Below are 71,571 nucleotides of genomic sequence, written 5' to 3'. Positions count from 1 at the left end.
CTACCACCTTTCTTTCGGGGCCTAGTGGAAAAAACACGGGCCTGGGAAAGTAGAGGACATGGGTTCTAATCCCAGCTCCACCACTCTCTGTTGTGTGACCTTGGACAAGTCCTTCGTTTCTCTGGGCCTCACTTCTCTCATCTGCAGCATGGGGGTTCATTCATTCAGTCGTATTTCCTGAGCTCTTACTTCGTGCTGTACTAAGCATTTGGAAAGTATAATTCAGCAGTAATTCAATACCTAGTCTCATAATTCTCATAATAACTCAATACCTATTCTCCCTCCTGCTTCAACTGTGAGCCCTATACGGGGCCTGATTATTTCATACCTACCCCACTGTTTAGTACAGTGTTTGGCACATAGTATGTGCTTAATAAATATCATTATTACTATTATTCACCATTTGACAAATGGCACTATGACCTTGGATCCCATTGGAAATGGTGTTTTCCCAAGCAGTAAAAATAGTCTCAGCAGAGAAGCCCAGAGTTGCAGTGGGAGTCAGAACACCTGGACTCCAATGCCACCTCTGCTGCTGGCATTGGATAAGCCACTTGACCACTCTGGGCCTCAGTCCCTGTTAATATGTTTTGTTTTGTTCTCTGTCTCCCCCTTCTAGACTGTGAGCCCACTGTTGGGTAGGGACTGTCTCTATATGTTGCTAACTTGTACTTCCCAAGCGCTTAGTACAGTGCTCTGCACACAGTAAGCGCTCAATAAATACGATTGAATGGATTTCTAGAATACGGCTAGGCTACCTGCTCTCCCTCCCGCTTAGATTGTGAGCCCCAGGGGGACAAAGACTGTGTCTGATCATCTCATATTTACCTCAGCGCTCAGTACATAGTAAGCCACATCCTACCGATCCGGGGAGAGAGAAGAGAGCCTCCTTCCATCTCCTCTTCCCCGCCTGTCTGCTCCACCTTGTAGCCTCACCAGAGGGCCAGGCCCCCGCCAGCAATAAAATTCCCCAATTCCACAGCTCCACTTTTTCTCCAGTCACCAGGATCGGAGCGTAAGCAGCCCAAAACTGTTCGTATCAGTACAGTGCTCTGCTCACAGTTAGCACTCAATAAATAATATTGAATAAATAATTGAATGAATGAACTAGTAGCCCTGGGGAGGGGATTGGCTTGGGTCTGCGGGCAGGTTCTGGGGGTGAAGTCAGCGACACGGATAAATAGAAAAGCAGCGAAGAGAAGCAGTGTGGCCCAGTGGAAAGAGCCCGGGCTTTGGAGTCAGAGGTCATGAGTTCAAACCCCAGCTCCGCCAGTTGTCAGCTGTGTGACTTTGGGCAAATCACTTAACTTCTCTGTGCCTCAGTTACCTCATTTGGAAAATGGGGATGAAGACTGTGAGCCCCCCGTGGGACAACCTGATCACCTTGTAACCTCCCCAGCGCTTAGAAATAGTGCTTTACACGTAGTAAGCACTTAATAAATACCATCATTATTATTAGTAGTATTATTAAAAGCAGCATGGCCTAGCGGAGAGAGCTCAGACCAGGGAGACAGAGGAACTGGGTTCGAATCCCAGATCCTCCTGTTGATAACAACTGTGGTATTTGTTAAACACTTAGTATGCGCCAGGCACTGTACTAAGCTCTGAGGTGGATACAAGCAAATTGGGCTGGGCACAGTCCCTGAGCCACATAGGGCTCATAGTCTCAATCCCCATTTTAAAGACAAGATAACTGAGGCAAAGAGAAGTGAAGTGATTTGCCCCCGGGGTCACACAGCAGTCACGTGGCTGAGTCAGGATTAGAACACGGCCCTTTCTGACTCCTGGGCCCGTAGGCTACCCATTAGGCCCCACTGCTCCTCGTGGTTGAATCCTGGACATTGTTAATTGTCTTCCAGTAGGAAAGCTGGGCTACCCGCACTAAATTACGGATCATCATCCCGACTGTGGGGTGTCCTATTCGTCTTCTTGCTTTCCTCAATCTCCAAACCGTCAACTGCCACAGTTAGCATCATTTGGCTTATCACTTCGCATTCCAGTGGATCAATCAATCGATCGTATTTATTGAGCACTTACTGTGTGCAGAGCACTGTATTAAGCACTTGGGAAGTACAAGTTGGCAACATATAGAGACAGTCCCTACCCAACAGTGGGCTCACAATCTAGAAGGGATCAGTGCTTTTCTTCAGGCTGACCTCTCCTCCAAGTGAATTTCAGCATGGCCTAGCAGCAAGAGCCCGGGTTTGGGAGTCAGAGGTCGTGGGTTCTAATCCCGGCTCTGCCTCTTACCTGCTGTGTGAACTTAGGTGAGTCACTTAACTTCTCTATGCCTCAGTTACCTCATCTGTAAAATAAGGATTGAGACTGTGAGCCCCACGTGGGACAGCTGATTACCTTGTATTTACCCCAGTGTTTAGAAGAGTGCTTGGCACATAGCAAGCACTTAGCAAATACCATAATTACTATTATTCACCTCCTCCAGGAGGCCTTCCCAGACTGAGTCCCTTCCTTCCTCTCCCCCTCCTCCCCCCTCTATCCCCCCGCCTTACCTCCTTCCCCTCCCCACAGCACCTGTATAGATGTATATATGTTTGTATGTATTTATTACTCTGTTTATTTATTTTATTTGTACATATTTATTCTATTTATTCTATTTTGTTAATATGTTTTGTTTTGTTCTCTGTCTCCCCCTTCTAGACTGTGAGCCCACTATTAGGTAGGGACCGTCTCTATATGTTGCCAACTTGGACTTCCCAAGTGCTTAGTACAGTGCTCTGCACACAGTAAGTGCTCAATAAATACGATTGAATGAATGAATGAATGAATTATTATGAATCCAAGTGCTTAGTACAGTGCTCAGCATACAATAAGTGTTTAATAAATAATAATCATAATAATAATAGTATTTGTTAAGCGCTTACTATGTGCAAAGCACTGTTCTAAGCGCTGGGGGATACAAGGAAATCAGGTTGTCCCATGTGGGGCTCACACTCTTAATCCCCATTTTACAGATGAGGTAACCGAGGCACAGAGAAGTGAAGTGACTTGCCCAAAGTCACACAGCTGACAATTAGCAGAGCCTGGATTTGAACCCATGACCTCTGACTCCAAAGCCCGGGCTCTTTCCACTGAGCCACGCTGCAATAAATGCCACTGTTGATGATAATCCTTCCCCCTGTATTTACATTTGGACTCCCTTGCGGTTTTATGGCCTACAGGAAAGCTCTCCTGGGAAACTATTTTTTTCTCTCATTCATTCAATCGTATTTATTGAGCGCTTACTGTGTGCAGAGCACTGTACTAAGCTCTCCTTAATCAATCAATCAATCAATTTAATTTATTGAGCACTTACCATGCACAGAGCACTGTGCTACGCACCTGAGTACAATATAACAGAATTGGCAGACGTGTTCCCTGCCCACAGTGAGCTAGGGGAGATTTGTGGGCAGGGAACGAGTCTACCATCTGTGTTCTGTTGTACTTTCCCAAGTGCTTAGTACAGTGCTCTGTATGGAGTAAGCACTCAATAAATGCCACCGATTGACGGATTATTTGCTTTTCTGTGAGACAGTGGATGTTAACCTAATTTGCCTCCACCCCTTCCCATCGGAGGTTTAGTATCCAACTCCTTCCAGCATGGCGTAGATCACGGACCTGGGAATCAAGGGTCCTAATCCCATCTCCGCTGCTCGTCTGCTGTGCGACCTAGGGCAAGTCACTTCACTTCTCTGTAAAAGGGGGATTGAGTCTGTGAGCCCCACGTAGGATGAGGGACCGTGCCCAACCCGATTTGCTTGTATCCGTCCAGCACTCGGTACAGTGTCGGGCACACAGTAAGCCCTTAACACATACCGGAATTATTATTACGAAAGAAGGGGAAGAAAAGTCAACCTATGAAATTTTCTTGACCTTCGGACCACCGGGATTTCTTCACGTTCTTCCTTATTGCTTATCCCATGCTATCCCCTATTGCTCCACTCCCGTGCTGAGAGCAGGCATCTGCAAGCTGGCTCCAGTGGAAAACACCATCAAGCTCTGCCATTAAACAAGCCCTATAATTGGAAACCAGGTTCCCTAAATGAAGTGAAAAATGGAATGTTCCCCTCTGTTTGTTCTCTGGATGCTAAACTCTTGTTCCATGACCCAGAGGGGCTGCGACCTCTGGTTTCCAAGAAGCCTTAATAAGGTAATGTTTAGAAGGTTACTATCTTTACAACTCTTGTCTTATTACGACTCTGTGAGAAAAGCATTCGGGACAAACCGTAAGTCCGAGGAGATTGTTTTTTACTACTCCCCTCAGATGGTGCGGAATGACACTCTTTGCCGCCCGTCCGGTTTCAGCGTCCCCACTCCGTTTGACCTCCTTTTCCCATTGGACCTACGGCCCATTGCCAAGCTGACCTTGGTCCTAAAGGACCGGATGGATTTCCTGGGTCCTTCCCGGGACAGCTGAGCAGGGAAGCTGGACTGACCTGACTTGGAGGGCAGTAGCTGAGTTTCCAAAGTTTTGAGGGAATTTTTTTTAAAGGTATGTGCTAAACGCTGACTATGTGTGGAGCACTGTTCTAAACACTGGGGTAGATATGGGAAAAGTAGAGGGGAAACAGTGATGTCAAGTGGGTAGCGCACAGACCTGGGCGTAAGAAGGATCTGGATTCTAATTCCAGCTCTGCCACTTGTCTGCTGTGTGACCCTAGGCAAGTCACTTAACTTTTCTGTGCCTCTGTTTCCTCCCCTGTAAAATGGAATTTCAATCCCTATTTTCCCTCCTAGTTAGACTGTGAGCCCCATGTGGGCCAGGAACTGTGTCTGAGCTGATTTAATTGTATCTACCCCAGCGCTTAATAATAATAATGATGATGATGACAGAATTTGTTAAGCGCCTACTATGTGCCAGGCACTGTACTAAGTGCTAGGGTGGATCCAAGCAATTCGGGTTGGACACAGTCCCTGTCCCACCTGGGGCTCACAGACACAATCCCCATTTTACAGAGGAAGTAACGGAGGCACAGAGAAGTGAAGTGACTTGCCCAAGTTCACACAGAAATCAAGCGGAGGAGCTGGGATTAGAAGCCATGACCTTCTGATTCCCAGGCTCGTGCTCCATCCAATTCTAAGTGCTCTTCTCAGCACTTCATTCATTCATTCAATCGTATTTATTGAGCGCTTACTGTGTGCAGGGCACTGTACTGAGTGCTTGGGAAGTACAATTTGGCAACAGGTAGAGACAATCCCTACCTAACAATGGGCTCACAGTCTTAGCACAGGGTTCTGCACATAATAATAATAATAATGGCATTTCTTAAGCTCTTACTATGTGCAAAGCACTGTTCTAAGCGCCAGGGAGGTTACAAGGTGATCAGGTTGTCCCACAGGGGCTCACAGTTTTTAATCCCCCTTTTTCAGATGAGGTAACTGAGGCACAGAGAAGTTAAGTGACTTGCCCAAAGTCACCCAGCTGACAGTTGGCGGAGCCGGTATTTGAACCCATGACCTCAGACTCCAAAGCCCGGGCTCTTTCCACTGAGCTACGCTGCTCCTCCATGTGTTTGAGACGTGGGGGGATTAACTGGGTGCCTTCTTGGTGTCAGGTACCGGGGAGAAAGAAGCCCAAGCCTTGTGATCGGAAGGCTCCCGGCCCCCATCCTGACATGCTCCCCACCCTCCGTCCCCCACCAGAAAGCTCCCTCAGAGGCAGACCACCACCCACCTCACCTGACCCCTGACCTAACCACTGTTGTCTTCCAGGAAAAGTCTGCACAGGAGGTCGAGGGTAGGGGTTGGGAAGGAGTGTCCTGGATTCTGGGTGAGCTCAGAGAGCTCTAGAAGACCTTAAGCCCACTTCCATCCGCTCGGGAAGAGCAGAGTTCACAACAAAGTGCTGGGGAAAAGTGTCAGGCTCAGTGCAGAGACCGAAAAACCTTTGGGCAGGGGCCGAGGGCAAGCCAGACCGTAGAGGAGCCACCCAAACCTGCTGCCTTTATTTTTCCCCGTTCTCCTCCTTCCCATCATCATCATCAATCGTATTTATTGAGCGTTTACTGTGTGCAGAGCACTGTACTAAGCGCTTGGGAAGTACAAATTGGCAACATATAGAGACAGTCCCTACCCAACGGTGGGCTCACAGTCAAAAAGGGGGAGACAGAGAACAAAACCAAAGATACTAACAAAATAAAATAAATAGAATAGATATGTACAAGTAAAATAAATAAATAAATAAATAGAGTAATAAATACGTACAAACATATATACATATATACAGGTGCTGTGGGGAAGGGAAGGAGGTAAGATGGGGGGCATGGAGAGGGGGCCGAGGGGGAGAGGAAGGAAGGGGCTCAGTCTGGGAAGGCCTCCTGGAGGAGGTGAGCTCTCAGCAGGGCCTTGAAGGGAGGAAGAGACCCATGATCATTTTTAGACCAAATTGAACAGGGGGGATGGATGCTGGCTGGCCCCACTGAGTGAGCGTGGGCTTCAGAGAGCAGGCCAGGCCCTCGAGGCAGAAGCGATGTGGCCTAGTGGATTGGAGAAGCAGTGTGGCTCAGTGGAGAGTTTTGACATATACCAAAGTCAAAACTCTCCTGTGCTGGGCAGCAGCGGCATAGGAGACAGTTGAAGGCGGAGACTCAAGTTTACTGCATGGAAGGAGGCAGTGGTAAACCACTTCCAGATTTTTACTAAGAAAGCTGTTTGGATAAACTACCGGAACAACTGCAGATTGGAAGTGGGGCGTTCTGGGAGAGACGTGTCCACGGTGTCCCTAAGGGTCGGAGACGACGAGGCAGCTTAGAACAAGACAGTGGGATTTGCTATATCCTTACTACGTGCCATGGCACTGTCCTTAGAGTTGGGGTAGATAGAAGCTAATCAGGTTGGACACAGTCCGTGTCCCACTTGGGCTCACAGTCTGAATCCCCATTTTATGGATGAGGTAACCGAGGTACAGGAAAATTAAGTGACTTGTTCAAGGTCACACAGCAGACAAGTAGCAGAGCCAGATTTAGAACCTAGGTCCTTACGACTCCTAGGCTCATGCTCTATTCATTAATTAATGATGGCATTTGTTTCACACTTACTATGTGCAAAGCACTGTTCTAAGCGCTGGGGAGGTTACAAGGCTCCTTTCACTGAGCCACGCTGCTTCATCACCCTCCCACTGCATGATGACCCCGACTAGGCCAAGGTTAGGAGTGGGCATGCCGGCTTCAGACCCCTGCACCAATGTCAGGGTCTCGGCCAGCCGATGTTAGGGCCTGACCTTCCTCCCCCTCTCATATCCCCTCCCGCCCCCCGAACGGCCCCACCCCAGCTTAGGAAACGAACTGGAATCTTAATTTAGAAAGGCATATAACGGGAGTCGGGGAGGAGGGGAAGGGGCAGCAGCTCAGTGGGGCCAGAGGGCCTGGATGTGGGCAGCGCCCACCGGGCTAACAGGCAAGGGCAGGCCGATTGCAGGAATTGTCTCTGGAGCCGGGTTGGATCCGTCTGGGTCCCGTGAACCACTGTCTCCATTTGGATCGCCTCAGTCCCAAGACCCCTCAATTGCTACTCCTTTAGTCTCAGCGGAAGCTCCCGTCTATGAGCCCGTTGTTGGGTAGGGACCGTCTCTATATGTTGACGACTTGTACTTCGCAAGCGCTTAATACAGTGCTCTGCACACAGTAAGCGCTCAATACATACAATGGAATGAATGAATAAATGAATGAATGTCTGGCTCTTCCTCTATCCCCTCCTTCCTCCCTAAACACCCTCAACCCTGCCTTCCTCTCTCGTCCTCCCGCCCTTCCTCCCTCACTCCCTCCCTCTCCCTATCTGATAACAATAACAATAATAATAATGGCATTTGTTAAGTGCTTACTATGTGCGAAGCACTATTCTAAGTGCTGGGGCTGGGGGGGGGGGCGGGGGGATACAAGGTGATCAGGTTGTCCCACATAGGGCTCACAGTCTTAATCCCCATTTTACAGATGAGGCAACTGAAACCCAGAGAAGTTGTGACTTAATAATAATGCTGGTATTTGTTAAGCGCTTACTATGTGCGAAGCACTGTTCTAAGTGCTGGGGGGGATACAAGGTGATCAGGTTGTCCCACGTGGGGTCACAGTCTTAATCCCCATTTTACAGATGAGGTAACTGAGGCCCAGAGAAGTTGTGACAATAATAATGATGGTATTTGTTAAGCGCTTACTATGTGTGAAGCACTGTTCTAAGTGCTGGGGGGGATACAAGGTGATCAGATTGTCCCATGTGGGGCTCACAGTTTTAATCCCCATTTTACAGATGAGGTAACTGAGGCCCAGAGAAGTGAAGTGACTTGCCCACAGTCACACAGCTGACAAGTGGTGGAGTCGGGATTAGAACCCATGACCTCTGGCTCCTAAACCCGGGCTCTTTCCACTAAGCCACGTTGATTCTCTAAGTCAAGTCTGTTAAGCCAAGTCTCCCTCCCCTCCCTTTTTTTAATGGTGTTTATCAAGCGCTTATTTTGTGCACCACACTAGGAGCTGGCGGAGATGCAAGCTAATCAGGTTGGACACAGTCCTTGTCCCACATGGGGCTTGCAGTCTTAATCTCCAATTTCCAGATGAGGTAACTGAGGCACAGAGAAGGTAAGTGGCAGAGCAGGGATTAGAACCCAGGTCCTCCGATTCCCAGGCCCGGGTTCTTTCCACTCGGCCATGTGGCACGTGCGCTCTCTCTCTCTCTCCATGTCCATCTCTGTCTCTGTTTCTATCTCTCTCCTTTCATCTCTCCCCTTCTTCCTCTCTCCCTCTCCCTCTTTCTCTCTCTCCCACCCTCTCCCCCAGCCCCAGCCCCCCAACACACTCCATGTTCCTGCTTTTCTCCCTTTTTCCCGATATTATTGGGAAAATAATATCCCGATATTATATCCCAATCTCCCTTATTGAGGAAGGAGGACAGGAAGATAGATACCACGGGCACCACCTGTTCCTACCCAGAGCCATTCTGGGCGGGAAGGAGGGGTGAACTAGGGTGGGTGCTCTGCTGAGGGCAGGGAGTACACAGATGTTGCCCCGGGGGCAGAGATGGGAGTGGGGTTGGCGAGGCCAAAAGGATTAATTAATTAATTAATGTTAGTATTTGTTAAGCACTTACATGTGCCAAACACTGTTCTAAACACTGGAGGGGGGTACAAGGTGATCAGGTTGTCCCACGTAGGGCTCACAGTCTTAATCTTGGCCCTTAATCTTAGTCTTGGCCCTGCTGAGAGCTCACCTCCTCCAGGAGGCCTTCCCAGACTGAGCCCCTTCCTTCCTCTCCCCCTCGTCCCCCTCTCCATCCCCCCATCTTACCTCCTTCCCTTCCCCACAGCACCTGTATATATGTATATATGTTTGTACATATTTATTACTCTATTTATTTGACGTGTACATATCTATTATATTTATTTTATTTTGTTAGTATGTTTGGTTTTGTTCTCTGTCTCCCCCTTTTAGACTGTGAGCCCACTGTTGGCTAGGGACTGTCTCTATATGTTGCCAACTTGTACTTCCCAAGCGCTTAGTACAGTGCTCTGCACACAGTAAGCACTCAATAAATACGATTGATTGATTGATTAATCCTCATTTTACAGCTGAAGTAACTGAGGCTCAGAGAAGCTAAGTGATTTGCCCAAGGTCACCCACCTGACAAGTGTGGAAAGAGCCCGGGCGTGGGAGCCAGAGGTCATGGGTTCTAATCCCGGCTCTGCCACGTGTCAGCTGGGTGACTTTGGGCAAGTCACTTCACTTCTCTGGGCCTCGGTTACCTCATCTGTAAAATGGGGTTTAAGACTGTGAGCCCCCGTGGGACAACCTGATCACCTTGTAACCTCCCCAGCGCTCAGAACAGTGCTTTGCACCTATTAAGCGCTTAACAAATGCCATTATTATTATTATTATTATTGTTAAGTGGCGGAGCCGGGATTAGAACCCATTACCTCTGAGTCCCCAGCCTCTTTCCTCTTTCCACTGAGCCACTAGCTTCCTCTATCAAGGCCCCGGGGCCCTCCGGAGTCAAACCCTGGCCTTGCCCGGAGCCCTAGGTGACCGGTCCAACTAGGACAGGCCGAGGCATCATGGTCAGTCCCCAGGCCGTGCCTCTGCCACCGCTTGGCCTCCCGACCGAGGTGGTGACAGCAGCAGCCACGGCTGCAGGCCGGAGCCCGCCGGAGGTTCGGGAAGCTTGGACGCATCCGAAAGCTTCCGACCCTTCCCCGCCCTGGCAGCTCTGCCTCAAGTCCTGGCACGTTGGGGGGGGACTGTGAGCGGGAGCTGGAAGAACAAGAGGAAGCAAAGGGAAGGAAGGGCTTCCGATCCTCCCTTCCCTTTTGGCTCTCTTGTGGCCCCACTGGCCCTCCACATAGCCGCCCTCTCCTCCCTCTCTCTGCACCCAATCAATCAATCAATCGATCATATTTATTGAGTGCTTACTGTGTGCAGAGCACTGTATTAAGTGCTTGGGAAGTACAAGTTGGCAACATATAGAGACAGTCCCTACCCAACAGTGGGCTCACAGTCTAAAAGGGGGAGACAGAGAACAAAACCAAACATACTAATAAAATAAAATAAATAGAATAGATATGTACAAGTAAAATAAATAGAGTAATAAATATGTACAAACATATATACAGGTGCTGTGGGGAAGGCAAGGAGGCAAGATGGGGGGGATGGAGAGGGGGACGAGGGGGAGTCGAAGGAAGGGGCTCAGTCTGGGAAGGCCTCCTGGAGGAGGTGAGCTCTCAGTAGGGTCTTGAAGGGAGGAAGAGAGCTAGCTTGGTGGATGTGCGGAGGGAGGGCATTCCAGGCCCGGGGGATGTTGTGGGCCGGGGGTCGATGGTGGGACAGGCGAGAACGAGGCACCGTGAGGAGATTAGCGGCAGAGGAGCGGAGGGTGCGGGGTGAGCTGGAGAAGGAGAGAAGGGAGGTGAGGTAGGAGGGGGCAAGGTGATGGACAGCCTTATAGCCGAGGGTGAGGAGTTTCTGCACCCAGGGAGCAGGGAAGCTGCATGGCCTAGGGGAAAGAGTCCGGACATTGGCAGTCAGGTTCAAATCCTGGCTCTTGTCTTCTGGGTGAACTTGGACGAGTCACCTCATTTTTCCGGGGCCCCATTTCTTCACCTGTAAAACGGGGATTCGATACTTCGATTGTGAGTCGCATTTGGGATAGGGACTGTGTCCGATCAGATTATTCATTCATTCATTCAATCGTATTTATTGAGCGCTTACTGTATGCAGAGCACTGTACTAAGCGCTTGGGAAGTACAAGTTGGCAACATATAGAGATGATCAACCAATCAATCAATCATATTTATTGAGCGCTTACTGTGTGCAGAGCACTGTACTAAGCGCTTGGGAAGTACAAGTTGGCAACATATAGAGGCGGTCCCTACCCAACAGTGGGCTCACAGTCTAGAAGGGGGAGACAGAAAACAAAACAAAACGTGGACAGGTGTCAAGTCATCAGAATAAATAGAAATAAAACTAGATGCACATCATTAAGAAAATAAATAGAATAGTAAATACGTACAAGTAAAATAAGTAAAGTAATAAATCTGTACAAACACACATACGGGTGCTGTGGGGAGGGGAAGGAGGTAGGGCCAGGGGGATGGGGAGGTAGAGAGATTATCTTTCATCTACGGCAGTGCTCAACACATAGTAGGTGCTTAACAAATTCCATTATTATTATTATCATTATTATTATTATTATTATTATTATTATTATTATTATTATGCCTCGAGGCCCTGTAACTCCAAGGCCTAGACAATGCTGGCTGAGTCTCTGGGGTTGGTTGGGTTGGAGAAAAGCTGTCTGGGACCCCTCCAAGAGCTCGGCCCCTGCAGGAGCCCAGGAGAGAGCCAGACCGATCCGGAGAGATCCCAGACCCAAGGGTTCCCCAGAGGCTGGTCAGCCTTGGGCATCATTCACTCATTCAATCGTATTTATTGAGCACTTACTGTGTGCAGAGCACTGTACTAAGCGCTTAGCACTGTACTAGGGCATCAGGCTACTGCTGGCAGTCATGGCGACCCTCTGGCCCTGCCCAGCCCAACAGTTACCCAAGTACCTGGAGACTCCCAACTGACCCCATCTCCGGGGTGCGGGGAGTGAGAGAAAGTGGGAATAATCTCCCCGCTGTCCCTGGAGGAGCACCACGGTCTCTCCCAGTGCTTAGAACAGTGCTTTGCATATATTAAGCGCTTAACAAATACCATAATTATTATTATTATAACTTGAACCTGAGCGGCTCAGACAAAATCGAGCTGGATGATCGGTCGGCTACATTCGGCGCTGGATCCGTTCCGCCGGGGAGCCGTGGCGCCGTGGAGTCGGGGAACAACTCCGGCCAGACTCCAGCCAAAGTCCCCAAACCCTTCCGATTTCGTCGAGCTGCTTGGGTTCAAGTTAAGACCCGGCTGGCCTGGGAGGGAAGTAGGGGCATTGCTCCCGTTGACCCTTTCCTCTTGACCCCAGTAGCCACCAGCTGGGGCTGAACTGAGGCCCTCCCCAATGTGCCCCCAGTCACCTCCGAGAGTGACTCAAATACAGCAGCAACCTCCAATGGAGGGGTAGGCCGGCCCCATTATCGCAGCCTCCCTCTTGGCCTAGCTTCCACTCTCTTCTCCCTCTTCCTCCTCCTCCCTCCATCCCATGCTTCCTGCCAGAGGAGCAACCCAAGGGAAACACTTCCCCAGGCCCAAAGGATGCACCCCTGCCCTGTAAATGTCACTCTTTCTCTCACCCTCCACCAGCGTTCCCAGGATCTGAGTAGGAGCGTGACAGTTGCGGGGCAGAGGAGGATGGGGTGGACTGGCGGGGAGGGTGACGGAAGAGCAGGGGTCTGGCAGGAGAGATGTCCCAGGCGGTCCTGAGGAAACGGCAGCTGCGATCGCCACATCACTCTTTTTACCGTGTGGGAGGGGCGGTGGGCCCTGGCTGGATCTCAGAAAATAGCAACGGACAGAAACCAAGCGAAAAAGAGATGACGGCTTTGGGGGAGAAAGCCGGGAGTCTGGAATACGTAATGCCGGATGTGGGGTAAACATCCCCGTCGGGCCGGGGGGAGCCCGGCGCCGAGGGCCTGCCTCGTGAACACGCTGTTTACTCCCTCTGCCGCGGTGTCTCCCGCCACCCATCTCCCCGGGGTTGTTTATCCCAGTCGTGATGTGTGAGGAGAGGGATTCGGGGGGCAGGAGGCCGGGTGGGGGGAAAAGGACGCCATCGACCCAAATCGCAGGCTGAGCCCGAGCCCGGGAGCGGGGGGAGTCTCTCTCATCTGGACTGTTGCCAGCTGGACTGGACTGTTGTTATGTTGCCAGCTTGTACTTCCCAAGCGCTTAGTACAGTGCTCTGCACACAGTAAGCGCTCAATAAATACGACTGATTGATTGATTGATTGATTGATTGACTGTCAGGTCGAGGTTCAGGGCCGCTCTGGACTTCCTTTAGGCCTTGGATCTTGGGGCAGTTTTGGCCCCCTGGGACTCCACACCCGTGCTCCAGGTGTGTTTTAGGCCCACTGGCTAGGCAGGAACGGCACAGACGTTCATTCATTCACTCATTCGTTCGTATTTATTGAGCACTTACTATGTGCAGGACACTGTACTAAGCGCTTGGGAAAATACGCTACAACAATAAACAGTCACATTACCTGCATGGAGTCAGAGGCCATGCGTTCAAATCCCGGCTCCGCCAACTGTCAGCTGTGTGACTTTGGGCAAGTCACTTAACTTCTCTGGGCCTCAGTTGCCTCATCTGTAAAATGGGGATTAAAACTGTGAGCCCCCCGTGGGACAACCTGATCACCTTGTAGCCTCCCCAGCGCTTAGAACAGTGCTTCGCACATAGTAGCGCTTAACAAAATGCCATCATTATTATTATTATTATTACCTGCCCACAACGAGCTTACAGTCTAGAGGTGGGGAGACAGATATCAATACAAATAAATAAAATTACGGTTATGTACATAAGTGCCATGGACTTGCGGGGTCAGGGAAAGAGCTAAGGGAGCAAGTTAGGGTGATGCAGAAGGGAGTAGGAGATGAAGAAAAGTGGGGCTTAGAGAAGCAGCGTGGCTCAGTGGAAAGAGCCTGGGCTTTGGAGTCAGAGATCATGAGTTCAAATCCCAGCTCCGCCACTTGTCAGCTGTGTGACTTGGGGCAAGTCACTTCACTTCTCTGGGCCTCAGTGACCTCATCCGGAAAATGGGGATTAAGACTGTGAGCCTCCCTTGGGACAACCTGATCACCTTGTAACCTCCCCAGTGCTTAGAACAGTGCTTTGCATGTAGTAAGCGCTTAATAAATGCTATCATTATTATTATTATTCTTAGTCTGGGAAGGCCTCTTGGAGGAGAAGTGCTTTCAAGAAGGCTTTGAAGCGGGGGGTGAGTAATTATCTGACGGATTTGAGGAGGGAGGGCGTTCCAAGCCAGAGGCAGGACGTGGGCTAGGCGAGGAGACAAGTGAGACTGAGGCACAGTGGATTGGGTCCTGAGACCTTCTCTGCGGCCCCTCACTCTAAGCGATGGGCATGTGGAAATTCCCCTGCCTGCCCTCCCAAGGAGTCAGCAGCCTGGTCCTCAGGCCAATCCAGAATTGCCCCCAAACCACAGCCCCCACCATGCTACCCTATTACAGTTTCCCCCCACCTCTTTACCAACTCCTCTCTTCCTCGAGCTGAGTGCTCTGCTTGTGCCCGGCCTTCGAGATCCCGAGAGCCTGGGCATCGGGCCCAGGGAGGGAGCTGAGCATCAACTCTGCTGCCAGTGGGCCTCTGGGCCTGGTCCCTCCACTTCCCAGGCTCGGGGATGACCTGATCACCAGGGTGGGAGGGAGGAGGGCGTCCCACCAAGGGGACAGGGAGGGACCGAGGATCTGAAGCTGTGAGTGCAGAGAGGACGCTCCCACGCTCCAGAGCACAACCCCCCAACACCAAAGATTTCAGAAAGTGCCCCTCCAGCCAAGCTCCAGAGAATGGCCTCTCTGGCTTCAGAGAGAGCCCCCTCCCTGGACTCCAATCAATCAACCAATCAATCATATTTATTGAGCACTTACTGTGTGCAGAGCCCTGTACTAAGCTCTTGGGAAGTACAAGCTGGCAACATAACTCCAGAGAGCAATCTCCCCAGATTCCAGAGAGCAGCCCCCCAGGACCCCAGAGAGCAGTTAAGTTCTCTGAAGAGTAAATCAAGCTGCGAAATCTGAGCTGCCACCATAAATTGATTCTGCCATTTTGGACATGCGCAGCACATATTACAAGCAGAAGAGATACGGCATAGTTAGCAGCGAATCAAGAAAAAGGGATAATCCACATGAGAAGTGTGGTTTCGTGGATAGAGCACAGGCTTGGGAGGCAGGAAATTTGGGTTCGAACCCCAGCTCTGCCGCTTGTGTGCTGTTGACTTTGGGCAAGTTACTTAACTTGCCCCCTTATTTAACTTGTCCCCTTCTAGACTTGTGAGCCCGCTGTTGGGTAGGGACCGTCTCTATGTGTTGCCAACTTGTACTTCCCAAGCGCTGAATGCAGTGCTCTGCACACAGTAAGCGCTCAATAAATATGACTGAATGAATGAATGAGTGAATCTCCCCATTCATTCATTCCATCGTATTTATTGAGCGCTTACTGTGTGCAGAGCACTGTAGTAAGCTATTCATTCATTCAATCATATTTATTGAGCGCTTACTGTGTGCAGAGCACTGTACTAAGCTATTCATTCATTCAATCGTATTTATTGAGCGCTTACTGTGTGCAGAGCACTTTACTAAGAGCTTGGGAAGTACAAGTCGGAGAAGCCCCCCACCCAAGACTCCAGAGAGTATCCCCCAGGCTTCAGAGGGCAGTCCCCGGTGCTCCAGAAAGGGCAGCCTCCCAGGCTCCAGAGAGCGGCACCCCTCACCCCCCGGACTCCAGAAAGCAGCTCCCACCCCCTCTCCCAGACTGTAGACAGCAGCCTCCCAGGCTCCAGGGAGCAACCCCCCTCTGAAGCGGTTGGGCCAAGCTTCCAAGCTCTATCTTACTCCCCGCGACGTCAGCGGCAGCAGAGCCGGCGCTCAGGATTCTGCCCTTTTGGAGAACCAAGAGTTCACGGGCTTGTTCATTCCCACCAAAAGATGTTCTTTTCCAGGGAGCTTAAAATAGCTGCCCTTGGCGGGGGCTGTGAGCATGAGGCTCTGAGGCTGACTTTGTGCAAATATGGACTTAAGCACGACGGTCCCAGTGCCCGGCGGCCCGGGGAAGCGAGGCCCCCCCGGGAAAGAGAACGGGAGCGGGGGAGCTCCCTGCTTGCCTGGCAACCCCTTCCCGGGGCCGGGCTTGCGGGCGCCCAGTTGGGGTTCGGAGGTCACCAGGAGGGAGCCGGACTCTGGTGGGTCCCAGTTGGAGGGAGCTCAGGAGGAGCGGTAAAGTTGGACGGAGAGATCAAAGCCATTGGCCTTGTGCTGTGTGTTCTGCACACCGTAAGTGCTCAATAAATACGATTGATTGATTGATTGATTGGCCTCTCCTGCCCCTTCAACGGAGAGAGGCTGATGGCCTCTGGGTTGGCAGCCTGGTTCTGGGGGTGGGCGGGGAGCAGCGTCAGAAGGCCCACGGATGGGGCACCAAGACTTACCTCAACTCCAGGCCTCCCCACCTCTGTGTCCTCGTGCTGCTTAGAGAAGCGGCGTGGCTCAGTGGAATATGCATCACTGAGGCCCAGAGAAGTGAAGTGACTTGCCCGAGGTCACACAGCAGACAAGTGGCAGAGCTGGGTTTAGAACCAGGTCCTTCCGTCTCCCAGGCCTGTGATCTACCCATTAGACTACACTTCTCCCAAGCACTTAGTCCAGTGCTCTGCACACAGTAAGCGCTCAATAAATACGATTGAATGAATGCTCCACCATTCTTTGTGGTGGAGCAAAAGGAGGCGACCCCCTGGGTGCTGCCTCATTCCCCTCTCCCGTCCTAGCCCACCCGGAGCTGACAGTGGCCCCTGAACTCACCCACGGCATTGAGGAGAAGCTGACCCGCCTTTCCTGTCCTTATGGTTCCGCGCTGCAGAGGAGACCTGTTTCTTCTTCACCAAAAAAGATCAAAACCGGGGAGCTGCTGATTCCCAGCACAGAATTCCCGCTGGTTTCCCTCGCATGGAAACAACGTTTCCACGCACCGATCCAAGCCAGGCCCTGCCACGGCCAAGCCGTCTCCAGCCCCTGTGAGACACAGCTGACCCCCATGGGTTCCGGGCTTGGACGCTCTCTGAGAGTCAGTCAGTCAGTACAAATGCTTAGTACAGTGCTCTGCACACAGTAAGTGCTCAATAAATACGATTGATTGATTGAATTGTTTGTATCAAGCGCTGCCCGTGTGCAGAACCCTGTACTAAGCACTTGGAAGACTACAAGTGGTCCTTTCATTCGATCATATTTATTTACAATATAACAATATAACAGACACATTCCCCGCCCACAGGGAGCTTACAGTCTAGACTGTGAGCCCACTGTTGGGTAGGGACTGTCTCTGTTGCCAACTTGTACTTCCCAAGCGCTTAGTACAGTGCTCTGCACACAGTAAGCGCTCGATAAATGCAATTGATTGATTCCCAAGTGCTTAGTACAGTGCTCTGCACACAGTAAGCGCTCAATAAATATGATTGAATGAATGGAGGGGGAGACAGACATTAAGATAAATAAATAAAATAACAGTTATGTACATAAGTGTACATAAATGTACGTATGCACATTAAGAGGCAGCATGGCTCAGTGGAAAGAGCCCGGGCTTGGGAGTCAGAGGATCTGGGTTCTAATCCCAGCTCTGCCATGTCTGCTGTGTGACCTTGGGCAAGTCACTTCACTTCTCTGTGCCTCAGTTACCTCACCTGTAAAATGGGGATTAAAACTGTGAGCCCCCCGTGGGACAACCTGATCACCTTGTATTCCCCCAGTGCTTAGAACACTGCTCTGCACATAGTAAGCGCCTAACAAATACTATTATTATTATTATTATTATCATTATTATTATTATTATTATTAGTCCACTGGGTCTCTCCTCCGGGGAAGCCCACGTGTGACACTAAAGCACCATCTTAGATTAGTGAGTTTAGGCTAGGATGGATCTTCTGAAAGGTCAAGGAGGGTGGAGAGTCTCGGGGAGAAGCGAGGGAATGGGCAGAATATGGTGGCATAGGGAAATTCCCCTTTGGGCCACTGGACTACAGGGGACCTGCTACTTCAAAGTGGATTTCTGCAGGGGAAGGGACCTCTTAGCCTGCCTCTCCCCGGCCACTCTCAGTCTTTGCTTCTACGTATCTTTAAATTCTATACTATAAATTACTTATTTAGTCATATTAATCTCTCTCTCCCCCTCTAATCATTCATTCATTCATTTGTCTTTATGGAGCACTGTACTAAGCTCTTGGGAGAGTGCAATATAACAATAAACAGACACGTTCCCTGACTACAACGAGCTAGACGATAAGCTCCTTATGAACAGGGAATGTGTCTGTTAATTCTGTTGTATTGTACTCTCCCAAGCGCTTAGCATAGCCTAGTGGATAGGGCACGGGCCTGGGCAGCAGAAGGTCAAGGGTTCTAATCCCGGCTCTGCCCCTTGTCTACTCTGTGACCGTGAGCAAGTCACTTCACTTCTCTGGGCCTCAATTCCCTCATCTGTAAAATGGGGATTAATTCTGTGAGCCCCACGTTGGACAGGGACAGTACCCAACACAATTATCTTGTATTCATTCATTCAGTATCATTCATTATCATTCATATCATTCATTCATATTTACTGAGTGCTTACTGTGTGCAGGGCAATCAATCAATCAATCATATTTATTGAGTGCTTACTGTGTGCAGAGCACTGTACTAAGTGCTTAGAAAGTACAATTTGGTAACAGATAAGACAATCCCTAAACAACAATGGGCACACAGTCTAGAAGGGGGAGACAGACAACAAAACAAAACAAGTAGACAGGCATCAATTGTATCTACCCCAGTGCTTAAAACAGTGCCTGGCACATAGTAAGTGCTTAACAAATACCATTATTATTATTACAGTGCCCTGCAGGTAGTAAGTGCTCAATAAAAATGATTGATTGATTTGTTGATTTGCTAGCCTTCCCCACAGAAGTTCCTCCAGTCAAGGCTTTGCCCCAAGGCCAACGCGGTCCTCCTCTTGAGGATGAGGCAGCGTGGCTCAGAGGAAAGGGCACGGGCTTTGGAGCCAGAGGTCATGGGTTCAAATCCCGGCTCCACCAACTGTCAGCTTTGTGAGTTTGGGCAAGTCACTTAAATTCTCTGTGCCTCAGTTACCTCATCTGGAAAATGGGGATTAAAACTGTGAAGTCCCCGTGGGACAACCTGATCACCTTGTTACCTCCACAGTGATTTATTTTTTTCTTCTAGACTGTGAGCCCACTGTTGGGTAGGGACCATCTCTATATGTTGCCAACTTGGACTTCCCAAGCGCTTAGTCCAGTGCTCTGCACACAGTAAGCGCTCAATAAATACAATTGAATGAATGAGGCCTTTTTGTACCTCAGCCAGTACACGATTCGTGACCCCTCTGAAGCTGGGGGTCTTTGGGAGTCCTGGGCTGTGCTGGTGGTGGGCACAGATGTCCTAGAACACTGGAAAAACAGCAAAAGTCAGGAAGGATTATGAGAATTGGCCAAAAGGGGCCAAGAGTCTGGAGGGGAGGAGGGAGGTGTCACTGGGACCTGTCCGGAAATTCTCCTCACACTTTGTCATATCCCTCTGCCCACCCTCCACCTCGGGTCAGCTCCGTCCCACTCCCCAACTGCCCGGGAACAAAATAATAATAATAATAATGGTATTTGTTAAGCACTTACTATGTGCAAAGCACTGTTCTAAGCACTGGGGGAGGTTACAAGGTGATCAGGTTGTCCCACGGGGGGCTCACAGTCTTAATCCCCATTTTACAGATGAGGGAACTCAGGCACAGAGAAGTGAAGTGACTTGCCCAAAGTCACACAGCAAGAGTCTCTCTAGAAAGGGGACTTTTTCTAGTCCACCAAGGGGCCAAGAGGGTGGATTCATTCATTCATTCCTTCCTCCAATCGTATTTATTGAGCACTTACTGTGTGCAGAGCACTGTACTAAGCGCTTGGGAAGTCCAAGTTGGCAACATATAGAGACGGTCCCTACCCAACAGTGGGCTCACAGTCTAGAAGGGGGAGACAGCTGGATCAATCAATCAATCGTATTTATCGAGCGCTTACTGTGTGCAGAGCACTGTACTAAGCGCTTGGGAAGCACAAGTTGGCAACATATAGAGACGGTCCCTACCCAACAGTGGGCTCACAGTCTAGAAGGGGGAGACAGGTGGATCAATCAATCAATCAATCGTATTTATCGAGCGCTTACTGTGTGCAGAGCACTGTACTAAGCGCTTGGGAAGCACAAGTTGGCAACATATAGAGACGGTCCCTACCCAACAGTGGGCTCACAGTCTAGTTCAGTATCATTCATTGCTCCTGCATCGCCACGGTCAAGGAAGTCCCTACAGAGACCCCCGTCAGCCGAAGCCAGAGGGTGACTGCTACCGGCCTCGGATCCCACAGGCCTCCTGGTCACGAGAGGATCCGCGTGGGGCCCCAGGGAAATGAGAGTAGCGAAGTCCGGGGATCCTGTGGGAATGAGAAGATCCTGCCTCCAGAGTCCCCCACCATTTCCGCTCCTGATTTTAAGCCCAAAGTGGAAGAGGCGTGAAATGGAGGCCATCTAAGGCCCACCAGTTGCAGGCATGAGAGGGAGGGGACATTTGGCTTTAAGGCAGCACCATCTCGTGGCCAAACATTGGCAAGGGGACTCTCCTTCTGGTGGTCACCACTCAGGTCGGCGGCTACAAGGATCAAGTTTGTTCAATCAATCAATCAATCATCATCATCAATCGTATTTATTGAGCGCTTACTGTGTGCAGAGCACTGTACTAAGCACTTGGGAAGTACAAATTGGCAACATATAGAGACAGTCCCTACCCAACAGTGGGCTCACAGTCTAAAAGGGGGAGACAGAGAACAAAACCAAACATACTAACAAAATAGAATAAATAGAATAGATATGGACAAGTAAAATAAATAGAGTAATAAATACGTACAAACATATATACATGTATACAGGTGCTGTGGGGAAGGGAAGGAGGTAAGATGGGGGGGATGGAGAGGGGGACGAGGGGGAGAGGAAGGAAGGGGCTCAGTGTGGGAAGGCCTGCTGGAGGAGGTGAGCTCTCAGTAGGGGCTTGAAGGGAGGAAGGGAGCTAGCTTGGCGGATGGGCAGAGGGAGGCCATTCCAGGCCCGGGGGATGACGTGGGCCGGGGGTCGATGGCGGGACAGGCGAGAACAAGGTACGGTGAGGAGATTAGCGGCGGAGGAGCGGAGGGTGCGGGCTGGGCTGGAGAAGGAGAGAAGGGAGGTGAGGTAGGAGGGGGCGAGGGGATGGACAGCCTTGAAGCCCAGTGTGAGGAGTTTCTGCCTGATGCGCAGATTGATTGGTAGCCACTGGAGATTTCTGAGGAGGGGAGTGATATGCCCAGAGCGTTTCTGGACAAAGACAATCGGGGCAGCAGCATGAAGTATGGATTGAAGTGGGGAGAGACATGAGGATGGGAGATCAGAGAGAAGGCTGATGCAGTAGTCCAGACGGGATAGGATGAGAGCTTGAACGAGAAGGGTAGCCGTGTGGATGGAGAGGAAAGGGCGGATCTTGGCAATGTTGCGGAGCTGAGACCGGCAGGTTTTGGTAATCGTATTTATTAGCGCCTGCTGCGTACAGAGTACTGTACTAAGCACTCGGGAGAGTGCAATATAAAAGAGTTGGCAGACACATTCCCTGTCCACAAAGACCTTACAGTCTAGAGGGGGAGATGGGCATTATGGCTCAGTGGAAAGAGCCCGGGCTTTGGAGTCAGAGGTCATGGGTTCAAATCCCGGCTCCGCCACTTGTCAGCTGGGTGACTTTGGGCAAAGTCACTTCACTTCTCTGGGCCTCTTTTCCCTCATCTGGAAAATGGGGATGAAGACTGTGAGCCCCCCATGGGACAACCTGATCACCTTGTATCTCCCCAGTGCTTAGAACAGTGCTTTGCACATAGTAAGCGCTTAACAAATACCGTCATTATTATTATTATTATTAATGTAAATAAAGAAATTACAGATACATACATAAGTGATGTGGGGCTGAGGGAGGGTGAGCCCACTGTTGGGTAGGGACTGTCCCTATATGTTGCCAACTTGTACTTCCCAAGTGCTTAGTACAGTGCTCTGCACACAGTAAGCGCTCAATAAATATGATTGATTGATAATAATAATAATAATAATAATGGCATTTGTTAAGCGCTTACTATGTGCCAAGCACTGTTCTAAGTGCTGGACCACTGTTCTAAGCGCTAAGTGCAAGGATGGTGCAGAAGGGAGTGGGAGAAGAGGAAATGAGGGTGTCTTGGAGGAGATGTGTTTTTAATAAGGATAATTATTAAATCATCGTTTAAGTCAACAATTATTAATCTACAGTGCCCCAAATGGAAGTCCAAACACTAACAATGTCCATTTCTGAAGGACTGCATTAGGGCTTGGTTGTGGTTTTGGGCCTATAGGTAAAGTTAGGGTTTGGATTAAGGTGAGGATTTGTTCAGGATTGGGCTCTAGCCTCACACGGTTGGTTTGGTCATCACTGACACTTCAATTTAACGGGCAATGAGTGGATGTGCCCAGGGTTTGATGACAGTTGACAGAGGGTCAGTGATTGGAAAAATGTGTGCCACTGAGCCTTGCTCATCCATCAATCAGTGGGATTTATTGAGTGCTTCTTGAGTGTGCAAAGCGCTGTACTAAGCACTTTGGAGAGTAATAACAATGATGATAATAATAATAATGGTGGAATTTGTTAAGCTCACTGTGGGCAGGGAATGTGTCTGGTTATTGTTGTATTGTACTCTCCCAAGAGCTTAGTATAGTGTTCTGCACACAGTAAGTGCTCAGTAAATATGATTGAATGAATGAATGTTGAGCACTTACTATGTGCCAAGCACTATACTAAGCACTGGAGTAGATACAAGATAATCAAGTCCCACATGGGGCTCACAGTCTAGGTAGGAGGAAGAACAGGTATTAAATCCCCATTTTGCAGATGACGAAATGGAGGCACAGAGAGGTTCATTGACTTACCCAAGGTCACATGGCAGGTATATAATAGAGCCAGGATGAGAACCCTGGGCTCTTTCCAACTAGCTCCGCTTCTCAATGAATTTATATCATAATGGACATACTCCCCCAAATTATCCAGAATATAGTAGAATCTTGAATCAGAGAGCTGGAAGAATCCTTTATATGATAAGGTCCTCAAGGGTAGAGACTGTGTCTTTTAGAAAGAGCACGAGCCTTGAAGTCAGAAGAGCTGGGTTCTAACCCCAGTTCGGCCACTTGCTTCCTGTGTGACCCTGGGCAAGCCATTTAACTTCTCTGTGCCTCAGTTTCCTCCTCTATATAATGGGGATTCAAAACCTGTTCTCCCTCCTACTCAGACTGTGAGCCCCATGAGGGACAGAGACTGAATCCACTTGAGCATCTTGAAGTAACCACTTAACAAATACCACGTGTATTTTATTTATAATAATAATAATGTTGGCATTTATTAAGCACTTCCTATGTGCATAGACTGTTCTAAGTGCTGGGAAAGTTACAAGGTGATCAGGTTGTCCCACGGGGGGCTCACAGTCTTAATCCCCATTTTACAGATGAGGGAACTGAGGCACAGAGAAGTTAAGTGAATTGCCCAAAGTCACACAGCTGACAAGTGGCAGAGCCGGGATTTGAACCCTTGACCTCTGACTCCAAAGCCCGGGCTCTTTCCACTGAGCCACGCTGCTTCTCTATTTCTACTGTTCCGCAGTGCTTAGTACAGTGCTCTGCACAAAGTAGCCACTTCATGCATGCCTGATGATGATAATGATGATGATGATGAGGACTATGATGATGGACTTTGAGAGATCAGAGGCTACTTGCCGACTGGCCTCTGTCGCAAGAGGTTTGGAAAGGGCATTTTTACTGGGAATAATAATCATGTTATATGTTAAGCGCTTACTACATGCCAAGCACTGTTCTAAGCACTGGGGTAGATACACGGTAATCAGGTCGCCCCCTCTGGGGCTCACTTTTAATCCCCATTTTACAGATGAGGTAACTGAGGCACAGAGAAGTTAAGTGCCTTGCCCAAGGTCACACAGCAGACAGGTGGCAGAGCCAGGATTGGAACCCACATCCTCTGACTCCCAAGCCCATGCCCTTTCCACTAAGCCACACTGCTTTCCAATAGCAATCATGGTATCTGTTAAGCGCTTACTATGTGACAGGCACTGTACTATACGCTGAGCTGGATACATGCAAATTGGATTGGACACCGTCCCTGTCCCAGTGGGGGGAGGGCTCACAGTCTCCATCCCCATTTTACAGATGAGGTAACTGAGGCCCAGAGAAGTGAAACGACTTGCCCAAGGTCACTCAGCAGACTAGTGGCAGAGCCGGGATTAGAACCCATGACCTTCTGATTCCCAGGCCCGTGCTCTATCCACTAGGTCATGTTGCTTCCCAAGAAGTACATTCCTGTTTTGGGCATGTATGGATTATACTGTTTCTCTTACCTGTAATTTTCCTCTTTCCTCCCCCTCCCCATCCCCGCCGCCTTACCTCCTTCCCCTCCCCACAGCACATATACATATGTATATATATTTGTATGTATTTATTACTCTATTTATTTTATTTGTACATATTTGTTCTATTTATTTTATTTTGTTAATATGTTTTGTTATGTTCTCTGTCTCCCCCTTCTAGACTGTGAGCCCACTGTTGGTTAGGGACCGTCTCTATATGTTGCCAACTTGTACTTCCCAAGCGCTTAGTACAGTGCTCTGCACACAGTAAGCGCTCAATAAATACGATTGAATGAATGAATGAATGAATGCATTTATTTTAATGTCTCCCTCCCACCTAGACTGGAAATTCCTCGTTTAATAATAATAATGATGACATTTATTAAGCGCTTACTATGTGCAAAGCACTGTTGTAAGCACTGGGGAGGTTACAAGGTAATCAGGTTGTCCCATGTGGGGCTCACAGTCTTAATCCCCATTTTACAGATAAGGTAACTGAGGCACAGAGAAGTTAAGTGACTTGCCCAAAGTCACACAGCTGACAATTGGTGGAGCCGGGATTTGACCCCATGACCTCTGACTCCAAAGCCCATGCTCTTGTCCACTGAGCCACACTGCTTCTCGCCACACTGCTTCTCGTGGGCAGGGAACATGTTTCTACCAACTCTGTTATACTGCTGTACTTTAAGGCAATGCTCGCTTAGTGTACTAAGCCCAAGCACTTAGCACAGTGCTCTGCACACAGTAAGCGCTCAATAAATACGATTGAATTGAATGAATGGATCCAGGATAATGGTGAAACCAACAGGAGCTCTGAGCATGGGATGAGTTAGAATTAGGCTTTCCTCTGCACCGTCCCCTGCTAGTGAGAGCCATCAGCATTATATTTCTGTTCCCCGGGGAACCAGAGGAATGGAGGTGAAGTTGACTCTGGATTGCTACTATCAATCAATTAATCAATCAAACAAGCACTTACTGTGTGCAGAGTAATGTCCTGAGCACTTGGGAGAGGTGGCAGAGATGTAGCCTGCCCACAACGAGCTCACAATCCAGAGACGGAGACATAAATATAAATGAATACATGATGGAGATGTGCATAAGTACCGCGGGACTGAGGGAGAAGTGAATAAAAAGTGAAAATCCAAATGTAAGTGCGAGGGTCACCACCCCGTGACCACATTCTCTCCCAGGCCCGCTGCCGCCTGAGCAGAAGCCAGGGTGTGTGACCTTGGGTAAGTCACTTAACTTCTCTGTGCTTCATTTATCTCATCTGAAAAATGAGGATTAAGATCATGAGCCCCGTGGCCTGTGTCCAACCTGATTATCTTGTCCCTACCCCAGTGTTTAGTACAGTGCCTGGCACACAGTAAGCGCTTAACAAATATCATTTTTAAAAAGCAAATAGAATGGACGGCTATACGTACACTTTGTTGCTTTAATGTCTGTCTTCCCTGCTAGATGGTAAGCTCCTTGAGGACAGGGCTCACGTTTCAGCGCTTAGAACAGTGCTTTGCACATAGTAAGCACTTAACAAATGTCATTATTATTATTATTACTAGGTGCGGAGAGTCCAATTCAACAGAGTTGACAGACATGTTCACTGCTCATACAGAATTTACAGTCAGTCAGTTGATAGTATTTATTGAACGCTTACTATGCGCAGAGCACTGTCCTAAGTCCTTGGGCGAGTACAATATAACAATAAACAGACACATTCCCTGCCCACAGTGAGCTTACAGTCTAGAAAGGGAGACAGACATTAATATAAATAAATAGATGAAAGATATGTACAAAAGGGAAGCCGCGTGGCTTAGTGGAAAGAGCCCAGGCTTGGGAGTCAGAGGTCATGGGTTCAAATCCCTGCTCCGCCACTTGTCATCTGTGTGACTTTGGGCAAGTCTGGGCCTCAATTCCCTCATCTGTAAAATGAGGATGAAGACTGTGAGCCCCCCGTGGAACAACCTGATTACCTTGTGACCTCCCCAGTGCTTAGAACAGTGCTTTGCACATAGTAAGCGCTTAATAAATACCATTATTATTGTTATTATTATAAAGGGAGCAAGTCAGGGCGCTGCAGAAGGGAGTGGGAGAAGAGGAGAGAAGACCTCTTGGAGGAGATGTGCCTTCAGTAAGGCTTTGAACTGTGGGCAGAGTAATTGTCTGTCAGATTTGAGGAGGGAGGGCATTCCAGGCGAGAGGCAGGACATGGGCAAGGAGTGGGCGGCAAGATGACGAGATGGAGGTCCAGTGAGTAGGTTGGCAATAGAGGAGGTAAGGTGTGGGCTGGTGGGATGGGGATGTGGGGATACCAGGGAGGGCTGGGGGAAGGGGCAGGGGCCTGACATTACCTCCAACCCCTCCTTCTTCCAGCCCACAGTGACCCCGCCACCGCCCAGAAAGCTCGCCACCCCAAAAATAGCAGCCCCGCCAGAGACAGGGGGCTGACCCAGTTGATTTGGGGCCCACCCGCTCTCTCCAAGTCAGCTTCACTTCTGCTGGGCGGCTGCAGTGGCTTTCCATCGAGGACATCTGTCCCACGTAACGCCCCGCCGGCTGTCTGAGAAGTAGCTGGCCAGGAGGAACAATGAGATGCCGTCCGTCCGTCCGCCCCACCGCCGCTCCGGGAGAGGATGGGGAGGAGGGGGAGGAGGCAGCAGCAGACAGGGATTCTGGGTGTCTCCAGCCATGACACAGAGGAATGTTTCACCCTGCAGCCTACATCTGCTGTGTGGTCTAGTGGTTAGAACAGTGGTTGAAGAGCCAAGAATCCTGCCGCCTATTTCCAGCTCTGCCTTAACCTTGCTGGAAGCAAGATGGGGCCTTGTGGCCTTGGCCTCCTTAACTCTGCAACTTGTGCTCTCTCTCTCTCTCTCTCACACACACACACACACACACACACACTCTCTCTCTCTCACTCTCTCTCTATCTCTCTCTCCATTAATGAAGCTGAAGAAGACCTATCAACAAGGAGCAAGAAGCATATTATACTCATTATTCCACCTGGCAGAAGGCAACGGCCTCTTTGGCTCTGCAGCTCTTACTCTCTGTCTCTTTTTCCTCTCTCCCCCTTTTTTCTCACCCTCTCCTTTCTCTTTGTTCCTCTCTCCTTCTCTTTGTCTTTCTCTCTTTTTTTCTCTCACCCCCCTTTTTCTCATCCTCTCTTTTCTTTCTGTTCCTCTTTTCTGTCTCTCTTTTTCTCTCTCCCCATTTTTTCACCGTTTTTCCTGTTCCTCTCCCTCTTTCTCTTTTCTGTCTCTTTTTCTCTCACCTCCTTTTTTCTCATCCTCTCTTTTCTCTCTGTTCCTCTCTCTTTTCTATCTTTTTCTCTCTCCCCCTTTTTTCTTGCCCTCTCTTTTCTGTTTCTCTTTCTCTTTATCTCTCTTTTCTGTCTCTCTTTTTCTCTCCCCATTTTTCTCACCCTCTCTTTTCTCTCTGTTCCTCTCTTTCTCATTGCCTTTCTCTCTTTTTCTCTCACCCCCTTTTTTCTCATCCTCTCTTTTCTATTTCTATCTCTCAGTCTCTTTTCTGTTTCTTTTTCTTTTTCTCCTTTTTTCTTCCTCTCTCCCTTTCTCCCTCTCTTTCTGTACTAATGAAGCTGAGGACCTTTCTACCAGAGGCACATTGCATTCATTATTCCACCTGGCAGAAGGCCTTCTGGAGTCCCCGTTAGCGACGCCACCTCACCTGGCCAGCCTGACTCAGACCCCTATTTTCCTAGGCTAAAAGTAAATAAGCAACTTGTTGTAACCAACGCAGACTGCATTCCCCTGGGCACACATCCCTATGACAGAGCACAATGAACCGCTTTCAGGACACACAAGAAGGGACTGTGTCATCTACTTCGGTTGCCCAAGAGGTCCAGAGATTTGGGTCCCCATTTCATAGACGGGAAATAGAGGCACTGGAGTAAACACCGAATAGGAGATGAGGATCAGGACTTTTACACAAAAGTAAATTAACCCAGCAGAGAAGGATCAGGGAACTCTAGGAGCCTAAAGGGTGAGTGCAAATCAGTAATTTGTATCGACGTTCAAAATGGTATTTGTTAAGCACTTGACTATATGCTAGGCACTGTACTAAGCACTGGGGTAGAAGCAAGCTAATTAGATTGGACATAGTCCCTGTCCCACATTGAGAGCATAGTCTTAAACCCCAATTTAATCACGATGGTTTTTGTTAAGCACTCACTGAGTGCCAAGCACTGTTCTAAGAGCTGGGGTAGATACAAGTGATTCAGGTTGTCCCACGTGGGGCTCACAGTTTTAATCCCCATTTTCCAGATGAGGTAACTGAGGCATAGAGAAGTCAAGTCACACAGATGAGGTCACTGAGGTCAAGAGAAGTGAAGTGACTTGCCCACGATCACAAAGCAGACAAGTGGCAGAACCAGGATGAGAACCCAGGTCCTCTGATTCCCAGGCCCATGCTCTAGCCACTTGGCCACGCTACTTACTGTGTGCAGAGCATCCTTAATCAGTCAAGAGTATGATACAGTAATGTTGATAGACATGATTCCTGCCCTTGAGGAGTTTACAGTCTAGTGTAAAATCTTGCCCTGGAACGGAGAGTGCAGGGAAAAGGATGTGAAGAGCAGATCTGCTCCAAAAAGCTCTCCACGGTGCCTGGCCTGTTTTAAGCATGAGCCATTGAGGACCCAGAAGGAGTCATGAGGAGCCATGAGGAGCCTCGAGGAGCCATGCCTGACCACTTGGCCCTCTGGGATTCTCCCAGCACACTAGCCCTGGAGAAAACCGAGACCGAGGTAGTTTGGTAATTGTCCTGAAGTCATAATAATGATAACTGTGGTATTTGTTAAGTGCTTACTATGTGCCAGGCACTGTACTAAGTGCTGGGAAGCAAATCGGGTTGGACACAGTCCCTGTCCTTCGTGGGGTTCCTCGTCTTCATCCCCATTTTACAGATGAGGTAACTGAAGGCCAGAGAAGTGAAGTGACTCGTCCGAGGCCATGCAGCGGACAAGTGGCAGAGCCGGGATTAGAACCCAGGTCCTTCTGATTTCCGGGCTTGCACTCAATCCACTCTGCCAGGCTGCTGGTCCCACTATACCCCAGCGTGCACTCGATCAATCAGTGGTATTTATTGAGCGTCTGGAAGACAGTACAATACAGCAGAGTTGGTAGACACATACCCTGTCCACAAAGAGCTAACAGACTAGAGAGGGAGACAGACGTTTAAAAAGTTACAGCTATGTACATAAGTGCTATGGGTCTGAGGGTGGAGTGAATATCTAGTGCGGAAAGGGGACAGATCCAGGCGGATAGGTGATGCAGAAAGGAGAGGAAGTAAGGGAAATGAGGGCTTAGTTGGCAAAGACCTCTTGGAGGAGATGTGATTTGAGAATGGCTTTGAAGGTGGGGACAGTCCAACCTACAACCTGTGCCTTGTTCTGGGCTCATGCCCTTCCTCCTGCATGGAACTCAATCAATCAATCAATCAATCATATTTATTGAGCGCTTACTGTGTGCAGAGCACGGTACTAAGCACTTGGGAAGTACAAGTTGGCAACACATAGAGACGGTCCCTACCCAACAGTGGGCTCACAGTCTAGAAAACTCCCTTCCCCCTTCATATCCAGAAGACCCCTGCTTGCCCCATCTTCAAAGCCCTTCTGAAATCACATCTCCTCTATGGGTCTTCCCTGATTAATCTCTCATCTCCCCACCCTAAATCCTCCCTAACACTTCAGCACTACTCTATCAAATAAGCCACAGTAATAATAATAATAATGATGGTATTTGTTAAGCGCTATGTGCCAAGCACTGTTCTAAGCACTGGGGTAGATCCAAGGTAATCAGGTTGCCCCACATGGGGCTCACAGTCTTCATCCTCATTTTACAGATGAGGTAACTGAGGCACAGAGAAGTTAAGTGGCTTGCCCAAAGTCCCACAGGAGCCAGGATTAGAACCCACATCCTCTGACTCCTAAACCCGTACTCTTTCTACTAAGCCACGCTGCTTCTCTACAACAACAGTAACAACAACGACAACAACTGTGGTTAAGTGCTTACTAAGTGCCAAGACAGTACTGCGTACTATGTGCTGGAACCATAGTCAAATACCTGTGCTTTGCATCTGTGAATCTATCTTTATAATCTATTGCTTCAGTTTACCTGAAGGTGAGAGGCTCAGTTTTTGGACATTTTGAATTTGAGAGGCAGTCAGGATATTCAGGTAGTGTCATCCTGGGGGCGGGGGGAGAAAAAGAGAGGTCAGCCCTGGAGCGGTAGATTTGGGAGTCATCCAGGTAGAGATGGTAGTTGAAGCTGTGGGAGTGAATGAATTCTCAAAGGGCCGGGGGGTAGATGGAAAATAGAAAGGAACCTAGGTTCCTGGAGGGCTTCCCATAGTTCGAGGGTGGGAGGCAGAGGAGGAGCTGATGTAAATCAGTGGCCAAAGAATTAGGAGAATCGGAAGAGGATGGTGTCAACAAAACCAAGGATAAGAATATCCAGGAGAAGGGGGTGGTCCACAGTGTCAAAAGCGGCTGAGAGGACTAGGAGGATTAAGATGACGTAGATGGGGTGTTCACTTATGAAACGGTGGGGTTGAGAGGAGGATTTTTTTCGGATAGAAGACACTCGGGCGTGTCTGAAAGCAGAGGCGAAGGAGCCATTGGCCAGTGAGCAGATGAAGATGGTGGCCAGGGAGGGAAAAAGAGTGGGCATAAATTGTTTTTGGGAGGAGGCCGGGAAGGATAAGAGACTGGATTTGGGTTGGAGGGCAGACGGGGGTTGTGGTGGGAGGCAACTGAGGAGATGAGATTGGTCTCGCTGGTTGGCGGCGGGCCGGGTCAGAAGTGGTCTCCTTAGGTGGACGACCCCAGCAGTCAGGAGGTTCTGTGCCCCTGCCACCATCATCTGGACTGAGGTGACCCCCCTCCCCTTCCCCGGCACTGTGGGCCAACCAGCGGATTCCATTTTAAAGGCCTCTGGTCTCCTCAGGGGATCTCTAAGCGCAAAGGGCTCTTTTCTCCATCTTCCCCGGAAACCGACCTACCCAAAGTGGTTTAGGGGCAGCCTTCCTTGTTCATTCATTCGATCGCATTTCATTCGATCGCATTTATTGAGTGCTTACTGGGTAGAGCACTGTACTAAGCACTTGGGAGAGTACGGTATCCCGGCTCCGCCACTTGTCAGCTGTGTGACCTTGGGCATGTCACTTCACTTCTCTGGGCCTCAGTTCCCTCATCTGTCAAATGGGGATGAAGACTGTGAGTCCCACGTGGGACAACCTGATGACCTTGTATCTACTTCAGCGCTTAGAACACTGCTTGGCACATAGTAAGCGCTTAACAAATACCATCATAATTATTGTTATTATTATTACAGTACAACGATAAACAGACGTGTTCCCTGCCCACAACGAGCTTCCAATCTGTGGGGGTGAGGGGAGATGGAGGTGGTTCCCCGCCCTTCGCCCCAGGGCAGCTGGGGTGACGCTAGCTCCGGGCCCATCTCCCTTCTGCGTCGTCGATGCCCTTGAACTTCTGACCTTCTGGCATTTGATATCCACCCCACAGCACTTGTGGATCTATCTATGAATTAGATATTATAAATTATTTATATTAATGTCTGTCTCCCCCTCTAGACCGTAAGCTCCTTGTGGGCAGGGAGTGTGTCTGTTATATTGTTGTATGTGATCTTCTGAATACAGTAAATGTTCAGTAACTACATTTGGCTGAGTGATGGACCTTCGGGTACTTCATATCCACCCTGTCAGCACTTTCATTCATTCAATCGTATTTATTGAGCGCTCACTGTGTGCAGAGCACTGCACTAAGCTCTTGGAAAGTACAATTCGGCAACAAATAGGGATAATCCCTGCCCACAACGGGCTCACAGTTTGGAAAGGGGGGAGACAGACATCAAAACAATATGTATAAATTATAAATCATTTATCTTAATGTCTGTCTCGCCCTCTAGACCGGAAGCTCGTGGTGGGCAGGACACCTGTCCAACATCTCAGTTGCTTGTACTGTATTCTCCCAAGCACTTAGCGCAGTGCCCCGCACGCAGTAAATACCACTGATGATGATGATGACGACGATGATGATAGAATCAGCCTCTTTGGACTGATTCTATTACTCCATTTATTTATTTATTTATTTTACTTGTACATATCTATTCTATTTATTTTATTTTGTTAGTATGTTTGGTTTTATTTTCTGTCTCCCCCTTTTAGACTGTGAGCCCACTGTTGGGTAGGGACTGTCTCTATATGTTGCCATCTTGTACTTCCCAAGTGCTTAGTACAGTGCTCTGCACACAGTAAACGCTCAATAAATATGATTGATTGATTGATTGATTGGACAAGAAGTTCAGACCTCCGACCGTATTCATCCATTCATTCATTCAATCGTATTTTTTGAGTGCTTACTGTGTGCAAAGCACCGTACTAAGAGCTTGTATCGTACATCGGGCCATCTCGGCTGGCTCATCGTGGCCTCCCCGAGGCCCTGGGCGCCTGTGGAGCGCCAGAACCACTGAACTCCTCCCCGATGAGGAAACAAGGCCACTTCTGCTGCTGGGAATCTCCGTCCCGAGTAAATGATCCCAGGACCCAGGCGGCAGCCAAAAATCTCCCGTGAAAGTTTGCTCTGAAACCACACCTTTCCAACCGGTCTCTCCTCCCCGCCCCGTTCCCTGCAGGTTTGAAAAGCAAACGAAGCTTATAATCTCAGCACATCGCGTGCGAGCAGGCAGCGTGGGGGTTGAGGAGGGGGCCGCGGGGCCGTGCCCACCAGCCGGGGCGGACCGCTACACTCCCGGCCCTGTCCTGCCATCAACACGCCTCTCCGCACCGAGGCCAGGTGAAGATGCCCACCCCCAAACCACACACATGCCCACCGTCATCATCCTGGGATGGGAAAGCCAGGATTGCCGACTGTTCACTTACCTCACTTCTTGTTTCTCTTTCGCTCGTCGCCTCGATCCATCCGGTTCCCTCCACACTGACCCTGAGACATCTCTCCAAGCCACCTTCCCGCGGACGGTCTCTCGAAAATGGACGGGTCTCACAATCTGGTAGGTACTTCGGTTCTTTCCTCGTTTGAAGCCCTGGGATGAATGCTTGTTCTCTCCATATCGACCGTGAGCCCGCTGTTGGGGAGGGACTGTCTCTATATGTTGCCAACTTGTACTTCCCAAGCACTTAGTACAGTGCTCTGCACACAGTAAGCGCTCAGTAAATACAATTGATTGATTGATTGACCGGTGACTGGATGTTTGCCTTGGAAACCCAAGTTGCTTCCTTTCGGAGCGATCCCCGTCCCCCTCCCATGTTCAGACCCCAGCTCGTTGTCTGTCTCCCCCTTCTAGACTGTGAGCCCGTTGTTGGGTAGAGACCGTCTATATATGTTGCCAACTTGTACTTCTCAAGCGCTTAGTACAGTGCTCTACACACAGTAAGCGCTCAATAAATACGATTGAATGAATGAATGAATGAATGAAAATGCCCAAGCCATTGAGTCAGAAGAACCTGGGTTCTAATCCCAGTTCTGCCTTTTGTCTGCTGTGCTACCTTGGACAAGTCAGTTAACTTCTCTGTGCTTCAGTTAGCTCATCTGTAAAATGGGGATAAGACTTGTGAACCCCATGTGAGGCATGGATTGTGTCCAACTCGATCAGCTTGTATCTAGACTGTAAGTCTTCTAGACTGAAGTGCTTAGTACAGTGCTCTGCACACAGTAAGTGCTCAATAAATATAATTGAATGAATGAATGCCCGATTTGGGTAGGGATTGTCTCTTTTGCTGAATTGTACTTTCCAAGTGCTTAGTACAGTATTCTGCACACAGTAAGCGCTCAGTAATACAACTGAATAAATGAATCTACCCTGGTACTTAGTACAGTGCCTTGCACATAGTAAGTGCTTATCAAATACAATTCTAAAAAAGCCAGAGTCGGTCAGTTAATTGTTTTATTGAGCTTTTACTGTGTGCAGTGCACTGTACTAAGTGCTTGGGAGAGTACAATATAACAGACACATTCCCTGCCCACAATGAATTTACAGTCTAGAGACAATGTAGAGCTGGGTTTGACAGTCCGGGGAAGAAATGGGTTCCTAGGAGCAGAAAGCCAGGGGCTTCTCAGCAGGCTGGAAAAGCGGGATTGAGGAGTCCTTTTCATCCCATTGAGTGAAAATCCCTCTTTCTCCCAAGGAAAAGGAGCCCTGGGGTCCAGGGCAGGACACGTCCGGGTGGCAGGAGCCGGACAACAGCCTGGGAAAGCTCTGATCAATCAATCAATCAATCAATCGTATTTATTGAGCGCTTACTGTGTGCAGAGCACTGTACTAAGCGCTTGGGAAGTACAAGATGGCAACATATAGAGACAGTCCCTACCCAACAGTGGGCTCCCATGGGAACGAAATGCAAGGATCATGTTGTCGGGAAGACTGAGCGTGTCAGAGCTTGGGACAGGAAAGAAAGAATCCCTTGGTTACATAAATCCAGGGGGAAAGGTATGCAGTCGTGGGACACTTAAGTAAATACCGTCTGACGTTTAGAGATCATCATCCGAGGATTTTTGAGTGCCCTTGGGCGGCAGAGCCCTGCTCCAGAGGCTGTAGCTTCTGGCCCCCCTCCCTAGGCCTGACTTTTTACTCTAAGCTGCCGGCCTCCCTCTTGGCTCGTTTTGAACGGGGACAGCTTTCAGGGCATCATCCGCACACGGCTCTTCCCGGTGATGATGGCGGGTAGGGATGGCAGCCTGTGGAGCCCAGGGTCTTGGAGACCGAGAAAGTGAAAGAGGTTTGAGGCGAGGAAGTGCTCGGAAGCCCCCAGCGTGGGCGACCTGCTCCAAAGCGTCAGGCTCCTTCTCCTAAATTCCTCAGGAGTCCTGTTTCCAAAGAACGCCGATGGAAGCAGCGATGGAAGAAGCTTATGAGAAGCAGCGTGGCTCAGGTTGTCCCACGGAGGGCTCACAGTTTTAATCCCCATTTTACAGATGAGGGAACTGAGGCCCAGAGAAGTGAAGTGACTTGACCAAAGTCACACGGCTGACAGTTGGCAGAGCCAGGATTTGAACCCATGACCTCTGGCTCCAAAGCCCAGGCTCTTTCCACCGAGCCACGCCGCTTCCCCAGCTGACAATTGTCAGCTGTGTGACTATGGGCAAGTCACTTCACTTCTCTGGGCCTCAGTTCCCTCATCTGGAAAATGGGGATGAAGACTGTGAGCCCCCTCCGTGGGAAAACCTGATTACCTTGTATCTACCCCAGTGCTTAGAACAGTGCTTTGCACACAGTAAGCGCTTAACAAATACCAACATTAAGTCCACTTCCCTGGGCCTAAGTTACCTCATCTGTAAAATGGGGATGAAGACTGTGAGCCCCCCTGTGGGACAACCTCAACACCTTGTAACCTCCCCAGCGCTTAGAACAGTGCTTTGCACATAGTAAGCACTTAATAAATGCCATCATTAATTAAGTGGCATCAAGGAATTATTATTAGTAGTAGTGATAATAACAATAATAACTGTGGTACTTGTTAAGTGCTTGCTGTGTGCCAGGCATTGCACTAAATGCTGGAGTAGATACAAGATACAAGATAATCAGGTCCCACATGGGGCTCCCCTTCTAAGTAGGAGGGAGCACAGGTACTGAATCCCAGCGTGGCTCAGTGGAAAGAGCACGGGCTTTGGAGTCAGAGGTCATGGGTTCGAATGCCGACTCCACCACATGTCTGCTGTGTGATCTTGGGCAAGTCACTTAACTTCTCTGGGTCTCAGTTACCTCATCTGTAAAATGGGGATGAAGACTGTGAGCCCCACATGGGACAAACTGATCACCCTGTATCCTCCCCAGCACTTAGAACAGTGCTTTGCACATAGTATGCGCTTAACAAATGCCAATTATTATTATTATTTTGTAGATGAGGGAACTGAGGCACAGAGGAGTGAAGTGGCCTGCCCTAGGTCACTCAGCATGTAAGTGGCAGACCTGACATTAGAATTCTATTTGTTCTGAAGATTTTGACACCCGTCAATCAATCAATCAATCAATCGTATTTATTGAGCGCTTACTATGTACAGAGCACTGTACTAAGCGCTTGGGAAGTACAAATTGGCATCACATAGAGACAGTCATGTCTCCATGTTCCCATGTTTTGTTTTGTTGTCTGTCTCCCCCTTCTAGACTGTGAGCCCATTGTTGATAGGACCATCTTTATATGTTGCCACCTTGAACTTCAAAAGCGCTTAGTCAGTGCTCTGCACACAGTAAGCGCTCAATAAATACGATTGAATGAATGAATTAGAACCCAGGTCTTGTGTCTCCCAGGCTCATGATCTTAATAATGATGGCATTTATTAAGCATACTATGTGCAAAGCACTGTTCTAAGTGCTGGGGAGGTTACAAGGTGATCAGGTTGTCCCACGGGGGGGCTCACAGTCTTCATCCCCATTTTACAGGTGAGGGAACTGAGGCCCAGAGAAGTGAAGTGACTTGCCCAAAGTCACACAGCTGACAATTGGCAGAGCCGGGATTTGAACCCGTGACCTCTGACTCCAAAGCCCGGGCTCTTTCCACTAGGCCACGCAGCAGGGATGTGGGAAGAGACAGAGATGTTGAAGGCATCAGAGACAGAGACGCTGTGTTGGTGAGCTGGCCCGCCTTACCTCCTTCCCCTCCCCACAGCACCTGTATATATGTATATATGTTTGTATGTATTTATTACTCTATTTATATATTTATTTTATTTGTACGTATTTATTCTATTTTTTTTATTTTGTTAATATGTTTTGTTTTGTTCTCTGTCTCCCCCTTCTAGACTGCGAGCCCGCTGTTGGGTAGGGACCGTCTCTATACGCTGCCAACTTGGACTTCCCAAGCGCTTAGTACAGTGCTCTGCACACAGTAAGCGCTCAATAAATAGGGGTGAATGAATGAATCGCCCTGTGCCAACCGGGACTCCTTTCTGAAGGGCTCCGGTTTACGGGAGGAGGGTGGAGAGGGCCATGTGGGCCATGGGTGGGTGAGATGCCAGAGCAGGAAGGAAAACAGGGCCTGGGGGAAGTTGGACTAGACGCTATCCGGAGGAGCGGTGGCCTGGTCTGGGGTTTGGCAGCCTGAAGTATTTATTACTCTATTTATTTATTTTATTTGTACATATTTATTCTATTTATTTTATTTTGTTAATATGTTTTGTTGTCTGTCTCCCCCTCCTAGACTGTGAGCCCACTGTTGGGTAGGGACCGTCTCTAGATGTTGCCAACTTGGACTTCCCAAGCGCTTAGTCCAGTGCTCTGCACACAGTAAGCGCTCAATAAATACAATTGATGATGATGATGATGATATTTATTCTATTCATTTTATTTTGTTAATATGTTTTGTTGTCTGTCTCCCTCTCCTAGACTGTGAGCCCACTGTTGGGTAGGGACCGTCTCTATATGTTGCCAACTTGGACTTCCCAAGCTCTTAGTCCAGTGCTCTGCACACGGTAAGTGCTCAATAAATACGACTGATGATGATGATGATGATATTTATTCTATTTATTTTATTTTGTTAATATGTTTTGTTGTCTGTTTCCCCCTTCTAGACTGTGAGCCCACTGTTGGGTAGGGACTGTCTCTAGATGTTGCCAACTTGGACTTCCTAAGCGCTTAGTCCAGTGCTCTGCACACAGTAAGCACTCAATAAGTACGATTGGATGAATGAATGAATGAATGAATGAATGAATGAATGAATGAATGAATGAGGAGAGAGAAACCAGCTCCTCATTTGGGGTGGTTTCTGGTTTAAGATGCTGGGCTGCGGGCTGGGGGGGACGCGGAGGAAAGGAAGAAACCCAAGGAAAGAAGAAACCCAGCAAGGCTCTGGTGGCCCTGCAGAGTGGCCAGAGTCATTTTGGGGAGAGCTCAGGGGAAACTGAGGCGGGTGGGGGGAGTTGAGTAAGGGAGGATGAAACGGATGCCTGTGGTTGGCCTGGAACAGAGTGCCTGGCTCCTTGGCCCTGCTCATTCATTCATTTCAATCGTATTTATTGAGCGCTTACTGCCGCTAACCTCCTCACAGTACCTCGTTCTCGCCTGTCCCGCCGTCAACCCTCAGCCCACGTCCTTCCCCTGGCCTGGAATTTTATTTATTTATTTTATTTTGTTAGTATGTTTGGTTTTGTTCTCTGTCTCCCCCTTTTAGACTGTGAGCCCACTGCTGGGTAGGGACTGTCTCTATATGTTACCAACTTGTACTTCCCAAGTGCTTAGTACAGTGCTCTGCACACAGTAAGCACTCAATAAATACAATTGATGATGATGATGATGATGATGATGGAATGCCCTCCCTCCACACATAATAAATGTTATTATTATTATTATCCGCCAAGCTAGCTTTCTTCCTCCCTACAAACCCCTACTGAGAGCTCACCTCCTCCAGGAGGCCTTCCCACACTGAGCCCCCTTTTTCCTCTCCTCCTCCCCATCCCCCCGCCCTACCTCCTTCCCCTCCCCACAGCACCTGTATATATATATATTTGTACAGATTTATTACTGTATTTATTTTACTTGTCCATATTTAGTATTCTATTTATTTTGTTAATGATGTGCATCTAGCTTTAATTCTATTTGTTCTGACGGCTTTGACAGCTGTCTACACCTCTTGTTTTGTTGTCTGTCTCCCCCTTCTAGACTGTGAGCCCGTTATTGGGTAGGGACCGTCTCTATTTATTTCACTTGTACATATTTACTATTCTATTTATTTTGTGAATGATGTGCATCTAGCTTTAATTCTATTTGTTCTTTGACACCTGTCTACACGTCTTGTTTTGTTGTCTGTCTCCCCCTTCTAGACTGTGAGCCCGTTATTGGGTAGGGACCGACTCTATTTATTTCACTTGTACGTATTTACTATTCTATTTATTTTGTGAATGATGTGCATCTAGCTTTAATTCTATTTGTTCTGACGACTCTGACACCTGTCTACGCGTCTTGTTTTGTTGTCTGTCTCCCCCTTCTAGACTGTGAGCCCGTTATTTGGTAGGGACCGACTCTATTTATTTTACTTGTCCATATTTACTATTCTATTTATTTTGTGAATGATGTGCATCTCGCTTTAATTCTATTTGTTCTGACGACTTTGACACCTGTCTACACGTCTTGTTTTGTTGTCTGTCTCCCCCTTCTAACTGTGAGCCCGTTATCGGGTAGGGACCATCTCTATTTATTTTACTTGTCCATATTTACTATTCGATTTATTTTGTGAATGATGTGCATCTCGCTTTAATTCTATTTGTTCTGACGACTTTGACACCTGTCTACGCGTCTTGTTTTGTTGTCTGTCTCCCCCTTCTAGACTGTGAGCCCGTTATTTGGTAGGGACCGACTCTATTTATTTTACTTGTCCATATTTACTATTCTATTTATTTTGTGAATGATGTGCATCTCGCTTTAATTCTATTTGTTCTGACGACTTTGACACCTGTCTACACGTCTTGTTTTGTTGTCTGTCTCCCCCTTCTAACTGTGAGCCCGTTATCGGGTAGGGACCATCTCTATTTATTTTACTTGTCCATATTTACTATTCGATTTATTTTGTGAATGATGTGCATCTCGCTTTAATTCTATTTGTTCTGTCGACTTTGACACCTGTCTACACGTCTTGTTTTGTTGTCTGTCTCCCCCTTCTAGACAGCGAGCCCGTTATCGGGTAGGGACCGACTCTATTTATTTTACTTGTCCATATTTACTATTCTATTTATTTTGTGAATGATGTGCATCTCGCTTTAATTCTATTTGTTTTGACGACTTTGACACCTGTCTACATGTCTTATTTTGTTGTCTGTCTCCCCCTTCTAGACTGTGAGCCCGTTATCGGGTAGGGACCATCTCTATTTATTTTACTTGTCCATATTTACTATTCGATTTATTTTGTGAATGATGTGCATCTCGCTTTAATTCTATTTGTTCTGACGACTTTGACACCTGTCTACGCGTCTTGTTTTGTTGTCTGTCTCCCCCTTCTAGACTGTGAGCCCGTTATTTGGTAGGGACCGACTCTATTTATTTTACTTGTCCATATTTACTATTCTATTTATTTTGTGAATGATGTGCATCTCGCTTTAATTCTATTTGTTCTGACGACTTTGACACCTGTCTACACGTCTTATTTTGTTGTCTGTCTCCCCCTTCTAGACAGCGAGCCCGTTATCGGGTAGGGACCGACTCTATTTATTTTACTTGTCCATATTTACTATTCTATTTATTTTGTGAATGATGTGCATCTCGCTTTAATTCTATTTGTTCTGACGACTTTGACACCTGTCTCCATGTCTTGTTTAGTTGTCTGTCTCCCCCTTCTAGACTGTGAGCCCGCTGTTGGGTAGGGACCGTCTCTATATGTTGCCGACTTGGACTTCCCAAGCGCTTAGTCCAGTGCTCTGCACACAGTAAGCGCTCAATAAATACGATTGAATGAATGAATGAGTGTGTGCAGAGCACTCAGCCTCCCACTTCCATCAAGGCCCCAAGGGATGGCAGGAGGGGAGACTCCTGATCCCTGGGATGCTTCTGAGGCTGTTTGACCTTCTGCCTGTCCTGTATTCATTCAATCGTATGTATTGAGCGCTTACTGTGTGCAGAGCACTGTACTAAGCACTTGGAAATAAACAGTGCCATTTCCCTGTAAGGGAACAACATCCACCGCTTAGAACAGTGCTCAGCACATAGTAAGCACTTAATAATAATAATAATAATAATAATAACAATGGCATTTATTAAGCGCTTACTATGTTCAAAGCACTGCTCTAAGCACAGGGGAGGTTACAAGGTGATCAGGTTGTCCCATGTGGGGCTCACAGTCTTAATCCCCATTTTACAGATGAGGTAACTGAGGCCCAGAGAATAATAATAATAATGATGATGGCATTTGTTAAGCGCTTACTATGTGCAAAGCACTGTTCTAAGCGCTGGGGAAGATACAAGGTGTTCAGATTGTCCCACGTGGGGCTCACATCCCCATTTTACAGATGAGGTGGGGCTCACAGTCTTCATCCCCATTTTACAGATGAGGTAACTGAGGTGCAGAGAAGTGAAGTGACTTGCCCAAAGTCACACAGCTGGCAATTGGCGGAGCCAGGATTTGAACCCATGACCTCTGACTCCAAAGCCCATGCTCTTTCCACTGAGCCACACTGCCACCGTAATAATAATAATAATAATAATTATTATTATTGTTATTATTATTATTATTATTATTAACAGCCAGACTGTAAGCTCCTCAAGGGCAGGGAGCACTTCAGCCAACTCCATTGATCTCTCCCTATCAGAAGGACCTGGATTCTAGTCCCAGCTCTGCCACTTGTCTGCTGTGTGACTTTGGGCAAGTCACTTGACTTCTCTGTGCCTCAGTTATGTCATCTGTAAAATGGGGATTAAGTCTCTGAGCACCATGTGGGATAAGGACTGCGTCCAAACTGATTACCTTGTATCTACCCCAGTGCTTAGAACGGTGCCCGGCACATAGTAAGTGCTTAACAAATACCATTAAAAAATCAATCAATTGTATTTATTGAGCGCTGTGTGAAGGGCACTGAGCTAAGTGCTTGGGAGAGTATAGCACAAGTGTGGCTCAGTGGAAAAGAGCCAGGGCTTTGGAGTCAGAGGTCATGGGTTCAAATCCCGACTCCACCAAATGTCAGCCATGTGACTCTGGGCAAGTCACTTCACTTCTCTGGGCCTCAGTTCCCTCATCTGTAAAATGGGGATTAAGACCGTCCCTGTGGGACAACTTAATCACCTTGTTACCTCCCCAGCGCTTAGAACAGTGCTTTGCACATAGTAATTGCTTAATAAATGTCATTATTATTATTATTACAACAATGACACACACACACACACACACACACACAGAAGCAGCGTGGATCAATGAAAAGAGCATGGGTTCAAATCCTGGTTCTGCCAATTGCCAGCTGTGTGACCGTGGGCAAGTCACAACTTCTCTGTGCTCAGTTACCTCATCTGTAAAATGGGGATTAAGACTGTGAGCCCCACGTGGGACAACATGATCACCTTGTCTCTGCCCCAGTGCTTAGAACAGTGCTTTGCACATAGTAAGCACTTAACAACTGTCATTATCATTATTATTATTCCCTGCCCATAACGAGCATGGTCCCAAGCGTGCTCAGTTCAGTGCTCTACACACAGTAAGCACTCAGTAAATACCACTGGTCATGGGTACAAATCAGAGAAGCAGTGTGGCTAAGTGGAAAGAGCCCGGGCTTTGGAGTCGGAGGTCATGGGTTCGAATCCTGGCTCTGCCAATTGTCGGCTGTGTGACTTTGGGCAAGTCACTTCACTTCTCTGGGCCTCAGTTACCTCATCTGGAAAATGGGGATTAAGACTGTGAGCCCCCAAGGGACAACCTGATCACCTTGTCACCTCCCCAGAGTTTAGAACAGTGCTTTGCACATAGTAAGTGCTTAACAAATGCCATCATCATTATTATTATTTTTCCCTGCCCATAATGAGCATGCTCCCAAGCGTGCTCAGTTCAGTGCTCTACACACAGTAAGCACTCAGTAAATACCACTGGTCATGGGTTCAAATCCCAGCTCTGCCAATTGTCAGCTGTGTGACTTTGAGCAAATCACTTCACTTCTCTACGCCTCAGTTACCTCGTTTGTAAAATGAGGATTAAGACTGTAAGCCCCCCTGTGGGACAACCTGATCACCTTGTAACCTTCCCAGCGCTTAGAACAGTGCTTTGCAAGTAGTAAGCTCTTAATAAATGCCATTATTATTATTATTGTAACCTCCCCAGCACTTAGAACAGTGCTTTGCACATAGTAAGCGCTTAATAAATGCCATTATTATTATTATTTTTATTGTAACCTCCCCAGTGCTTAGAACAGTGCTTTACACATAGTAAGTGCTTAAAAATGCCATTATTATTATTATTATTATTATTATTATTATTGTAACCTCCCCAGCGCTTAGAACAGTGCTTTACACATAGTAAGTGCTTAATAAATGCCATTATTATTATTGTTATTGTAACCTCCCCAGCGCTTAGAACAGTGCTTTACACATAGTAAGTGCTTAAAAATGCCATTATTATTATTATTATTATTATTGTTATTATTATTATTATTGTAACCTCCCCGGCGCTTAGAACAGTGCTTTACACATAGTAAGTGCTTAATAAATGCCATTATTATTATTGTTATTGTAACCTCCCCAGCGCTTAGAACAGTGTTTTGCACATAGTATGCGCTTAATAAATGCCATTATTATTATTATTGTAACCTCCCCAGCGCTTAGAACAGTGCTTTACACATAGTAAGCGCTTAATAAATGCCATTATTATGATTATGATTATTATTACTATTGTAACCTCCCCAGGGCTTAGAACAGTGCTTTGCACATAGTAAGCGCTTAAGGGAAGGAGCGTGACTCAGTGGAAAGAGCCGGGCTTTGGAATCAGAGGTCATGCGTTCGAATCCCGACTCCGCCACATGTCTGCTGTGTGACCTTGGGCAAGTCACTTAAATTCTCTGAGCCTCAGTTCCCTCATCTGTAAAATGGGGATTGAGACTGTGAGCCCCACGTAGGACAACTTGATCACCTTGTATCCCCCCAGCGCTTAGAACAGTGCTGTGCACATAGTAAGCGCTTAATAAATGCCATCATTATTGAGAAGCAGCGTGGCTCAGTGGAAAGAGCGCAGGCTTTGGAGTCAGAGGTCACGGGTTCAAATCCCGGCTCTGCCAGTTGTCAGCTGTGTGACTCTGGGCAAGTTGCTTCACTTCTCTGTGCCTCAGTTACCTCCCCTGTAAAATGGGGATGAAGACTGTGAGCCCCACGTGGGACAATCTGATCACCTTGTATCCTCCCCAGCGCTTAGAACAGTGCTTTGCACATAGTAAGTGCTTAATAAATGCTATTATTATTACTATTATCATTATTATTATTATTATTAAAAATGCCATGATTATTATAACCACTGATTGATTGACTGGGCACGGGCCACAATCCGGGGTTTAGCGAGAACCAGCTTAGAGTCCGGCGGTCTCTGAGTAGGGACCGTCCTCTATAGGTTGCCAACTTGTACTTCCCAAGCGCTTAGTACAGTGCTCTGCACACAGTAAGCGCTTAATACGCTTACTGTACTGCCACGTCCTCCCCCGGGCCTGGAATGCCCTCCCTCTGCCCATCCGCCAAGCTAGCTCTCTTCCTCCCTTCAAGGCCCTGCTGAGAGCTCACCTCCTCCAGGAGGCCTTCCCGGACTCAGCCCCTTCCTTCCTCTCCCCCTCTTCCCCCTCCCCATCCCCCCCGCCTTACCTCCTTCCCTTCCCCACAGCACCTGTATCTATGTATATATGTTTGTACATATTCATTACTCTATTTATTTATTTATGTTACTTGTACATATCTATTCTATTTATTTTATTTTGTTAGTATGTTTGGTTTTGTTCCATCTCCCCCTTCTAGACTGTGAGCCCGCTCTTGGGTAGGGACTGTCTCCATGTGTTGCCGACTTGTACTTCCCAAGCGCTTAGTACAGTGCTCTGCACACAGTAAGCACTCAATAAATACGATTGATTGATTGATTGAGAGCTCACCTCCTCCAGGAGGCCTTCCCACACTGAGCCCCTTTCCTTCCTCTCCCCCTCGTCCCCCTCTCCATCCCCCCCATCTTACCTCCTTCCCTTCCCCACAGCACCTGTATATATGTTTGTACATATTTATTACTCTATTTTACTTGTCCATATCTATTCCATTTATTTTATTTTGTTAGTATGTTTGGTTTTGTTCTCTGTCTCCCCCTTTTAGACTGTGGGCCCACTGGTGGGTAGGGACCGTCTCTAGATGTTGCCAACTTGGACTTCCCAAGCGCTTAATCCCGTGCTCTGCACACAGTAAGCGCTCAATAAATACGATTGATTGATTGATTGATTGCTGGGTCACACGTTGTCCGCACACAGTAAGCGCTTAATAAATACGATTGATGATTGATTGCTGGGTGCAAGCGCTTAATAAATACGATTAATGATGGATTGCTGGGTGACAGGCTGTCCTTGATGCCCCCCCTCAGCTCGTCCTCATCCTGGTCTTCGTCGCCCTGATGGTGGTCACCCCTGGGGAGCCAAGGGAACGTGGCAAGGGGGCGAAGGGCAAGAGGAAGGGGGTTTCCAGGCCCAAGGCCTTGTCCCCGGAAAATCACAGACCGTCGCTCGACCTGGTCCAGAGGATGAACCTGGCAGGGGAGAGGACCTACGCCCTGCCGGAAGACTACGACCGGAGCATTCAGGAGATGGTGACGCAGCTGAGGAACGGCTCCGACCTCGCCAGGAACAAATGCGAAGTCAACTTGCAGCTGTGGCTGTCCAACAAGCGCAGCCTGTCCCCTTGGGCCTACAGGTAAGTCGAGGCTGGGTCCCCTCCCGGGCATCTGGGGGCTCAAGGGAGGAGAGAAGAGCTTGGGGTGCCCCAATTTGTTAAGCGCTTACTGTGCGCCAAGCACCGTACTAAGGGCTGGGGGAGAAGCAGCGTGGCTCGGTGGAAAGAGCCCGGGCTTTGGAGTCGGAGGTCATGGGTTCGAATCCCGGCTCCGCCACTTCATCATCATCAATCGTATTTGTTGAGCGCTTGCTATGTGCAGAGCACTGTACTAAGCGCTTGGGAAGTACAAATTGGCAACACGTAGAGACGGTCCCTACCCAACAGTGGGCTCACGGTCTAAAAGGGGGAGACAGAGAACAAAACCAAACATACTAACAAAATAAAATAAATAGAATAGATATGTACAAGTAAAATAAATAAATAAATAGAGTAATAAATATGTACAAACATATATACAGGTACTTGTCAGTTGTGTGACTTTGGGCAAGTCACTTCACTTCTCCATGCCTCAGTTGCCTCATCTGTAAAATGGGGATGAAGACTGTGAGCCCTCCGTGGGACAACCTGATCACCTTGTAACCATCCCAGCGCTTAGAACAGTGCTTTGCACATAGTAAGCGCTCAATAAATGCCAAAAAAAAAAAAAAATCCCGGCTCTGCCAATTGTCAGCTCGGTGACTTTGGGCAAGTCACTTCACTTCTCTGGGCCTCAGTTTCCTTGTCTGTAAAATGGGGATGAAGACTGTGAGCCCCACGTGGGACAACATGATCACCTTGTAACCTCGCAAGCGCTTAGAACAGTGCTCTGCACATAGTAAGCGCTTAATAAATGCCATCATTATTATACAAGATAACTGGGTCCCAAATAGTGCTCACACTCTAAGTAGGAGGGAGAAGAGGTATTGAATCCCCATTTTAATAATAATAATAATGACAGTCTTCATCCCCATTTTCCAGATGAGGTAATTGAGGCGCAGAGAAGTGAAGTGACTTGCCCAAAGTCACCCAGCTGACAATTGGCAGAGCTGGGATTTGAACCCATGGCCTCTGACTCCAAAGCCCGGGCTCTTTCCACTGAGCCACGCTGCCTGTGAGTCCCGCTTGGGACAACCTGATCACCTTGTAACCTCCCCAGCGTTTAGAACAGTGCTTGGCACATAGTAAGCGCTTAATAAATGCCATTATTATTATTATTATTATTATTATTATACCCTAGAAGGAAAAGCAGTGTCCCTGTCATCAAGGATCTAGGGGGTCACCGAGGGGATGGTTCTGAGGTCTTCCCCGGCCTCCAGTTAGGACAGAGTCAGTCCAGCAGTGAGTTCACCCCAACCCCAGGATGATTCATTGCATTCATTCATTTGTATTTCTTAATAATAATAATAATAATAATAATAATAATAATAATGACATTTATTAAGTGCTTACTATGCACAAAGCACTGTTCTAAGTGCTGGGGAGGTTACAATGTGATCAGGTTGTCCCATGGGGGGCTCACAGTCTTAATCCCCATTTTCCAGATGAGGTAACTGAGGCGCAGAGAAGTGAAGTGACTTGCCCAAAGTCACACAGCTGACAATTGACAGAGCCGGGATTTGAACCCATGGCCTCTGACTCCAAAGCCCGGGCTCTTTCCACTGAGCCACGCTGCCTGTGAGTCCCGCTTGGGACAACCTGATCACCTTGTAACCTCCCCAGCATTTAGAACAGTGCTTTGCACATAGTAAGCACTTAATAAACGCTATATTATTATTATTATTATTATTATACCCTAGAGGGAAAAGCAGTGTCCCTGTTGTCAAGGACCTAGGGGGTCACTGAGGGGATGGTTCTGAGGTCTTCCCCCACCTCCAGTTAGGACAGAGTCAGTCCAGCAGTAAGCTCACCCCAACCCCAGGATGATTCATTGCATTCATTCATTCGTATTTCTCAATAATAATAATGGCATTTATTAAGTACTTACTATGTGCAAAGCACTGTTCTAAGCACCGGGGAGGTTACAAAGTGATCAGGTTGTCCCACGGGGGGCTCACAGTCTTAATCCCCATTTTCCAGAGGAGGTAACTGAGGCCCAGAGAAGTGAAGCGATTTGCCCAAAGTCACACAGCTGACAAGTGGTGGAGCCAGGATTTGAACCCATGACCTTTGACTCCAAAGCCCGGGCTCTTTCCACTGAGCCACACTTTGTTTACTGTGTGCAGAGCACTGGACTAAGTGCTTGGGAAGTCCGAGTCAGCCACAGATAGAGACAGTCCCTACCCAACGACGGGCTCACAGTCTAGAAGTACCCCGTGAATCCAGGGCGGATTTGGGGGGATTTCTGTCCAGATTTTACACACTCTTACCCACTCACGTACCTCCTTTTACACCCACCTCCATTCATTCAATCGTATTTATTGAGCGCTTACTGTGTGCAGAGCTCTGTACTAAGCGCTTGGGAAGTCCAAGGCAACATATAGAGACGGTACCTACCCAACAGTGGGCTCACAGTCGAGTAGTACGGCAGCCCCTGTGAATCTAGGGGGGATTTCTGTCCAGATTTTACACACTCTTACCCACTCACATCCCTCCTTTTACACCCACCTCTATTCATTCATTCAGTCGTATTTACTGAGCGCTTACTGTGTGCAGAGCCCTGTACTAAGCGCTTGGTAAGTCCAAGTTGGCAACCTATAGAGACGGTCCTTACCCAACAGTGGGCTCACAGTCTAGAAGTACGGCAGCCCCTGTGAATCTAGGGGGGATTTCTGTCCAGATTTTACACACTCTTACCCACCACATACCTCCTTTTACACCTACCTCTACACACTCCCCCTTTTATACACAAACACACACACACAGCCATTTAATAATGATGGTATCTGTTAAGCGCTTCCTACGTGATTGGGCTCGTCCATCCCAGGATATTGAAGCTGGGAGGGTGTGGGGGTGGAAGGGGCAGCGAGCAAACCGCCCCCTGCCACGCTCTCTCCCCCTCCACCCCGGTTCCCACCGGCGCAGCATAAACCACGACCCCGGCCGCATCCCCGCGGACCTTCCCGAGGCCCGCTGCCTGTGCCACGGCTGCATCAACCCCTTCACCCGGCAGGAAGACCGCTCCATGGTGAGCGTCCCCATCTACAGCAAGATTCCCGTCCGGCGTCGGCTCTGCCAGGCCCCTCGGGGGGCAGGGGCGGCCCCGGCTCAGGCCCAGAGGAAGCGGCCCCGGCCCTGTCGCAGGGAACTCCAGACCGTCATGGAGACCGTCGCCGTGGGCTGCACCTGCATCTTCTGAGAGCCGCCGTCCCCCCACACCACCCCACCCCAGCTCCCCATCCGTCCGCTCCGACTCTTAGCTCTGATGGAGGCGGGATGGACGGAAGCTGGGGAATGGCCACTCTCGGCATTAGCCCGACGGGGGGAAATACCATAGGAGCGGCCCAAAAAACTCTCCAACAGGCCGCACACCAGCCCCTGAGGGTGGGCACTTAGATCGGGAGGGTGAGGGTGTCTGCTTGTCCCTGGTCCTCAGACCATCCCCACACTAGAGACCCCGGAGAGGCCAGGAAGGATCAAGGACTCATTGGTGGCCACCCATTCCAACAGCACCTAAAGTTTACCCTTAATAATAATAATAGCATTTATTAAGCGCTGGGGACGTTACAAGGTGATGAGGTTGTCCCATCATCTGTTTCGTGTTGTATTTTAATGATAATGATGGCATTTGTTAAGCGCTTACTATGTGCAGAGCACCGTTCTAAGCGCTGGGGAGGTTACAAGGTGATCAGGCTGTCTCGGGGTGGGGCTCACAGGCTTAATCCCCATTTTACAGATGAGGCCCAGAGAAGTGAAGTGACTTGCCCAAAGTCACCCAGCTGATGAGTGGTGGAGCCAGGATTTGAACCCATGACCTCTGACTCCAAACCGGGCTCTTTCCACTGAGCCACGCTGCTTCTCTGCGTGGCTTAAACCCAGACTAGCCCACCGAGCTCCACCGTCCTGGGAATGGTTTGGCTAGCCCCCCAAGAATCAGAGAAGCTGCTTTTTTCCCCGATCCAGGCTGGCACAGCGGGGCTAGGCTGGTGCCAGGGCTGGGGAGATGCCAGGGCCGAGGGAGAGCCCGTGGGAAGGGCCCTGCTGTGTGTCTCACGACTGCCAGTCCTCACAGAACCAGACTGAACAGCAGTGGCAAGGGACGGCCCTCCTGACCGGTTTGGGCTCGGAGTGGGGCTCAGGAAGATCCCACAGTAGCAGCCGCTGGCAGGAGAGAGGGAAATACTCACTGGGAAAGGAAGTTGGGGAGAGAGAGGCATGCAGGCCTCCCAGAAGAGAGAGGCCTGCACCTTGTTGGGAGGGAAATCTGGGAGAAAGGGAAGAGAGACTGAGAAGCCTGGAAAAACCAGGCCCCCGGGTTCGGTCATTGTCCATCATCTGTGCTCTGCCACTATCCTGGCCGAGCCACGTATGAGAGCCACAAATGTGCTGAGAACGAGCAGCCTTTTAGACTGTGAGCCCACTGTTGGGAAGGGACTGTATATGTTGCCAACTTGTACTTCCCAAGCGCTTAGTACAGTGCTCTGCACACAGTAAGCGCTCAATAAACACGATTGATGATGATGGTGCCCTCCTCTTTCTGAGCTGGGAGGATGCTTTGGCCAATAAAAGAAACCCCAGGAGCTCAGGGCACTAGGGCCAGAATTAAGAACCGAGGGACAGGGTCCCAAATGCAGAGGCAGTCAGTGGAGGCCCGTCGCTAGTGGCCTGTAGCTGCTGATCCCTCAGTGAAAGACCCTGGGGCAGAGGGAAGGGAAAAAACTCTTTCATTTCAGTGGCCACTGCTGTTGGGCCAGGGCTTCTTCAAGGCTCTGCTTATCCAACTCCCAGAATGTTCCCCTCCATGGGAAAGGTCACCAGAGCCCACAGGGTCCCAGGCAGGTCCACATCGTCCCCGCCTCGGACCCCATCACCACAGCAGCAAAGAGACCCAGGCCTCAACCCCTCCCCACAGCCTCCCCTCACTAAATGCCCCAGAAACAACAGCCCCCCCCAAGTCCAGGCTCGGGCCTACCCAAGCCCACGTTCAGCACCCAGAATCCACCTCCCTTAGCTATATAAATTTAGGCCCCAGCCTTTTTTGGGATTGTTTGCCGGCCTAGGTCCGGCCTGAAGGCCCAAGCCTCCCACGCTCTGACTCCCTCTCCCGTAACTCCGGCACAGAAAGTTAGGCAGCTAGATTTCCTTCCCCTTCCCCTAATCAAGCTTCAGCTGCAGGCTAGACTGCACAGGACCCAGGGGCACCATCCCCTCCACCTACCTGTGGGCTCACCTGACATCAGCGGGATCCGTTCCCCACTTCAAGACCCCCGTGGCACAAGGAGAAGCAGCCGCGTCCCCCTTCAGAGACCAGAGCCAACTCCATCCCTCCTTGGAGCGCCGCCCGGGCAGGGAATGTCTGGAGAAACATCTGTTTCTGGCCGAGCACAGAAGCTGTTGGTGTCACCAGCTGCTGCTCTGCCTGTCCCCTGCGCCCCGCCGCCACCTGCTCTGAGGTCTCCCCCTTCTAGACTGTGAGCCCACTGTTGGATAGGGAGCGTCTCTATATGTTGCCAACCTGGGCTTCCCAAGCGCTTAGTACAGTGCTCTGCACACAGTAAGTGCTCAATAAATACGATTGAATGAATGAATGAATGAATGAGGGTGCCCGGAGCGGATGTGGTACCGACAACTAGGCTTCCATTACTCTCCCCCTCCCATTCTGTCTGGTGGTATTCTTTCCCCGCCGGAAAATAAAATCTGCGCGCCAACCCACCATGGTCCTGGCCCACAGTCCCATGCCTACTTCTGCTTGCATCATTCATTCATTCAATCATATTTATTGAGCGCTTACTGTGTGCACAGCACCGTACTAAGCGCATCAAGAGTGCAAGGGAGGGGGACAGGGGCCCCATGCTGAGCCGGGGTGGCCACAGCGTTGACAGTCAGCAGACCAGGCACTGTTGCACCCTCTGGGCATAGATGCCCGGGGAAGACGCCGCCCTAACCCTCTCCTGCCTGAGCCACGATCAGGGGTTTCCCTGGGCCTCTTTAAGCAGGTGAGAGGAGGATCTCGGCCATCTACCTGTCCCCGGAGCTGGTGTAGGCCCGGTAAGTTTTTTCACTCGCGTGAGAAATCCCCAACTCCCATCCAAGGGCTTGCCTAGCCAACCCAGCAATGACAGAAATGGGGAGCCTCGCCATGGGGAGCTACAGCTTCAGCAACCCAGCTCTATTTGGCCTAAAGCTGAGCTTTTACAGTTGAGGAAACTGAGGCACGGAGAAGTTGACTTGTCTAAGGTCACACAGCAGGTAAATGGCAGAGACGGGATTAGAACCTGTGTTCTTTCCGCTAGGCCATGCTGCTTCCCTATTTATTAGTTCCTTTGGCCAGCCTATAATAATGATGGCATTTATTGAGCACTTACTACGTGCAAAGCACTGTTCTAAGCGCTGGGGAGGTTACAAGGTGACGAGGTTGTCCCATCAACTGTTCACTGCATTTTAATAATAATGATGGCATCTGTTAGTGCTTACTAGGTGCCAAGCACTGTCCTAAGCGCTGGGGTGGGGATGCTTCCCTATTTATTAGTTCATTTGGCCAGCCTATAATAATGATGGCATTTACTGAGCGCTTACTATGTGCAAAGCACTGTTCTAAGCGCTGGGGAGGTTACAAGGTGATGAGGTTGTCCCATCAACTGTTCATTGTTGTATTTTAATAATAATGATGGCATCTAAGTGCTTACTATGTGCCAAGCACTGTTCTAAGCGCTGGGGTGGGGATACAAGATGATCAGGTTGCCCCACGTGGGGCTCACAGTCTTAATCCCCATTTTACAGATGAGGTAACTGAGGCACGGAGAAGTCGAGAGACTTGCCCAAAGTCACACAGCTGACAATTGGCGGAGCCGGGATTTGAACCCATGTCCTCTGACTCCAAAGCCCGGGCTCAATTTTCAATGAGCCACGCTGCTTCTCTAGAGCAGTTGAGTTCCTTTGTGCTGTGCACAGGAAGGACTGCTTGCTTTTTGTGGCTTGGGCAAGTCTGTGCTAGGAAATTCGAAAAATGATCTAATTCAGCATCACTGTAGGAAGAAAGTTAGACTCAAAAACCCTACCCACTGATGTCATCCAAAAACCTAACTCCACTGAGAACGGTTTGTATCTAATCACTCTAGCCCTGATCAGGCTTGCCCTGAGGAGTTGCCACCCGTTCCTTACTGGGCACCAGCCGGCCTTCACCTCCCACCCACACAGAGGGTGGCACACAATAATAACAATAATAATAATAATGGCATTTGTTAAGCACTTACTAATCAGGTTGTCCCACGTGGGGCTCACAGTCTTAATCCCCATTTTACAGATGAGAGAACTGAGGCACGGAGAAGTTAAGTGACTTACCCAATGTCACACAGCAGACATGTGGCGGAGTCGGGATTCGAACCCATGGCCTCTGACTCCAAAGCCCACGCTCTTTCCACTGAGCCACGCCTTTTCTCATGATCCTCCGCGCAGACACAACGGGACCATCCCGCCCCGCTGACGGGGGGCCAGAGTCCTCCCTGTGCCCCCACTCCCCCGACTAGACCTGGGAGCCATGGCCTAGAGGTCGGCCTTGCAACCCTTCATCAAGGATGTGCTCTGGCACATCCTTGATGAAGGGTTGCAAGGCCGACCTTCCTGTAGGGAGCTGAAACAACCTCTCCGTTACCTGGCTTAGCAGGGGTCACGTTCCGCAGGGTTTGCCCACCACACTAAGACAGGAAGACCTTCCTCCTGCGACCCCTGGCCCTCTGGGATGGGGGGCACAAAGCGCATAACTAGCTGTTCTTTCCCTCCTCAAGGGCTGATGCGAAACAAAATCTTCCCCCTTGTCCCGAGACTAGGGCAGGGCTCAGTTGCCCCATGTCGCCGACCCTCTGCCCACCCGCCGGGGTTCAGCGGCAGCGGGGTTCCCGGAGCCGGTTCTGCCACCGGCCAGGACCCACGGTTCCGGAACCGGCCGCGATCAAAGCACGAATCACAGAGCCCTGTGTCCCCCAGCCAGGAGCCCGGGACCGAGGCCCACGTGCGGCCCAGTGGGGGGGATTTCCATTTTTATTCAACCTGTTGCTGCTGCCCACCCCGTCCTCCCGGGACACGGATGGGAAGACAGTCACAAGACACCCACGGACCCGGCCCGGGGCACCCCGGTCCCCCACCGTGCCCGCCCCGCGTGGTTTTCGCTCGGGGCCGCGGCGACCGACGGGGTCTCACAGTCGGCCTTCGAGGGGAGAGATCAAGGATACCGCGGGCACACGCCCGGCTGCGGGACGGGGACAAAGAGCGGAGACATCAGTGGCCGCAGCCGTGGCTCGTGACCTTATTCCGCGGCCCTCACAGTTCCGTCTTCACCTTGTGCAGTAAGTCCTTCTGGTCGATCTTATCCGGGTCCTGGTACCAGCGGTTGTAAGCCAGGAGGGCCACGTTCTTGGCGGCCACCGCCCCCATCTCCGCCGAGCTGGCGGCCCACTCCAGCCCGTTGAGGTAGAAGAGTTGGTCGTGGAGGGCGAAGGCGGGCAGGGCGGGCTGGGAGCCGTAGCGGGGGTGGGCCTGCCACTCCGCCGTCTGGACCGAATAGTAGGAGCGGAACAGGGCCTTCAGCTGGGGCCGCTCCAGGGCCCGGGGCGACAGGACCCGCCAGATCGCGGCCTCCTGGGGCTGCTTCCGCCGGAACGCGGCCGACACGTTCACAGGGCACACGTTGTCCAGGGATCGGAAGAAGAGGGACGGGGAGTCGGCGGCCAGGACGCTGGCGAAGGGGAACAGCTTGGGGTCGGGGAAGCCGAAGTAGGAGGAGTTGAGGTAGCCGTGGACCAAGGAGGTGACCGTGGGTTGGAAGGAGCCCAGGAACTCGGGGATGGGGGGGTCGAACCCCGGGAAGGAAATGTTGCCGTCGCTGCCCGGGTACAGGGCGGTAGCGACGACCACCATGTCGTACAGCTGGGAGCCGGGGCCGGCCTCGCTTTCGTACCTCACCTGGTACAGGGGCCGTCCTTCTGCGGGGAGAGGGGACGGGGCAGAGGTCAACCACTTCCCTCTTCCCCTTCCCGCTTCGTTCTCCGCCCCTAGGGAACACCACAGTTCTCAAGGGGCCGGCCGTGGAAGAAACAGGCCAACCTTGGGCAGGGAGGGCCCTTCCAGCTTTCTTCTGGCTTTCTGGGCCTCCCCGGGCCTCCAGTATAGAGGAGCGGGACTGACCCCAACGCCGGCTCTGACCTACCGACATCCGTCCCCATCCCGGACCGTCAGCCCGCCCATCATTCATTCATTCGATCGTATTTATTGAGCGCTTACTGTGTGCAGGGCACTGGACTAAGCGCTTGGGAAGTTGGCAACACATAGAGACGGTCCCTACCCAACAGCGGGCTCACAGTCTGGAAGCGGGAGACAGACAACAAAACAAAACATAGAAACCAAATAAAATAAATAGAATAAACATGTACAAGTAAAACAGGGTAATAAATATGTACAAACATATATACAGATGCTGTGGGGAGGGGAAGGAGGTAAGGCGGGGGGGGAGGGGGAGGAGGAGGAGAGGGCTCAGTCTGGGAAGGCCATCGACCCCACACCACTCCCCGTCCCCCATCCCATTTCCGATTCTGGATTCCAACCCCTCCACCCCGCCCTTTTCCAAGGAGTCGCTCACTGGCCCTCTCTTCACGCCAAACAGCCACCTCTCCTCAAAGCTCCTACCTACCAGACGGCTTCCCCAACTCCCGGCCCCCGGAAGGCTGCCGAGCAGGTGTCGTCTTTGGGCCGCGGGGATTCCCGGAGTCCAAAGATTGGCCGATTTAGAAACAAATGCGAGAGACCTCCAGCATATCCGCCCTTGAAAGAGGCGGGGCGACGCTCCAAGGAGGTGTCCTCTTGGGCTAGGGACGGTACTGTGGACTTCTAGCCGCCCACCCCTGCCCACCTCCTCCGGGAAGCTCTCACGGGCGCAGGAGGGGACGGGCCCCGACGGACTCACCCGAGCTGTGCAGAGCCACGGCCGTCACCTTGGCTTTGATCACGTTGGCCTTGGTGAGCTTCAGCAGGCCGGAACACACCAGCTTGTTTCCCCCTTCCACGGCCCACATGTTGCCCTGCGCCCCCGCCAGAGACACGGCCCCTGAGGAGACGGAGGGAGAGACGCGGCTGTCCTCTGCACCAAGGCAGAGTCGGGGTCCTTCGGAGGACTTTTCTGGGGAGGGGACCAGATTCCCTGCTCACAAAAGCGTGCGTGAGTGCGGAGGGGGATGAGGGGTCCACCTTCAAAGCCCCAGTAATTCGAAGCTCAGAGCAGGTGTGCGAAGAGTCGGACAGCCCTCCGATTCCTCACAAACATGCTTCGTGTGTTTTCAGAGCGGTGTTGAAATTTTTGTCATCATCATCATCATCAACCGTATTTATTGAGCGCTTACTATGTGCAGAGCACTGTACTAAGCGCTTGGGAAGTACAAATTGGCAACATATAGAGACAGTCCCTACCCAACAGTGGGCTCACAGTCTAAAAGGGGGAGACAGAGAACAAAACCAAACATACTAACGAAATAAAATAAATAGAATAGATAGGTACAAGTAAAATAAATCAATCGAGTAATAAATATGGACAAACATATATACAGGTGCTGTGGGGAAGGGAAGGAGGTAAGATGGGGGGGATGGAGAGGGGGACGAGGGGGAAAGGAAGGAAGGGGCGACGCTGGCACCTCCCAAGCATCCCGGGAGCTAAGGCCCCACCCGCCCCGGGAGACCTCCGCTCCCGCTTCCTCAGGGACCCGGCCGGTCAGTGGGGCACTCCTCGCCAGGACCGGCGACCCGGGGGACAGGGCCCGACTGGCGGCCGGAGAGACGCGGCGAGGGACCGGGGGCTCACCGGCAAAGGCGGGCATGGTCACGGACTGCCCGGCCCCGGCCCGCAGGACGGCGGCGATGACGTCGTCGATGAAGCGCTGCGTGACGCCCAACTCCAGCAGCGCCTCGGCCACCGGGCGCTGGGTCATGTTGACGAAGGTGTCCCCGCCCAGGGCGCGCAGAAGCTCCTCCACCCGGGAGAAGGCGTACCCGTGGGCCTGGTACTTATAGATCCTGGCGTGGACGGACAGGGGGAGGCACGACAGGGGGACAAGGGGCTCACACCGCTGAGGGGCAAGGGTGGCAGTGCCCACAACAGAAAGCCAGCACGTGCTGGGTCCTATCGGTATTTAAGGAAGTGGGCCACAAGGAAGTGGGCGATGGCTCGGGGGCCGGGTGGGGGCAGAGAGCACCCTGTGGGGCGGTGCCACCCATCCAGGACGCCCAGCTCCATGCCCGAGGCCGGCACCCACGCCAACCCACCCTCCCTCAAAGCCTTACTGAAGGCCCATCTCCTCCAAGAGGCCTTCCCTGACTACACCCTCCTTTCCTCTTCTCCCCCACTCCCTTCTGCATCGCCCTGACTTGCTCCTTTTATTCATCTCCCCTCCCAGCCCTGCAGCACTTACGTCCTGATCTGTCATTCTATTTATTTTAATATCTGTCTCCCCCCGGACCCAGACTGTAAACCCAATGTGGGCAGGGAATGTGTCTGTTATACTGTTATTTTGTCCTCTGTGCACACAGTAAGCGCTCAATAAATACGACTGGCTGACTTACCTCCTTCCCTTCCCCACAGCACCTGTATATATGTATATATGTTTGTACATATTTTTTACTCTATTTATTTATTTTATTTGTACATATCTATTCTATTTCTTTTATTTTGTTAGTATGTTTGGTTTTGTTTTCTGTCTCCCCCTTTTAGACTGTGAGCCCACTGTTGGGTAGGGACTGTCTCTATGTGTTGCCAATTTGTACTTCCCAAGCGCTTAGTACAGTGCTCTGCACATAGTAAGTGCTCAATAAATACGATTGATGATGATGATGATGATGAAGTGCTCACTGTGCTCATTCAGTCCTATTTAGTGAGCACTGAGTATAGACCACTGTACTGAGCGCTTGGGAGCGTACAATCAGCTAGAAGAATTCCTAGGCCAATGGAAATTCTTACCCTTTCCAGATATAAGTGGGCCCCACCCCGTCTCAACCTGCTGTACTTTGGGCAGGCCAACCCCAAACGCCTCCCCTCCTCCCTAAAACCCCTTGCCTTGGTTAATAATAATAATAATAATAATAACAGCATTTACTAAGTGCTTACTATGTGCACTGTTCTAAGCGCTGGGGGAGGTTACAAGATCATCATGATCATCAATCGTATTTACTGAGCGTTTACTGTGTGCAGAGCACTGTACTAAGCGCTTGGGAAGTACAAGTTGGCAACATAGAGAGACAGTCCCTACCCAACAGTGGGCTCATCGTCTTAAGATGATCAGGTTGTCCCACGTGGGGCTCACAGTCTTGATCCCCATTTTCCAGATGAGGTCACTGAGGCCCAGAGAAGCGATGTGACTTGCCCAAAGTCACACAGCTGACAACGGGCAGAGCCGGGATTTGAACCCATGACCTCTGACTCCAAAGCCCGGGCTCTTTCCACCGAGTCACGCTGCTTCTCGGTTCGTATCTCCCCATTCTCGTCGTGCCCTGGGGGGGCCCCAAATGTCCTTTCTACCCGTGCGTCCTCCCTCGCCCATCGCGCCCGTCCCCCAACCGAGCCCCGCGGGCCCCCACCTCATGAACTTCTCCATGACCTCTTCCACCCACATCTGCAACCGCAGAAAGCTGATCCCATAGTGCCACCAGAGCCGGAAAAGGTTCAGCAGGTACCAGTCCGTCTCCTCCAGGATGAACTGTCCTCCCCCGAAGATGGCACTTTTCCCTGCCACCTCTCGCCGCTGCTTCAGGCCTGCGGAAGACGGACGGTTTTCCCAAACTGCTGGGCCCAACATGAGCCCTTACACCCCCCCAACTTGGGAATTCTGCTGGGAGGGATGAGGGCCGGGAGTGGGGCGGAGGACCCCCTGCGGCTACGGAAAAGTGGCGGAAAGGTTGGAAAGGGATAAATTCCCCCCTCCCCCTCGACCACTGCTGGCTTTCACTTCCCAAGCGCTTAGTACAGTGCTCTGCACACAGTACGCGCTCAATAAATACGATGGATTGATTTCAGCATTCATTCATTCACTCAATCATACTTACTGAACGCCTACTGTCTGCAGAGCACACAGAGAGGCGGAGAAGCACCAGAGATACAGCATTGCCTAGGGGATAGAGCATCGGGAATCACAGGGACCTGGGTTCTAATAACGCAGTGCTCTGCACACAGTAAGCGCTCAATACATATGATTGGATGAATGTACACATCTGCCATTTTATTTATCCCTTTGGTCTTCCCCCGCCTCCCAGCCCCAAAGTACTGAGACATAGCTGTCGTTTTACCTTCCAGATTGTTAGCCCGTTATTGGGTAGGGACTGTCACTATATGTTGCTGAACTGTACTTCCCAAGCGCTTAGTACAGTGCTCTGCGCAAAGTAAGTGCTCAATAAATGCGATTGAATGAATGAATGAATGATAATAATTGGTATTTGTTATGGTATTTACCAAATGGTAAATAACAAATGGTATTTGTTAAGCACTTACTATGTGCAAAGCACTATTCCAAGGGCCAGGGAGGATACAAAGTGATCAGGTTGTCCCATGTGGGGCTCACAATCTTAATCCCCATTTTACCGATGAGGTAACTGAGGCCCAGAGAAGTGAAGCGACCCAGATTTCGGTCTCCTGGGACCTCCGCCTTCCTTAGGAGCCGAGGATAAAGCCAAGAGACTCTTCAGTAGTGAGGGAAAGTTAACCAAGCAGCGTGGCTCAGTGGAAAGAGCCCGGGCTTTGGAGTCAGAGTCATGGGTTCAAATCCCGGCTCCGCCACTTGTCAGCTGTGTGACTTTGGGCAAGTCACTTCACTTCTCTGGGCCTCAGTTCCCTCAGCTGTAAAATGGGGATTCAGACGGTGAGCCCCATGCGGGACAACGTTGATTACCTTTTATCCCCCAGTGCTTAGAACAGTTCTTGGCACGTACTAAGCACTTAATACCAACATTATCATTACCTCCCAGCCTTCCCCACGGAAGTCCTAAGAGTACTTATCAAGTGCTTACCCTGGGCAGAGAACTGAATTACGCGCTAGGAAGGAGTAATGATAATGATGATGGTATTTGTTCATTCATTCATTCATTCATTCAATCTCATTTATTTAGCGCTTACTGCGTGCAGAGCACTGTACTAAGTGCTTGGGAAGTACAATCAATCAATCAATCATATTTATTGAGTGCTTACTGTGTGCAGAGCACTGTACTAAGTGCTTGGGAAGTACAACCAATCAATCAACTGTATTTAGTGAGCGCTTACTGTGTGCAGAGCACTGTACTAAGTGCTTGGGAAGTACAAGTTGGCAACATATAGAGACATCCCTACCCAACAGCGGGCGCTTACTATGTGCCAGGCACTGTGCTGGATACCCAAGTGGGACTTAAGACACAGACCCTGCCCCCTGAGGGGCTCAGATCGATGAACAGAGGTGGAGGAGGGGACTGGGGTCAGAGTGGGAGGGCAGGAGAAAGATGGTGGAAGGGTCCCACAGCCAAGTCATGGCCCAAATGTAATCATCACTTTTTTTATTAATGGACCACTATCTAATAATAATAATAGTAATGGTATTTGTTAAGCGCTTACTATGTGCAAAGCACTGTTCTAAGTGCTGGGGAGGTTACAAGGCGATCAGGTTGTCCCATGGAGGGCTCACAGTTTTAATCCCCATTTTACAGATGAGGTAACTGAGGCACAGAGAAGTGACTTGCCCAAAGCCACACAGCTGACAGTCGGCGGAGTCGGGATTTGAACCCGTGACCCATCTGACTCCAAAGCCTGGGCTCTTTCCACTGAGCCACGCTGCTTCGGGCATTGTACTAAGCGCTGAGATAGATAAGAGGTAATCAGGTTGGATGCGGTCCGTGTCCCAAATGGGACACGGAGCCTTAATCCTATTTTACAGATGGTGTAACTGAGGCCCAGAAAAGTTCTGTGACCTGACCAGGGTCGCACAGCTGGAAAGAGAACCCAGGTCTTCCAAATCCCAGGACCACGCTGCTTCGGGCATCATCATCATCATCATCATCAAGGGCATTGTACTAAGCGCTGAGATAGATAAGAGGTAATCAGGTTGGACGCGGTCCGTGTCCCAAATGGGACACGGAGCCTTAATCCTATTTTACAGATGGTGTAACTGAGGCCCAGAAAAGTTCTGTGACCTGACCAGGGTCGCACAGCTGGAAAGAGAACCCAGGTCTTCCGAATCCCAGGCCCATGCTTCCCGCACTCGGCCTCGCTGCTTCTCTTTACCATCCCGCTTATTATAGGCCCCACGGGGTCAGCGTGACTCAGTGGAAAGAGCCCGGGCTCTGGAGCCGGAGGTCATGGGTTCAAATCCCGGCTCTGCCAACTGTCAGCTGTGTGGCTTCGGGCAAGTCACTTCTCTGGGCCTCAGTGACCTCATCTGCCAAATGGGGATTAAGACTGTGAGCCCCCGGTGGGACAGCCTGATCGCCTTGTAACCTCCCCGGCGCTTAGAACAGTGCTTTGCACATAGTAAGCGCTTAATAAATGCCATTATTATTATTATTAAGACTGTGAGCCCCCTGTGGGACAGCCTGATCGCCTGGTAACCTCCCCGGCGCTTAGAACAGTGCTTTGCACATAGTAAGCGCTTAATAAATGCCATTATTATTATTAAGACTGTGAGCCCCCCGTGGGACAACCTGATCGCCTTGTAACCTCCCCGGCGCTTAGAACAGTGCTTTGCACATAGTAAGCGCTTAATAAATGCCATTATTATTATTAAGACTGTGAGCCCCCTGTGGGACAACCTGATCGCCTTGTAACCTCCCCAGAGCTTAGAACAGTGCTTTGCACATAGTAAGCGCTTAATAAATGCCATTATTATTATTAAGACTGTGAGCCCCCTGTGGGACAACCTGATTGCCTTGTAACCTCCCCGGCGCTTAGAACAGTGCTTTGCACATAGTAAGCGCTTAATAAATGCCATCATTATTATTATTATTAAGACTGTGAGCCCTCCGTGGGACAACCTGATCGCCTTGTAACCTCCCCGGAGCTTAGAACAGTGCTTTGCACATAGTAAGCGCTTAATAAATGCCATCATTATTATTATTATTAAGACTGTGAGCCCTCCGTGGGACAACCTGATCGCCTGGTAACCTCCCCGGCGCTTAGAACAGTGCTTTGCACATAGTAAGCGCTTAATAAATGCCATTATTATTATTAAGACTGTGAGCCCCCTGTGGGACAACCTGATCGCCTTGTAACCTCCCCAGAGCTTAGAACAGTGCTTTGCACATAGTAAGCGCTTAATAAATGCCATTATTATTATTAAGACTGTGAGCCCCCTGTGGGACAACCTGATTGCCTTGTAACCTCCCCGGCGCTTAGAACAGTGCTTTGCACATAGTAAGCGCTTAATAAATGCCATTATTATTATTATTAAGAATGTGAGCCCCCCGTGGGACAACCTGATCGCCTGGTAACCTCCCCGGCGCTTAGAACAGTGCTTTGCACATAGTAAGCGCTTAATAAATGCCATTATTATTATTATTAAGAATGTGAGCCCCCCGTGGGACAACCTGATCGCCTTGTAACCTCCCCAGAGCTTAGAACAGTGGTTTGCACATAGTAAGCGCTTAATAAATGCCATCATTGCTGTTGTTGTCAGTCTGCGGAGTTTGGAAGGGGCCGGAACGGAGTCCCGGTTTCCCACTCACCCAGCACCTTGAGGAAATCCTGCATGTGCAGGTTGAGGGAGTGGAAGGAAGCCCCTCCGCTCTCGTACTGCTGCTTGTTGACCGTGATGGTGGCCAAGCGGCCCCCGACGCTCCCCTTCTCGTACACGTCGATGGGCACCCGGGGGCCGAAGTGCTGCTGCAGGAAGTGGGCCACGGCCGAGCCCCCGATGCCGGCCCCCACCACGGCTGCCGGACCGGGCCGAGGCGGAGAGGGGAAAAAGCAGAGGTGAACGCGGTGCACTGGGGGGGGACCAAAAAAAAAACCCACCGAGCAACAAAACCAGACTGTGAGCCCTCTGTTGGTCTCTATATGTTGCCGACTTGTACTTCCCAAGCGCTCAGTACAGCGCTCTGCACACAGTAAGCGCTCAATAAATACGACTGAATGAATGACGTGCTTACTACAGTGCTCTGCACACAGTAATATTTGCCAACTTGTACTTCCCAAGCGCGTAGTACAGTGCTCTGCACACAGTAAGCGCTCAATACGACTGAATGACGTGCTTAGTACAGTGCTCTGCACACAGTAATAATATTTGCCAACTGGTACTTCCCGAGAGCTTAGTACAGCGCTCAGCACACAGTAAGCGCTCAATAAATGCGACTGAATGAATGACGTGCTTAGTACAGTGCTCTGCACACAGTAATAATAATAATAATATTTGCCAACTTGTACTTCCCAAGCGCGTAGTACAGTGCTCTGCACACAGTAAGCGCTCAATAAATACGACTGAATGAATGACGTGCTTAGTACAGTGCTCTGCACACAGTAATAATAATATTTGCCAACTTGTACTTCCCAAGCGCGTAGTACAGTGCTCTGCACACAGTAAGCACTCAATAAATACGACTGAATGAATGACGTGCTTAGTACAGTGCTCTGCACACAGTAATAATAATATTTGCCAACTTGTACTCCCCGAGAGCTTAGTACAGTGCTCTGCATACAGTAAGCGCTCAATACGACTGAATGACGTGCTTAGTACAGTGCTCTGCACACAGTAATAATATTTGCCAACTGGTACTTCCCAAGAGCTTAGTACAGCACTCTGCACACAGTAAGCGCTCAGTAAATACGACTGAATGAATGACGTGCTTAGTACAGTGCTCTGCACACAGTAATAATAATATTTGCCAACTTGTACTTCCTGAGAGCTTAGTACAGTGCTCTGCACAGTAAGCGCTCAATAAATACGACTGAATGACGTGCTTAGTACAGTGCTCTGCACACAGTAATAATATTTGCCAACTTGTACTTCCCGAGAGCTTAGTACAGCGCTCAGCACACAGTAAGCGCTCAATAAATGCGACTGAATGAATGACGTGCTTAGTACAGTGCTCTGCACACAGTAATAATAATAATAATATTTGCCAACTTGTACTTCCCAAGCGCTTAGTACAGCGCTCTGCACACAGTAAGCGCTCAATAAATACGACTGAATGAATGACGTGCTTAGTACAGTGCTCTGCACACAGTAAGCGCTCAATAAATACGACTGAATGAATGACGTGCTTAGTACAGTGCTCTGCACACAGTAATAATAATAATATTTGCCAACTTGTACTTCCCAAGCGCTTAGTACCGTGCTCTGCACACAGTAAGCGCTCAACAAATACGACTGAATGAATGACGTGCTTAGTACAGTGCTCTGCACACAGTAAGCGCTCAATAAATATGACTGAATGAATGACGTGCTTAGTACAGTGCTCTGCACACAGTAATAATAATAATATTTGCCAACTTGTACTTCCCAAGCGCTTAGTACAGTGCTCTGCACACAGTAAGCGCTCAATAAATACGACTGAATGAATGACGTGCTTAGTACAGTGCTCTGCACACAGTAATAATAATAATATTTGCCAACTTGTACTTCCCGAGAGCTTAGTACAGTGCTCTGCACATAGTAAGCGCTCAATAAATGCGATTGAATGAATGACGTGCTTAGTACAGTGCTCTGCACACAGTAATAATAATAATATTTGCCAACTTGTACTTCCCAAGAGCTTAGTACAGTGCTCTGCACACAGTAAGTGCTCAATATGACTGAATGATGTGCTTAGTACAGTGCTCTGCACACAGTAATAATAATAGTATTTGCCAACTTGTACTTCCCAAGCGCTTAGTACAGTGCTCTGCACACAGTAAGCGCTCAATAAATACGATTGAATGAATGAATGACTTGTGCTTAGTACAGTGCTCTGCACACAGTAATAATAATAATAGCATTTATTAAGCGCTTACTATGTGCAAAGCACTGTTCTAAGCGCTGGGGAGGTTACAAGGTGATCAGGTTGTCCCACGGCGGGGCTCACAGTCTTAATCCCCATTTGACAGATGAGGGAACTGAGGCCCAGAGAAGTGAAGTGACTGGCCCAAAGTCACACAGCTGGCAAGTGGCGGAGCTGGGATTTGAACCCCTTCTAGACTGTGAGCCCGCTGTTGGGTAGGGACCGTCTCTATATGTTGCCAACTTGTACTTCCCAAGCGCTTAGTACAGTGCTCTGCACACAGTAAGCGCTCAATAAATATAATTGAATGAATGAATGACGTGCTTAGTACAGTGCTCTGCACACAGTAATAATAATAATAGCATTTATTAAGCGCTTACTATGTGCAAAGCACCGTTCTAAGCACTGGGGAGTTTACAAGGTGATCAGGTTGTCCCACGGGGGGCTCACAGTCTTCACCCCCATTTTCCAGATGAGGGAGCTGAGGCCCAGAGAAGTGAAGTGACTGGCCCAAAGTCACACAGCTGACAAGTGGCGGAGCTGGGATTTGAACACCTTCTAGACTGTGAGCCCACTGTTGGGTAGGGACTGTCTCTCTATGTTGCTGACTTGTACTTCCCAAGCGCTTAGTACAGTGCCCTGCACACAGTAAGCACTCAATAAATACGATTGATTGAATTAATGAATGAACCCATGACCTTTGACTCCAAAGCCCAGGCTCTTTCCACTGAGCCACGCTGCTTCTCTAAGCTTCTCTATAATAATAATAATAATAATAATGGCATTTGTTAAGCACCTACTATGTGCAGAGCACTGTTCTAAGCGCTCGATTGAATGAATGAATGAAAGAGCTCCCAAAGTTGCTTTTTTGCTTCCCTGTCCTCACTTCTGTATCATCCTGGCAAGCTTTGACCTCAAAGCCGAGATCATTTTTCAGATACTAATAATAATAACTGTGGTATTTGTTAGGTGCTTAGTCACTGTACTAAACGCTGGGGGAGTACAAGAAAATCAGGTTGGACCAGTTCCCGTCCCCAAGGGGCTCACAGTCTCACTTCTCATTTTACAGATGAGGTAACTGAGGCACAGAGAAGTGAAGCGACTTGCCCAACGTCACACAACGGATTGGAGCCCAAGTCCTTCTAATAATAATAATAATGGCTTTTATTAAGCGCTTACTATGTGCAAAGCACTGTTCTAAGCGCTGGGGCAGTTACAAGGTGATCAGGTTGTCCCACGGGGGGCTCACAGTCTTAATCCCCATTTTCCAGATGAGGTAACTGAGGCCCAGAGAAGTGAAGTGACTTGCCCAAAGTCACACAGCTGGCAATTGGCAGAGCCGGGATTCGAACCCATGACCTCTGACTCCAAAGCCCGGGCTCTTTCCACTGAGCCACGCTGCTTCTGACACCCAGGACCATGCGCTATCCAGTAGACCATGCTGCTCAGGCTCCTGGGCTAACTAGACTGTGAGCCCATTGTTGGGTATTTATTTATTTTCTTTGTACATATTCTATTTATTTTATTTTGTTAATATGTTTTGTTTTGTGTCTCCCCCTTCTAGACTGTGAGCCCGCCGTTGGGTAGGGATCGTCTCCAGATGTTGCCAACTTGGACTTCCCAAGCGCTTAGTACAGTGCTCTGCACACAGTGAGTGCTCAACAAATACGATTGATGACTTCCCAAGCACTTAGTCCAGTGCTCTGCACACAGTAGGCGCTCAATAAATACGATTGAATGAATAAAATCGGGGGCAACCTCAAACTGAAGATAATTTTTCTGATAAACTCAGGCTTGCCTACTGGCAACCTGGGCAACCTGGGCAACCACTGCAGGAGCAATGAGAAATGGGAGGGAAGCAGGAGTGGGCATGGCGGGCCGGGACATGTTTTTTAAATTGTGGGATCATGTGGATAAGGGGTTTGTGTGGCATTTTCCAGAGATCATTCCCAGAAAGAGCACGGGGTTGGGGGGGAAAGAGCTGGGAGAGTGAGGCCTCCATCTCCGAACTGTACTTTCCAAGCGCTTAGTACAGTATTCTGCACACAGTAAGCATGATGATAGTTCATTCAATCGTATTTATTGAGCGCTTACCGTGTGCAGAGCACCGGACTAAGCGCTTGGGAAGTCCAAGTTGGCAACCTATAGAGACGGTCCCTACCCAACAGTGGGCTCACAGTCTAGAAGGGGGAGACACAAAACAAAACATATTAACAGAATAAAATAAATAGAATATGTACAAGTAAAATAAATAAATAATAGTAATAATAATAATGGCATTTGTTAAGCACTTACTATGTGCAGAGCACTGTTCTAAGCGCTGGGGGGGGGGGGGGTTTACCAGGTGATCAAGTTGTCCCACGGGGGGCTCACAGTCTTCATCCCCATTTTACAGATGAGGTAAACCACTTCTCTGGGCCTCAGTTCCCTCATCTGGAAAATGGGGGTGAAGACTGTGAGCCCCCCGTGGGACAACCTGATCACCTTGTAACCTCCCCAGTGCTTAGAACAGTGCTTTGCACATAGTAAGCGCTTAACAAATACCAACACTATTATAATTATTACGCCAGCTCCGCCACTTGTCAGCTGTGGGACCTTGGGCAAACCACTTCTCTGGGCCTCAGTTCCCTCATCTGTAAAATGGGGATGAAAACTGCGAGCCCCCTGTGGGACAACCTGATCACCTTGTAACCTCCCCAGTGCTTTGAACAATGCTTTGCACATAGTAAGCACTTAACAAATACCAACATTATTATTATTATTATCCCAGCTCCGCCACTTGTCAGCTGTGGGACCTTGGGCAAACCAGTTGTCTGGGCCTCAGTTCCTTCGTCTGTCAAATGGGGATGAAAACCGTGAGCCCCCCCGTGGGGCAACCTGATCACCTTGTAACCTCCCCAGGGCTTAAAACAGTGCTTTGCACATAGTAAGCACTTAAGAAATACCAACATTATTATTATTATTATCCCAGCTCCGCCACTTAGCTGTGGGACCTTGGGCAAACCACTTGTCTGGGCCTCAGTTCCCTCATCTGTAAAATGGGGGTGAAGACTGTGAGCCCCAGGTGGGACAACCTGACCACTTTTGTATTCCCCCCCGCCCAGCGCTTAGAACAGTGCTTTGCACATAGTAAGCGCTTACCAAATGCCATCCTCCTCCTCCTGCTCCTCCTCAGCTGTGGCCAGGCGGGCTGTCATGGCTGCTGGTCCTGCCCTCCGCCTGCCTCCCAGAGGCCCCCGCCCCGTTGGGTTGGCAGCATCCTCCCCTCCCGGCAGCCCCCCACCGTCCCCCCCGCCCCCCCAAACTACCGATTCTGTCGGGTGGGGCCTCTCCCGAGGAGGCCAGGCTGGGGGAGGCGGCCAGGGCGGCCAGGAGAAGGCAGGAGAGGGCCATGGTGGGCAGGACCGGCAGGGAGGAGAGGAGGAGGAGAAGGGGGTGCAGGAAGAGGAGGTGCAAGGAGGTGCACGAGGAGGAAGAGGAGGTGGTGCAGGGGGAGGAGAGCAGGAGGGGTGCAGGAGGGGTGGAGGAGAAGGTGAAGGAGGGGTGCTGGAGGAGGAGAAGCAGGAGGGGTGCAGGAGGAGGAGAAGCAGGAGGGGTGCAGGAGGGGGGGAGGAGGAGGTGTAGGGAGAGAAGGAGCTGGAGGGGTGCAGAAGGAGGAACAGAAGGGGGGTGCAGGGAGGAGGAGGAGGTACAGGAGGAGGTGCAGGGGGAGGAGGAGGAGTTACAGGAGGAAGAGGAGATGCACGGCGGAGGAGGAGCTGGAGGGGTGCAGGGGGAGGAGGGGGAACAGGAAGGGGTGCAGGGGGGAGGAGGAGGAACAGAAGGAGGTGCAGGGGGAAGAGGAGGAACAGGAGGGGGTGCAGGGGGGAGGAGGAGGAACAGGAGGGGGTGCAGGGGGGAGGGGGAGGAACAGGAGGGGGTGCAGGGGGGAGGAGGAGCTGGACGGGGTTGCAGGGAGAGGAGGAGGTGCAGGAGGGAGGAGGAGGAACAGGAGGAGGTGCAGGAGGGAGGAGGAGGGACGGGGGAGGTGCAGGAGGGAGGAGGAGGAACAGGAGGGGGTGCAGGGGGGAGGAGGAGGAACAGGAGGAGGAGCTGGAGGGGTTGCAGGGAGAGGAGGAGGTGCAGGAGGGAGGAGGAGGAACAGGAGGAGGTGCAGGACGGAGGAGGAGGAACAGGAGGGGGTGCAGGGGGGAGGAGGAGGTGTAGGAGGGAAGAGGAGGAGAAGGGCTGTCGCAGGCCCGGCGTGCCCTCGTGGGCCTGCGGCGCCTCTGGGCTCCCTGCAGCGCGCCTGCGCGGGCGGGCGGGAAGGCCGGAGGGAGAGCGGGCGGGAGGGCGGGGGCGGCGGGAGCCCGCCTGCCCATTGGCTGCCGGCTCCCGGGCCGGGGCTCCTCATTGGCCGCGCGGCGCCAGGCCCCCTCGCGCCGCCGGCCAATGGGGGGGCGAGGGATCACGGGAGGCGGGAACACAACGTTTCCTTCTGGCCCGCATGCATGCATGCATGCATTAATTAATTCATTCATTCATTCATTCATTCATTCATTCAATCAATCGTATTTATTTATTAAGCGCTTACTGTGCGCAGAACACTGTACTAAGCGCTTGGGAAGTACAAGTTGGCAACATATAGAGAAGTACCCTACCTAACAGCGGGCTCACAGTCGAGAAGCCTAGGGCTCATTCATTCATTCATTCATCTATTCATTCATTCATTCATTTACCCATTCATTCATTCATTCTGAGGAGCGTCATAGCCTAGTGGATAATAATAATGATGACATTTATTAAACACTTACTATGTGCAAAGCACTGTTCTAAGCGCTGGGTAGGTCACAAGACGATCAGGTTGTCCCACGGGGGGCTCACAGTCTTCACCCCTATTTTCCAGATGAGGAAACTGAGGCACAGAGAATAATAATAATGATAATAATAATGGCATTTATTAAGCACTTACTATGTACAAAGCACTGTTCTAAGCCCTGGGGAGGTCACAAAGCAATCAGGTTGTCCCACGGGGGGGCTCACAGTCTTCACCCCTATTTTCCAGATGAGGAAACTGAGGCACAGAGAATAATAATAATAATACTAATAATAATGGCATTTATTAAGCGATTACTATGTGCAAAGCACTGTTCTAAGCACTGGGGAGGTTACAAGGTGATGAGGCTGTCCCACGGGGGGCTCACAGTCTTCATCCCTATTTTTCAGATGAGGTAACTGAGGCACAGAGAAGTGAAGTGACTTGTCCAAAGTTATACAGCTGACAAGTGGTGGAGCTGGGATTTGAACCGATGACCTATGACTCCAAAGCCCAGGCTCTTTCCACTGAGCCATGCTGCTTCTCAATAAAAATGATAGCATTTCTTAAGTGCTTACTATGCGCCAAGCACTGTTCTAAGCGCTGGGGAGGTTACAAGGTGAACAGGTTGTCCCACGGGGGGCTCACAGTCTTAATCCCCATTTTACAGATGAGGTAACTGAGGCACAGAGAAGTTAAGTGGCTTACCCAAAGTCACACAGCTGACAAGTGGCGGAGCTGGGATTTGAACCCGTGACCTCTGACTCCAAAGCCCGGGCTCTTTCCACTGAGCCATGCTGCTTCTATTCGGTAGGGACCATCTCTGTATGTTGCCAACTTGTACTTCCGAAGCGCTTAGTATAGTGCTCTGTAATAATAATAATAATAATGGCATTTATTAAGCACTCACTATGTGCAAGGCACTGTTCTAAGCACTGGGGGTATACAAGGTGATCAGGTTGTCCTACAGGGGGCTTACAGTCTTCATCCCCATTTTACAGATGAGGTAACTGAGGCCCAGAGAAGTTAAGTGACTTGCCCAAAGTCACACAGCTGACAAGTGGCAGAGTCAGGATTCGAACCCATGACCTCTGACTCCATAGTCCGTGTTCTTTCCACTGAGCCACGCTGTACACATTAAGCGCTCAATAAATACTATTGAATAAATGAATGTTTTGTTTTGTTGTGCATTTCCCCCTTCTAGACTGTGAGCCCGTTGTTGGGTGGGGACCGTCTCTATATGTTGCCGATTTTTACTTCCTAAGCGCTTAGTACAGTGGTCTGTACACAGTAAGCGCTTAATAAATACGATTGAATGAATGAATGAACAGAAGAGAGAGAGAGGTGGGGAAAAGAGGGCTTAATCTGGGAGGGCCTCTTGGAGGAGATGGGGCCTTAATTCTCACTATTGTATGTTTTACTTCATTCATTCAATCGTATTTATTGAGCGCTGACTGTGTGCAGAGCACTGGACTAAGCCCTTGGGAAGTACAAGTCGGCAACATTTTCCGTCTCCCTTCCCCACTCTGTCCAGGCAAGGTGCTCAGTGCTGTGGATGAAGAGTATTTAAAGCAGCTGGCTAGGCTACCACACTCTTTTCTTATTCAAATTAAGAATGGCATTCAAATTAGGAAATGGAATTCCCCAAAAAAGGCTTTTTTGGTGGAACTGAGTGGTTTACACTGCAGAGGTTTCTACGCCTCGACAAAGTTCATATTTTAAGAACTAGGAGAAGCTCTGGAGACACACATTCCTGGGGGAGGTTGGTGGAAACTCAC

At 49.7% G+C, this 71,571-nt stretch overlaps 2 protein-coding genes across 2 annotated transcripts; one reads left to right on the top strand and one right to left on the bottom strand.

Annotated features, from left to right (window-relative positions):
• Positions 1-29,273: 29,273 nt before the first annotated feature.
• On the top strand, positions 29,274-49,237 carry IL17B (interleukin 17B). Its single transcript, XM_038771671.1, is given in 6 exon segments — positions 29,274-29,369; positions 33,081-33,211; positions 33,277-33,628; positions 33,631-33,651; positions 45,656-45,981; positions 48,964-49,237. Coding segments are annotated over 6 exon segments (1,200 nt in total).
• A 4,775-nt stretch (positions 49,238-54,012) lies between these two features.
• Positions 54,013-68,440, bottom strand: PCYOX1L (prenylcysteine oxidase 1 like). Its single transcript, XM_038772575.1, has 6 exons — positions 68,307-68,440; positions 62,749-62,955; positions 58,651-58,825; positions 56,882-57,093; positions 55,994-56,134; positions 54,013-55,016 (listed from the first exon to the last, which is right to left on the bottom strand). The coding sequence occupies exons 1-6, from the start codon at positions 68,389-68,391 to the stop codon at positions 54,355-54,357; spliced, it is 1,482 nt and encodes a 493-aa protein (XP_038628503.1). The 5' UTR covers positions 68,392-68,440; the 3' UTR covers positions 54,013-54,354.
• Between the last annotated feature and the right edge of the window lie 3,131 nt (positions 68,441-71,571).

Source organism: Tachyglossus aculeatus, chromosome X1, assembly GCF_015852505.1.
Source record: "Tachyglossus aculeatus isolate mTacAcu1 chromosome X1, mTacAcu1.pri, whole genome shotgun sequence".
NCBI classification, from domain to species: domain Eukaryota; kingdom Metazoa; phylum Chordata; class Mammalia; order Monotremata; family Tachyglossidae; genus Tachyglossus; species Tachyglossus aculeatus.
This window is presented reverse-complemented; position numbering and strand designations above follow the sequence as displayed.

Excerpts from the sequence above, each read along its gene's own strand:
- PCYOX1L (XM_038772575.1), bottom strand. The coding sequence starts at position 68,391 with ATGGCCCTCTCCTGCCTTCTCCTGGCCGCCCTGGCCGCCTCCCCCAGC. Across the intron at positions 58,826-62,748 it reads GGATTTCCTCAAGGTGCTGG|GCCTGAAGCAGCGGCGAGAG; the intron begins GTGAGTGGGAAA and ends CGTCTTCCGCAG. Across the intron at positions 55,017-55,993 it reads CGTGGCTCTGCACAGCTCGG|AAGGACGGCCCCTGTACCAG; the intron begins GTGAGTCCGTCG and ends CTCTCCCCGCAG.